We start from the raw sequence: 72,089 nt of genomic DNA, 5'->3' as shown, positions 1-72,089 counted from the left end.
TGCTACTCTTTTGTTATATAATGTATTCTTTACTCTGTGACAAGAACATTTTTTCCAACTCATTTCTGCAAGCCTAGAATCCACCTACCAAATTGTTGAGAGTTATCATTATGGAGTCTGAACAACTGCTTTGATTCACCATATCTTAACAATTTCGTTACACTTGTAGAAGTCAAAAAAGTTCTTAATAAGCACTGATTATGAATATCCATTAAACAACTGTGAGGGAAAAATTTAGCCTATTGCTCTTTTGATCTTCACGTGATTTTCAAATTTTATATAAAACAGAACCTCATGTATTTAACCAGTATTAGTTGCATTAGTTTTACCTATTGGAAGAGTTTGAATAACACAGAGAAACATAGTTTTGTAAAAACAATTCTAGGTTTATTGACTATAGCAAGTTTTCCAAATGTTCTGCTGTTAAAGAGCCAATTCTTGTTTAGATGGAGACTTCTTTTCTTCTGTATACCAGTAGAATTATTTTGACCAAGACAGCGACAAAATTAATAAAGATACACTGGTTTTAACTGCTTCAGAGCACTAGCATTCAGAGGACTCTACAAAGAGAAATATAGACGATATTCTTTTGGCTTGTCCTATAGTCAATATTCTTACCAAGTAATAGGACTCATGTCTAAATGGACCTGTCTTCTTTGATTTGGCTTTGAAGTAAGCCTCCAGTACAGCCTCAGCTGTTCACATTTGGGTATGGAATCATATGGCTGACATTTTGAGTTGTCATCAACCATCTTGTTGTTAAACATGAAAAACAGACCTCTTCTAAGTATTGTTAATTAATGCTCTCTGACGGTGTCTTATCACAGGCTGCTGCTGCTGCTAAGTCACGTCAGTCGTGTCCAGCTCTGTGTGACCCCATAGACGGCAGCCCACCAGGCTCCGCAGTCCCTGGGATTCTCCAGGCAAGAACACTGGAGTGGGTTGCCATTTCCTTCTCCAGTGCATGAAAGTGAAAAGTGAAAGTGAAGTCGCTCAGTTGTGTCCGACTCTTAGCGACCCCATGGACTGGAGCCCACCAGGCTCCTCCGTCCCTGGGATTTTCTAGGCAAGAGTACTGGAGTGGGGTGCCATTGCCTTGCCCTTATCACAGGCTAGTATTGGGTATTTGGAGGGTTTTTCTTTTTAAAATCTTGTGTCACTGCTCTTATAATGTCTGATTCCACTTCTTAACTTCTCTTTATTAAGTACATGTTGGTTCTGATGGCAAGTGGAGTTTTCAATGTTTCTGTAAGTGTCTTCATTACATCTTACATTAATTTGTTAAATGAATTCATTCCTAAACCCAGGAAGAAGCAATATTGCATTCTTTCTAGGATGTAGCAATATTTTGTCTCAGATGGTAAAGAACCTGCCTGCAATGTAGAAGACCCATTTTGATCCCTGGGTCCAGACGATCCCCTGGAGAAGGGAATGGTTGGTTACCCACTCCAGTATTCTTGCTTGGGAAATTCCATGGACAGAGGACGCTGGCAGGCCATAGCCCATGGGGTCACAAAGAGTCAGGCACGACTGAGTGACTGACACTTTTCCTTTTTCCCAAATCTTTAAATGCTTCCAAATATTTAAAGACATGCAATTTCACTTTTAATAACCTAACAAAAAAAGGGCATTAGAGTAGAAATAAAGCCACATATATTCTGTCAGCTATTCAAGTCACCTCAATTGTAAACCACAATGATTAAAAAATATAATAAAAACATGAAGGTGCCACCACTCTGGCACAGATTTTTAAACCATATGGCTCTAGATATGTAGACTGGATCTGCCTTTTACAAAGTCTGTGAGTAGAACAGCCTACATATCTGTCAATTTCATTTAATTTATTTTAAGATCCATGTTTTTACAAGTACTCAATCCTTAGGCATCGTCTCCCCCAGGAAACATCTCTAGTCTCTTGCCAGTCTAAGTCTGGTGATTTTTATAAATGTACTCTCTTGTGGCAGCCTGTTAGTTTGTGTTGCAATTTACTGTTTGCTTAGGTGCTTCTGCAACAAGATCAACGTCTATGTAAACCAGAGGCTGAGCCGCTTCTCTTTATCTCTGTTTCTAACACTTGTTTAAACTATAATAAGGGCTTCATGTATAGTCACAACTCTTTATTTCCTCATATTGCCCAATAAGGTTGAAAAAGAGTATCCATATTTAACATATATATTCAATGAGTCAAGACAAAATCAAGATTACCTGATTATGCTATTATTTTAATTTGAAGTAACTGGTAAAAGTTTAATGAAAAGCCTAGGAGAAAATTTTAATATAGAAAAATCTCCCTGGATGAGCAGATTCAATAACACAATACTGCCATATGTGTGTGCATGCTAGCAGTGTCCAACTCTGAGGCCCCACGGGCTGTGGCCCACGATGCTCCTCTGTCCATGGAAACTTCCAGGCAAGAATGTTAGAGTGGGCTACCGTTTTCCTCCCCACAGAATCTTCCTGGACCAAGGATCGAACCTGCATACCCTGTGTCTCTCGCACTGGCAGGCGGGTTCTTTGCCACTGGGCTGCCTGGCCTCTCTCCAAATCACTGTGAGTCCAGCTGCACCAGGTGGAAGCAGTTTCCTTGGAAGAGGAAAATGGACAAGAAAATGTACAAGGAGGGAGGATAATATTTGGAAAAGAAGAAAATAAGCATAACTAGTTTGCCAAACCATATGACAAAGCCACCGTAATTAAGTCACTGTGAGATTTATGCAAAAATAAACAAAAAGATATAAAAATAGAACCCATAAATAAGTCAATGCATATTGCAATGATTTAGTTTTCATTAAGTATGACATTTCAAATCAGTGGGGAAAAGATAACATATTCAATGAAAAATATTTAAACAACTGGTTATTTGAACAAAAAAGTAAAGAGTCAGATACTTATTTTATACCTTCTCCTATTTTTCTGTCTCTCTTACATACATACATGTGTATAAATACATACACACATATAATCAAGGCATATCAAATGTATTTTTAATAAAACCTTAAATATTTAATGAAAATATAATATTTTCAACATTGGGAAAAATAAGGCCTCTAAAATAAAACATAAAATATTAAAGAAAAATGCATAGATTTATCAAGGTTAAAATGTCAAACTTATGGTTAACAAAAAATAAAATGCTGTAACAGTTTTTAAAAAAGATAAAAGAAAAGAATGATAAAAATAACTTCAGCTATTCTCTATAGAGTATATAAAAATGCCTTAAAATATATAAGAAAATAATAAACAAAAGCATAGCCAAATTGTATAAAGACAATTTACAGAGGAAATTCATGTAGTTAATAACTCATGAATAGATGCTAAGTGTCAATAGTGACCCTATAAAGTGCATTTTAAAACACATTATAACGTGTTTTTACTCATAAGGCTGAGAATTATTTAACAATAGAATCAAATATTGAAGTAACTGCAAGGAACATATTGATGATAGTTTAATCTATATAGCAGTTTTGTAGGGCAATTTGGCACAGTTAGCTAACATTTAATATGTACATGCTGTAGCGTATATGGAAATTGAAATATAAAGTAGTAGGCATGAAACACACAATGTTATAAGCCAATGGTACCATCATAAATTTAAAACTTTTTAATAAAAAATAAAATGTGAATAATACATGGCTCAGTAATTTTAATCATGCATTAATATATACCTAAAGGAACTCTCCCATGTTAAAACTAGAAAGCAACTAAAAAGATATATATTGTAGTGTTGTTTAAAAAGCACAACAATAGAAAACAATCTACTGTGTGTGTGTGCTGTGTGCTAAGTCTCTCCAGTCATGACTGACTCTCCGGCACTATGGACCATAGCCCACCAGCCTTCTCTATCCATGGGATTCTCCAGGTAAGAATACTGCAGTGCGTTGCCATGCCCTCCTCCAGGGGATCGTCAAGACCTAGGGTTCAGACCAGAGTCTCTTAAGGATCTACTATATATCACAGGAAACTCTACTCAATATTCTGTAATAACTTACATGGAAAAAGAATATGAAAAAGAATTGATATATGTATATGTATAACTAAATCACTTTACATAGGAAGCTAACACAATTTTGTAAATCTACTATACTCCAATATAAAATACAAATTAAAGATAAACATAAGATAAACAGTTAAGATTCCAGAAGGCACAATACTATCCAATAGGCTAAAAGAATAAAAATTGCATTTTTGTTAACCAACAGATATCTAAGGTTTATATGTTACAGCAGCTAGCATTATCATAATCAATATATAATTGGCAATGTAAGTGGGATTCTTCTATTTAAACAGCCTCATCTATGTAATTCAATGCTGGAGTGACAAGGAAACCAGTGTTAGAGGTTGAAAAGAGGGAGTCTCACATTACTGAGTTCTGGAAGACTTAGCTTCTGTCAGCAAGTCTGAGAAAGCAAACACATCTACCATGTTTATGAATCCAGCAGAAGAGTTTGGAAAATAGACTTTTAGTTGAATATTTGATATGAACTGGCTTCATTTAGTAAGGTATTAGAAATAAGAGATGAACTTTAAAAAACTGTCTAGTTCAAAAGCAGAGATGAAAGAAAAAAAAATAAAGAGGGTTGATAAATGTGGAGTCAAAACTGGTTGGAAAAGTCAACTACTTCTAGATATAAAACAGAAAAAAAAAAAAGTTTTAAAATGCCTCTGAGAAACAAAGTCTCTTTGAAAGACATATCCATTTGGCAAAGAATAATCTTTATATAATATCACCAAGGCTAGATGGGCCCCAGGCAGACTTTGCTATATCAGGGTACAGACACCCAGGACTGGGAGACATTATATATACATATGTATATAAAGATTAGCTATAGACAGGTAGATAGTTCTGTATCTATCTATCCAGAGAGAGAGAAAGCCAGGAAGGAAGGAAGAAAGAAAGAAAGAAAAGAAAGCCTGGGAAATAATTTGGATATGACTGAAGACACATGATTTGATTAAGAAAGTAAGTCAGTAGCTCATTATTAAGTGGAAGAAAGTATATTCCCAGTCAAACCATGAGCTGGGGTCTAAGAAGAAGAAGAAGAAACCTTTACACAGACATGAAGTGAAGTGAAGTGAAGTCGCTCAGTCGTGTCTGACTCTTTGCAACCCCATGGACTGTAGCCTACTAGGCTCTTCCACCCATGGGATTTTCCAGACAAGAATACTGGAGTGGGTTGCCATCAAAAACTATGTATGCACAATAAAGGCACATTCCTCAACATCCACTTTAGATGTGCCCATCTTTATAAACAGATGAGGAAAACTCTCATAATACAGGGCCAAGAGTAGAAGAAAATAATACACAGAAAACAAATATCCCAGAAAACATAACTGAGGCCTAAGCAAAGACCTTCTCCAGTGTCAGATCAGAGAGCTCTCCCAATCATTGCACTGGAAAATTTCAGCATCTTCAAGGATGAGTAACAGCCTTATGCCTTCTGTTTCTCTGTTTTACAATAAACGCGGTTTGATACTGTGGGTACTCAGTCTAGCTTCACTACTGTACTTAAGAGTTTTTCTATGGGGGAGGGAATAAATAGTCTTTTGTTTCTGGTTACCAGACCTTGAAAAAAATATATAGTTTAGTGTTGCTTGTTTTCACACTTCACTTCTAAAAAGGTATTGTATTGCAGATAATTTTCTGGTATTTTCATTTTTTCACACAAAATGATTTTATAATTCATCTATATTGTTGCATGTCATTGTATTTTATTTAGTTCAATTGTTGTAACATTAACATAGCCTATTCCGTGAATATACCACAAAACTTTATTCAGTATTGCTTATATGTGGAATCTGGTACAGATGAGCATATTTACACAATAATATTTGAATCACTTATTGCAATAGTGTAATATAGACTCTATTGCAAAATTCAAGCTTAAATTGAAGAAAGCAAGGAAAACCACTAGATTATTCAGGTATGACCTAAAGCAAATAACTTATGATTGTACAGTGGAGGTGATGGAGAGGTTAAAGGGACAGGATCTGGTGGTCAGGGTGCCTGGAGAACTAGGGGTGGGTGTGTGTAACATTGCTCAGAAGGTGGTGACCAAAAAAAACCATCCCAAAGAAAAAGAAATGCGAGAAAGCAAAATGGTGGCCTGAGGAGGCCTTACACACAGCTGAGCAAAGAAGAGATGCGAAAGGCAAGAGAGAGAGGGAAAGACACATCCAACTGAATGCAGAGTTCCAGAAAATAGCAAGGAGAAATGAGAAAGCCTTCTTAAGTGAACATTGGAAAGAAATAGAGGAAAACAATACAATGGGAAAGACTAGAGATCTCTTCAGGAAAGCTGGAGATACCAACAGAATATTCCATGCAAAGATGGGCACAATAAAGGACAGAAATAGCAAAGAAGGACCTAATAGAAGCAAAAGAGATTAACAAGAGATGGCAAGACCCTCCTCCAGGGGATCTTCCCAACCCAGGGATCAAACTCAACTCTGTCATGTCACATGCATTGCAGGCAGATTCTTTACCACTGAGCAACCAGGGAAGCAAGAATACACAGAGGAACGGTACAAAAATAAAGGTCTTAATGACCTGGATAGAACAATGGAGTGGTCACTAACCTAGAGTCAGACATCCTGAGGTCAGAAGTAATGGGCCTTAGGAAGCATCATGACGAACAAGGATAGTGGAAGTTGATAGCTTACAGTGAACAGTGTCGGATTCTTGATCTCCAAAGAAGATTTAGTTTGGGGGCCAGGGACAAGGCTTGATCACTCAAGAGCTTTTGAGTAGCAGAGTTTTATTAAAGTATAAAAAGGACAGAGAAAGCTTCTGATATAGACATCAGAAGGGGAATGGAGAGTGTCCCCCTCACTAGTCTTTTCAAGGCCTTATATACTTTTACCAGACCCACTCCCACAACATACATCTTAAATTAACAAGATTAGAACTAACAATAGAAAGGTCTGACCAGACTCACTGCCACAATATACACCTTAGGATAACAAGATTAGTTAGCAGATTCTTGTTAAGGAGAAACATGTCCTTGACCAAGATACATTGTTATATCGACTAAGACAAAGCAATGCAGGGGAAAAAAAAGTTTGTCCTTTTCTCCTCCTTGCAAACTCCAGACTCCTCTGTCCTCCTTGAGAGCGCCTCTCCTCCTCAGGGACCTTGGACTTCATATCAACCTGCATAGAAATTGACTCTCTCAAGGTATGGAATTCCAGCTGAAAACATTTCAAATCCTAAAAGAGGATGCCATTAAAGTGATGCACTCAATATGCCAGCAAATTTGGAAAATTTAGCAGCGGCCACAGGATTGGAAAAAAATCAGTTTTCATTCCAAAGAAAGACAATGGCAAAGAATGTTCAAACTACCATACAATTGCACTCATTTTACATGCTAGCAATGTAATGCCTAAAATCCTTCACCCTAGGTTTCAGCAGTATCTGAAGTGAAAACTTACAAATGTACAAGTTGGGTTTAGAAACGGCAGAGGAACCAAAGATCAAATTGCCAACATCCATTGGATCATAGAAATTGGATCAAAGGGAATTTCAAAAAGCCGTCTACTTCTGCTTCATAGACTACACGAAAGCATTTGACTGTGTGCATCACCAGAGTGCTTCCCAGGTGGCACTCGCGATAAAGAAACTGCCTGTCAGTGCAGGAGACGAAAGAGACCTGGGTCTGATCGCTCGTCAGGAAGATCCCTGAAGAAGGGACTGGCTACAACAAACTGTGGAAATTCTTCAAGATATGAGAATAGCAGGCCACCTTAACTGCCTCCTGAGAAACCTGTATGCAGGACAAGAAGCAACATTTACAACATGGAACAATGAACTGTTTCAAAATTGGGAAAGGAGTAAGCTACCCTGCTTATTTAACTTCTTTGCGGAGCCCATCATGTGAAATGCCATGCTGGATGAAGCACAAGCTGGAATCAAGATTGCTGGACAACAGCAACAACCTAAGATATGCGGATGATACCACTCTAATGGCGGAAGGTGAAAAGGAACTAAAGATGAAGGTAAAAGAGGAGAGTGAAAAAGCTGACTTAAAAATTCAACATTCAACAAACTAAAATCATGGCATATGGTCCCACCATTTCATGGGAAATAGATGGGGAAACAGTGGAGACAGTGACAGACTTTATCTACTTTGGTTCCAAAATCACTGCAGATGATGACTGCAGCCATGAAATTAAAAGACACTTGCTCCTTGGAACAAAAGCTATGACAAATCTAGATAATGTATTAAGAAACAGAGACATTATTTTGCCAAGAAATGTCCATATAATCAAAGCCCTGGTTTGTCCAGTAGTCTCATATGGATGTGAGAGTTGGATCATAAAGAACTGAGGTTTTCAAATTGTGCTGCTAGAGAAGACACTTAAGAGTTCCCTGGACAGTAAGGAGATCAAATCAGTCAATCCTAAAAGAAAGCAACCGTGAATATTCACTGGAAGGATTGATGCTGAAGCTCCAATACTTTGGTCACCTGATACAAAAGACTGACTCATTGGAAAAGACCCTGAGGCTGGGAAAGATTGACAGAAAGAGAAGGGAGCAGCAAAGAATGAGATGGTTGGATGGCATCGCCAACTCAGTGGACATTAGTTTGAGCAAACTCTGGGAGATGGTGAAGATCAGGGAAGTCTGGTGCACTGCACTCCATGGGGTTGTGAAGAGTCGGACACAGCTCAGAAACTGAGCAAAAAGCGCAGTAAAGTCACAGGATAGAAAACCACCTTAGGGCTGACAGGTGGGCGAGCGGCGAGAGGGTGAACTAGGAGGCTGGGACTGACATGAACGCTGCTGTATTTAAAACAGAGTTAGGAAGAGCCCACTGTAGAGAGCAGGGAACTCCACTTGACACCCTGTAATTAACTGAATGGGAAAAGAATGCAAAAAGGAGTGGATAGACAGATAGACAGATAGAGATATTGATAGATAGATATAGATATTGATAGATAGATATAGATATTGATAGATAGATAGATATAGATATAGATAGATAAATATTGATAGATATAGATATTGATAGATAGATAGATATAGATATAGATAGATAAATATTGATAGATATAGATATAGATAGATAGACAGATACAGATATTGATAGACAGATACAGATATTGATAGATAGATAGATAACTAATTCACTTTGCTGTACATCTGAAACCAATACAACATTGTAAATCGACTACACTACAATAAAAAAAAATTAAAAATTAAAAAAAATTAACGAAAAATCTTATTATCATATCAGGTTCATCTTATCATGGGCAATTGGGTCATGTTCACTTTCGGTTTTATAATTATTCTTGCAGATACTTCCCAGTAAAGTTTGGAAAGTCTTGGGTGTATGATTAAGAATGGTACTGCTAGATCTAAGGGTGTGTAGATATTCAACTCCATGAAATAACATCAAAGTCCCCAATGAGAATATACCTGATAGCAATTATTAAAGAGTCTATTAAGATTCACTTTCTTTCCAACAGTTGGGATTTTGAGACTGCTTAATTTTTGCCAGTTTTAAGGTTATCAAAAAAAAAACAGATTACTATGGTTTTAATTTTTCACACCAAATTACTAGTGAGATTGAATATATTGTCATATATTTACTAAATAATTATATTTTCTCTTCCATGAAAGTGTTAGTTGCTCAGTCATATACAACTCTTTGCGATGTCATGGATTATAGCCCACCAGGCTCCTCTCTCCATGGGATTTTCCAGGCAAGAATACTGGAGTGGGTTGCCATTCCCTTCTCCAGGGGATCTTCCCAAACCCAGGATCGAACCCAGGTCTCCTGTGTTAGAGGCAGATTCTTTACCTGCTGTACTACTAGGGAAGCCCAGTACAATGTTCTCATCTATATAATGTTCATTCTGTTCTGAGTTGTTTCATATTATTGATTTTGTTGTTCGTTATACATTCATAGTATTTTCTTATTGGTTATCTGGGTTGTAAATTTATTCTGGAGATCTATAGCTTATCTTTCCACTTAGTGATTGGCAATTTTATTTCAGGATATTCAAATTTATGAACATTTTTATAGCTAACCCTTTTTATATTTTACTTAGGAAACTGTTCTCTAGCCAGAAGTTAGAAAGGGATTAATCTACATTTTTGCTTATGAAATCAACCTTCTTAAACCATTAGGGGTTGATGTTTGTGTAACATGTTTATTATTATTATTTTTGTACATAATGTTACATTTATTGAAATCTGCCTCAGCTCCTTTCTTGAATATATTCTGTAAATCTGCAAACAAATGTATACAGAAACTGGCCACATTATGGATGGTGGGGTAGTGTACAGAATAAAATGAGCAGACAATGTAGGAAGTAGATCACTTCATTCTGCCAAAGACTGGTCACAGACAATAAAAGACTGTTGAACAGCCAGTGTACAGGAACAGCTGTGGAACACAGACTGAGGTCCTAGGAGCTTATCTGCTTGACATCGTGCTAAAGAGATCAATTAACCCAACTTTATGATTGCTTCCCCGCAACCTGAGGTGGGTCAGCAATAAACATTTCATAAAATCATTGAGTTATAAACAGAGAGATCTAAAGTTCTCAGCTATATAAGTATAGGTGATGGTAAGAAACACAGAGGAAAATTTTAAAGTATAGAATTCAGGACTCCTATATTGGGGCTTGCTAATTAAATAAATTTTTCTTTGGACCAAGAAATAATTTCAAAATATTATACAGGCAATTTTAAACAAACTTGGGAAGTGTCAGTAAGTTAGCACTTTTCAGTTTGCAAGCAAGAAAGCTTTGGGTAAGACTGCTGAAGCTGAAACTCCAATACTTTGGTCACCTGATGCAAAGAGCTGACTCATTTGAAAAGACCCTGATGCTGGGGAAAAATGAGGGCAGGAGGAGAAGGGGACAACAGAGGATGAGATGGTTGGATGGCATCACCAACTCAATGGACATGAGTTTGGGTGAACTCCGGGAGTTGGTGATGGACAGAGAGGCCTAGCGCGCTGCGGTTCATGGGGTCGCAGAGTTGGACACAACTGAGCGACTGAACTGAACTGAACTGAACTGCACCACTTTTAGCAGTGGAATATATAGAAGGTTCAAGACCGTAGGCTCAGTGATACAATAGATGTGAGATTTCATATTTAACTACAGGTGATATAAACATAAATATATATGCATTTATAGAGAGAACCTGCATTTGTGAGACATATATGCACACTTATACCTTGATTTCCACTCTAGAGAAGGAAGCAGTAGAAATAAAATTCACTTGAAAACCTAAAATAAGGAGGGTTTCCAGTTTCCAATTCTGCATGTAAGGATCTTGGAAATTGCCAATCCACCCTAACAGCAAGTAAAAAGCCAAAGACATTAGATCAAGTGGACTTATTATAGGTAGATAGACAGCATTCCATCCAAAGCAGCAAAATACACATTTTTCTCAAGTACACATGAAACTATTCAGAACAGAGCACATGCTCAGCCAAAAATCAAATTTCAATGTTTAAAATTTACATCATATTAGGCATCTTTTCCAACAACAATGAAACACAAAATCAATTACAAGAAGAAAACTAGAAAGTCACAAATATGTGGCAATTAAACAACTTACTATTGAGTAGCAATGGGTCAATGAAGAAATTAAAAACTGAAAATACACCAGTGCTATTATTAAAAAGTTTTACACCTCTTCTTAGGGCTTGTTTCTTTCCAAGAATTATACAAAATTATGGATCAGCAAAAGTGAAAGAGGAAAGTGAAAAAGTTGGCTTAAAACTCAGCATTCAGAAAACTAAGATCATGGCATCTGGTTCCATCCCTTCATGGCAAACAGATGGGGAAGCAATGGAAACAGTAAGAGACTTTATTTTGGGGGGCTTGAAAATCACTGCAGATGGTGACTGCAGCCATGAAATTAGAAGATGCTTGCTCCTTGGAAGGAAAGTTATGACCAACCTAGACAGCATATTAAAAATCAGAGACATTACTTTGCCAACAAAGGTTCACCTAGTCAAAGCTATGGTTTTTCCAGTAGTCAGGTGTGGATGTGAGCATTGGACTATACAGAAAGCTGAGTGCCAAAGAACTGATATTTTTGAAATGTGGTGCTGGAGAAGACTTGAGAGCCTCTTGGACTGCAAGGAGATCAAACCATTCCATCTTAAAGGAAATAGTTCTGAATATTCATTGGAAGGACTGATGCTGAAGATGAAGCTCCAATACTTTGGCCACCTGATGGGATGAACTGACTCATATGAAAAGACCCTGATGCTGGGAAAGATTGAAGGCGAGAGGAGAAGGGGACGACAGAGGATGAGCTGGTTGGATGGCATCACTGACTCAATGGACATGAATTTGAGTAAAATCTGGGAGTTGGTGATGGACAGGGAGGCCTGGGGTGCTGCAGTCCATGGAGTCACAAAGAGTCAGACATGACTGAGCATCTAAACTAAAGGGAAAGTCATCATTTTGGATTGAAGGAAGAGAGCACTAAGGATTCATCAGATTGCTTTTAAATCTGTATCTTAAGGTCTCTAATGAAAACTGGTCTAAAATTGGCCATCAAGCTTCTTGAGATCATTCTAGATCTCTCCTTGATCATCAGGGTCGCTATGGAACAAAAATTTAACATCTTTGAAAGCTGTTCAGTTTCCTTTGATCCCCGGTCACACTGCTTAGTGCACATCACTTTTAACCTCTCAGGGGACATTCAATGAATCCTGTGTCAGAAATGAATTTGGAAACACACAGAGATCTATGATCATGCTCTATTTCCCACCCATGGCTAAAGGTTTAAGCAGCCTTTCCTTCTTAACTCTTGAAGTACCAAGCATTTGATGAGATTTACTCAAATATTAGATCATTACTAATTCCATGTTTTAAGGATAACTATTCTCAGCATATGCAGAGTACATCATGAGAAACACTGGGCTGGAAGAAGCACAAGCTGGAATCAAGATTGCCAGGAGAAATATCAATAACCTCAGATATACAGATGACACCACCCTTATGGCAGAAAGTGAAGAGGAACTAAAAAGCCTCTTGATGAAAGTGAAAGAGGAGAGTGAAAAAGTTGGCTTAAAGTTCAACATTCAGAAAACTAAGATCATGGCATCTGGTTCCATCACTTCATGGCAAATAGATGGGGAAACAGTGGAAACAGTGTCAGACTTTATTTTGGGGGGGCTCCAAAATCACTGCATATGGTGATTGCAGCCATGAAATTAGAAGACGCTTACTCCTTGGAAGGAAAGTTATGGCCAACCTAGATGGCATATTAAAAAGCAGAGACATTACTTTGCCAACAAAGGTCCATCTAGTCAAGGCTATGATTTTTCCAGTGGTCATGTATGGATGTGAGAGTTGGACTATAAAGAAAGCTGAGCACTGAAGAATTGATGCTTTTGAACTGTGGTGTTGGCAAAGACTCTTGAGAGTCCCTTGGACTGCAAGGAGATCCAACCAGTCTATCCTAAAGGAGATCAGTCCTGGGTGTTCATTGGAAGGACTGATGCTGAAGCTGAAACTCCAGTACTTTGGCCACCTCATGTGAAGAGTTGAGTCATTGGAAAAGACCCTGATGCTGGGAGGGATTGGGGGCAGGAGGAGAAGGGGACAACAGAAGATGAGATGGCTGGATGGCATCACCGACTGGATGGGCATGAGTTTGAGTCAACTCCGGGAGTTGGTGATGGACAGGGAGGCCTGGCTTGCTGCGATTCATGGGGTCGCAAAGAGTTGGACACGACTGAGCGACTGAACTGAACTGAACTGATTCTCAGTGGCAGCATAAAAACTCTTCACCCGTGGGAGCATAAAAAAACTACCTGTCTTATCTCAAATAAGATAGAAGATATTCCCATAACCTCCTAAAACCATTTCTATTCTGCCTAAATTGTTTCTTTTAGCTTTTTTCATAGTCAGGATCTGCTCATGATGAATTTTTAGCTTTGTGTATCTGAAAAAAAGTCATTTTTTGTTTTAGGATTTTTTATTCTGTTTTATAAAAATATGTATTTATTTGGCTGTGGTAGGTCTTAATAGTGGCATGCAAGATATTCTATATACTCTGTGGCATGCAGGATCTTTAAGTTGCAACATACAGGATCTAGTTCCTTGATCAGGGATCCAGTCAGGAACCCATGCATTGGCAGCATGGAGTCTTAGCCACTGGACCATTTTGAAACTATGTTCACTAAATGTAACATTCTAGATTTACAGTCGTTTTGTTGTTTTTCATTTCTTTTCAGTTACTTAAAGAACTAGTCCACTCTTCTCACTTATCTTGTGCTTGAGCTTCACTGAGCTTCTTAGATATGTGGGTTTATAACTTTAATCAAATTTGTATATCTTTTATTTTTTCAGCTATTTTTTTTTCCAGTTTGCTTCCACCAGTATCTCAGCGCCATTTCTTCTAGTTGGTAAGTTTTTCATTTGCGCTGGCCTGAAGACTCTCTCTTCATCCTGAGTAAAGCTGTTAGATTCCTGCCTCGGACTGTATAAAGCTCCGGGCTCCCTAGTAGCTCAGCTGGTAAAGAATCCTCCGGCAATTCGGAGACTCTGGTTCAATTCTTGGGTTGGGATGATCCCCTGGAGAAGGGATAGGCTATCCATTCCATTATTCTTGGACTTCCCTGGTGGGTAACACAGTAAAGAATATGCCTTCAATGTGGGAGACCTGGGCTCAATCCCTGGGTTGGGAAGATCCCCTGAAGGAGAGCTTGGCAACTTACTCCAGTATTCTTGCCTGGAGAATCCTCATCAACAGAGGAGACTGGTGAGCTACAGTCCATGGGGTCACAAAGAGTAAGACATGACTAACTACAGCACAGTGAGATTTTAGGCAGGCCATTTTACTACTAGGGCATTATTTCCATCAACCAGAAAGTGCTGAATTAGATGATATCGAAGGTCCATCTCTGATAAAACACTGTACACCTTTTTCCCCTAATACTATTTTCTTGTTATAGCACAAATACTGTTTCAAACCACTCACAAAGTACAAAGAATGACATCCCTGCTGCTATGAGTACATGCAAAATAAGCCCATGTGAGTATTATTTATGACCAAAGAGTATCAGTTTGCAATGACTCACATCGTGAGTAAATAAAGAACTCAACCAGGACATGCACAAAGATGGCTGGGTAATGTTGTATGATGACTACTGTTGACCATGGGGTAGGTCTTATGGTATTTTCTTCAAAAATTCTCAGTGATCCAAAATAAAGCTAAACAAGTATGATTTTAGGAGTGATTCAGCAGTTTTTAAAATATTCATATGGTTTTAAACCATATAACCACAAGCGTGTTATTAATTCTGTTAAGAAAATGATTTGGATGTTGGATTAACAATGAGATTGAGGCTGCTTAGCAAGGTAAATGAGTATAGAATGATTAAGGTGGCAATCACCTGGTAGCTCAGTTGGTAAAGAATCTGCCTGCACTGCAGGAGACCCAGGTTCGATCCCTGGGTTGGGAAGATACCCTGGGAAGGAAATGGCAACCCACTACAGTATTCTTGCCTGGAGATTCCAATGGACAGAAGAACCTGGAAGGCTATGGTCCAGAGGATCACAAAGAGACAAAACGGGAGCAACTCAGCAGAAGCACGCACGTACTGACAGAACTATGATCAATGTTTCCAGATATCAGTGCTTCTATGAGAAGCGATCTTGTCATGAAAACCTGAGAGAGATAAATTAATACGTAAAACTCCCAAGATGCAACAATTCTTGAAGCAGATAGATTCACAGTATGGTCTAACATTGAGTGGATAAAATGGCATAAAGATGAAAGTTAGGAGTACATTATGTTAGAATGGATTGACCACAGGATTTGGGCATTTACAATGATATGTATTTCAGTGGAACATAAAACCATGGTTCCCTAGAGCTCTTATTAATGAAAGTGTAATAGTGGCTGAAAAGTAAATCTATGGCAAGAAGAGGATTCGAGAGAAGTAATATCTCATAGTTTATGGTTTAAAAACGAGGTTTGAAAGAGAAAAATAAAATTCTTAGCATGAAAAGTAGAAATTGTGAAAATAGCCTTCATATCCAAGCCTTGTGGGCTTCCCAGGTGGTTCAGGGATATAAAGAATCCACCTGTTAATGCAGGAGACATGGGTTTGATCCCTAGGACAGGAAGATTCCCTGGAGCTGGAAATGGCAACTCACTCCAATATTCTTGCCAGGAAAATCCCAAGGACAGAGGAGCCTGGCAGGCTATAGTCCATGGAGTAGCAGAGAGTCAGACACAATTAGCACCTGAGTATTCAGGAATAACTAGCCTTGTAGCATAAAAGTCTTAGGAAAGTGCTTACCGTTGGAGTAAGCTGCAAGAAATGCAGCTCAGGAGCAGCAAGAAGGGGGAAAGAGTATCTGTGCAAAGATTTCAGAGGGTAAGTGTAAGAGTCCACAGCAGGGCTCATTTCCCACGTGAACCACTTCTTCAGGCCTCACTCTTTCCCTATTATTTTTTTTATAAAGTGAGGAGTTTGGATTTGACAACTACCAGAGCTTTTCTTAATTCTAAGCTTTTCAACTTTTTGGTTCTCCAGGACAGAATTTCCCCCCTTGGATGTCGTCAAGTGATAAAAGGCACAGTCTGTTAAAGTGGCACTTGAACTCTCGTGAACCACGGATGCCCTGGATAGAAGTTTAGGAGGAGAAAGGACACAAATATTGTATTTATAAGCAGAAGAACAGAAAAATAATGTGATCAGTTTGGTTAAAAATATACCAATGTGATCACACAATGGATTAGGGATGAATAGGTAAGTTGTTGTATTTAATTAAATGCAAAAATTCTACTCCCCCAAGAATATCTCCCTCACCTAATCTGATCATCTTTTGATTTTCATTACTTGTGATTGTATTGCTCAATACATTTTCTTCTTGTAATGAATTCTTAGGAACATGAGCCCTCACTAAAGCCATGTTATATTAAATCTTTCATGATAAAAAAAAAAGAGTTTCAAAATTCTGTATGTATGTTCAAATTCAGGGTTCAAGGCAAAAAGTAGTTTGTGAGACTGAAATATTATCAAACCTGAAAGCTGGAAAGTAATTTAATTTCAAAAACTTTCTTGGCTGAATGTGTCAATCAAATCGGTAAATATTTTTGAACATTGACCTGAGCTGTGGCAGGCAGGCATAACACCTGGCTTAAAGTTTAGAACTTCATTGTGAGATGGATTGCATAAATCAACCATGCCATTTATACCATGGGATACAATACACTGATTAAAACAACACCTGTTCTGCAAGCCCATATGATTATGTAATGACTAACTTACAGTGTTCCACCAGACATGTTTTATATAAAAATAAATATAATATGACAACATTTTGGTAAAAAAAAAGAAGTAGAGCTAAACATATATATATATATATAGCATATATATATGTAGCATGTGGAGTCTTAGTTCCCTGACTAAGGATGGAACCATTGCCCCCTGCAGTGGAAGCATGGAGTCTTAACCACTGGACCACCTGGAAAGTCCTAAGGGTGGCTTTATTTTTAATCCATTCTGTTTAAATTGGTTTCTACAGTGGTTGTGAAGCAATGTGGTTGTTATGTAATAATTATACAAAAATTTTAAATGAGATAAATGTAAATGTGCTAATATTGAAGGTTTTCTCTTTATATATATGCATATACATACATATATACACATATATATGCATATACTCACATACACACACATACACAATACAAATATATTCATATGTACACTATTAAAGAACCTAAGGAGCCAACTTGCACAGTGAATTCTCATACATATATATACACGTGTGTGTGTGTGTGTGTGTGTGTGTACACATCGTACGCATGCACAGACATTACTCTACAGTTTTTATTTTCCACCTTTGCTCTCACTGTTTCGCTTGTGAGAGTGACCCCCACAATGCCCTCAGGTAAAGTCCTCTCTTGCCCCAGGACATTTCATCTTTCTCCTCCTCAGGTAAATGTTCTCATTCTCATGTTAAAAAAAAAAAAAAGTGTAAATCAACTCTCCTTGCAGAGTCTGGACTGTCTGGTATTCCATTATAATAAGAATTCTCTCTTTGTAAATGTCAGCAAAATCCAAGGACCATCACCAGTCGAGTTTTAACAATTTTCTGACCATTTTCTCCAGGCTGGCTGTGAGGGGGGAGGACCAGTGAAGAAATACGTCCTCTTTGTACTGGACTACTTGGTACCCTTAGTAGTCCAGCTCCATGCTCTTTTCTATGCGGGACAATTTTAAAAGGGACTTTCCTGTAAGGGGCTGTTTTAAAAAGGTTCACAGTCAGAATCCTCTCTTCTGCCTTGATGCATGTATTTCTCTTTTAGGTGGTTGTATCTATAGTTTCTTCCTTTGTTAATGATGCTTAACCTGGAGCTTTCCATTGCTGGAATTCCTCAAATTCTCTGGATTGTCATATTTTTGACTGGACCTGCAAGGACTCATGCCATTCACTTGTACATTTTCTGTGTTTCTGGATTTGATCTCTTTCTCATGGCATATTTCTGGTTCCCTGGGAAGACTCCTGAACTTTAGCTCAACAAAAATCCCTGGAATACAAACAGATTCTAACTCTAGGTCTCTCTGGGGCCCATCACTAAAGCTGAGGGCACTCAGCTGGTTTCTTGTTTTCTAGATTTCTCTGGGGAAGAGTTAGGCCCAGGACACAATGTCACAGAAATGCAGAGAAGCACATGACATGTTCTATGAAAGGTCTGTTTAAGTTTCAAGTCTCCAAGTCTAAGCTTAGAAGGAGAATCACCACCAAAACTCTCCTCTTGAGAGCAAGTTAGCAGCTGTCTCAGAAGAAATTTCTTCACATATCTCTTCCACACTCTGAGTATGTTTTATATTCCTGATCTAGTTGATGGTGCAAGAGTTGAAGATCTGTTTCTCAGAGAAATTTCTTGGTAGATTATACATTGGCTGGTTGAATATTAAATCTCACATCTATATTATCTTTTCATTTTTCTATCTTAACCTTAATTCTCAAGAAAGTGAGGTGTAACACAGACTTATGTGTAAATACTGTATTAGTTAGTGTTCCAAGGAGTTGGATTTAGGAGATGTCAGGGGAAAGGAAAAAGAAAGGGGGACTTAGATGAGGATTTGTAACAGAGCTTGCCACCACCAGGCATTACTAGTTTCCATTCCTCCAGTGCCCAGCTGGTCAAATTGTCAACATGGGGCTTTAACTCAGGAAAACAATTGGGTTTTCCAAACAAGAAAGCCCCAGGAAAAAAAAGACATAGGGCAGGAAACAAGAGGGTGCTGTGGTGGCTTAGGAAAGAAGCTAAAAATTTTAATCTATGTCAAGTTGGTTATGCCCACACTGAATAGCTGGGAGAAAAGACAAATGAGAACAGGAGAAATCAAGGAGAGCGTAGGAAGAGTTCCTCCACTCCCTCACTCGCTGCATTGGTGCACATGTGTGATGATTACATCTGAATTAAGGGATTGTGCTCTTGGAATGGGAGGCTATTTACTAAAATATTTTTACCATTTAAAATTTGAGTCAAGTGTTTAGAAAAGAACCAACTAGATGAGAGCTGATGGAAGCATCTCATATACTCCTTCTGAAACCCATTCCCCTTTTTCTTTCTTCAAAATAGCCCATGTATCAAATTGGGTAATTGTAATTCCTTCCCATCTAAATAAAGATTTGCTAAGTCTATGTCTGCCAAACAATATCTTATTGTGAAGAATTTTTTAACAAGTATTTATTTATTTGGCAACACTGGGTCTCCATTGTGGCACGCAGAAACTTTAGCTTCCCCGTGAGGGATCTAGTTACCTGCTGTTGTCCAGACACGCAGTCGTGTCTGACTCTTTGGGACCCCATGGACTGTAGCAAGTCAGGCTTCCTTGTCCTTCATCATCTCCAGGAGTTTGTTCAAACCCATGTCCATTGAGTCAGTGATGTCATCCAACCATCTCATCCTCTGTTTTCTCTTTCTCCTCCTGCCCACAATCTTTCTCAGCATCAAGTTCTTTCCAAATGAGTCAGCTCTTCGCATCAGGTGACCAAAGTACTGGAGCTTCAGCATCAGTCCTTCCGATAAATATTCAAGTTTGATTCCTTTTAGGATTGACTGGTTTGAGCTCCTTCCTGTTCAAGAGCTGTCAAGAATCTTCTCCAGCACCACAATTTGAAAGTATCAGTTCTTTGGTGCTCAACATTCTTTATGGTCCAACTCACACATGACCGCTGGAAAAACCACAGCTTTGACTATATAGACCTTTATCAGCAAAGTGATGTCTCTGCTTTTTTAACACACTGCTTAGGTTTGTCATTTTTGTCCCCGCAAGGAGAAAGCATCTTTTAATTTCATGGCTGTAGTCACCATCCACAGTGTATTTGGAGCCCAAGAAAATAAAATCTGTCACTGTTTCCATTTGTATTTGAGGTTGTTGGTATTTCTCCTAGAAATCTTGACGCCAACTTGTGCTTCATCCAGCCTGACCATCATCCAGGTATTTCACATGATGCATTCTGCATAGAAGTTAAATAAGCAGGGTGACAATATACAGCCTTACCATATTCTTTTCCTGGTTTTGAACTCATCCATTGTTACCTGACTGGGATCAAACCTGAGCCCTCTGCCTTGGGAACATAGAATCTTAGCCATTGGACCACCAGAGAAGCCCCTGTTTTAGTGTCAAATAAATGATACCATCTTCTATCACCAATTAACTGCTTTCATTTTCTTAGAATTATATTTTCAATGATTACATATGTTGAGGGTCTTCCCTGATGGCTTAGCAGTGAAGAATCTGCCTTCAATGCAGAAGACACAGGCTTAATCCCTGGGTTGGGAAGATCCCCAGGAGAAGGAAATGGCAACACACTCCTGTATTCTAGCTGGGAAATCCCATGGGCAGAAGAGCTTGTCGGGCTCCATAGAATCGCAATGAGTCAGACACAACTGAGCAACTAAACAACAGTGATTAGTGTTGAGACTCAATGTTCTATTTCATTAGTGATGGTTACACTATGGTTTCCCCATTTGAATACATATCATTCTGTATTTAGTCTTTCCTACAAGGACACTAAAGTTTTCTCAGCCTTTGCCCATGACACTCAAGTTGTTAGAAATATTTTTTTTATATATTTTCCTGGACATGTGGACAGGAAAATCTCTATGGCTTATTGGAAAGTGAAAACTGAAAGTGTTAGTCGTTCATTCATGTCTGACTCCTTGTAATCCCATGGATGTAGCCTGCCAGCTTCCTCCATCCATGGGATTCTCCAGCCAAGAATACTGGAGTGGGTTGATATTTCCCCCTCCAGGGCATCTTCCTGACCCAGAAATTGAACCTGTGTCTCCTGAATTGGCAAGTGGATTCTTTACTGCTGAGCTATGAGGGAAGCATGTGGTTTATATCTGAAGAAAAAAAAAAATTGTTGACTCAAAATGAATGTATATTGAATTTTACTTTATCTTGTCAAATTGCTCTACAAAGTGGTTGCATAAATTTATATCCCAACAACAGTGCCTACTCTACTCCCTCCTCACTGATGGTGATGTCAAATTTCTTAAAACTTACCAGTGCAATGGACATGAAATGGCATCTCATTATAGTTTTATTAGATATTTATCTGGTTACTGCTGAGGTTGAGCATCCTTTCAAACACTTATTGACTGCCTTTGTTTCCTCCTTTCTGAATTGCCTGTTTAAAGTCATTGCAAATTTTTCTATTAGATTACTTGTTTTCCCTGAATTTTTGGAGTCATTTATATTTTTGGATACTTAACCACTAAGACAAATATACATTGCATATATCCTTTCTCAGGCTGGGGATTGTCATTTAACTTTTTTCTCATAGTGACTTTTATTGATCCAAAGTTTTAAATTTTAATGTAGTTAAACTGATCAGGGTTGTGTGTGTGTGTGCTTTTTAGAGAGATATTCCCTATAACATATCAAAAACCTGTGATAATACATATTCTTTAACTACACAAAATATTTATTTTGCTCATTTATTTCTTTATTCACTTGGAACTGGTGTGTGTGTGTGTGTGTGTGTGTGTATGTTGTGTGTAGATGCAAAGATTGGGCCATCAAGCAGGATTAGGTTTGAAATATTTGGGACTGAATTTCTTTTCCATGTGTATTAACTCATACTTCACCATAATTTGTTAAATTATGCTTCCTCTCATTAATTTTTCCATCTCACTCATGTATGCCAATTCTATATTAAAAACGTTGTTTCTGGTTTCTTTTGTTCTAATGTTGTTGTTGTTTAGTCACTGTCATGTCTGACTCCTTGTGACCCCATGGCCTGTATCATGTCAGGCTCCTCTGCCCTCCATTATTTCCTTAGGTTTGCTCAAATTCATGTCCATTATGTCAAAGATGCCATCCTAACATCTCCCCCTGTCTCCCCTTTCTCCTTTTGCCTTCAATCTTTCCAGCATCAGGGGCTTCTTCAGTGAGTCAGCTCTTCAAATCAGGTGGCCAAAGTATTAAAGCTCAGGTAGCCAAAGTACTGGAGCTTCAGAATCAGTCCTTCCAATGAATATTCAGGGTTGATTTCCTTTAGGATTAGCTGGTTCAATCCCCTTACAGTTCAAGGGACTCTCAAGAGTCTTCTCCAGCACCACAGTTCAAAAGCATCAGTTCTTCAGCACTCAGCCTTCTTTATGCTCCAGCTTTCACATCCCCACCTAACTATGGGAAAATAATAGCTTTGACTGTATGGAAATTTGTCACCAAAGTGATGGCTCTGCTTTTTGATATGCTGTCTAGTTTTGTCATAGCTTTCCTTCCAAGGAGTGTGTTTCAATTTCATAGCTGCATTCACCATCCACAGTGATTTTGAAGCCCAAGAAAATAAAATCTGTCATTGATGAAATCCTTCTATTTGTCATGAAGTGATGAGACTGGATGCCATGATCCAAGAATTTTGAATGGTGAGTTTTAAGTCAAGTTGTTCACGCTCCTCTTTCAACCTCATCAAGAAGATTTTTAATTCCTTTTCACTCTCTGCCATTAGGATGGTATCATCTGCATATCTGAGGTTGTTGGTATTTCTTCCAGCAATCTTGATTCCAGCTTGTGATTCATCCAGTCCCGTGTGTAGCATGATGTATCTGGTAGCTCAGCTGGTAAAGAATATGCCTGCAATGCCAGAAACCCTGGTTTGATCCCTGGGCCAGGAAGACTCCCTGGAGAAGGGATAGGCTCCCCACTCCAGTATTTTTGGACTTCCCTGGTGGCTCAGACAGTAAAGAATCTGCCTGAAATGCAGAAGACCTGGGTTTGACCCCTGGGTTGGAAAGATCCCCTGGAGAGGGAAATAGCTACCCATTCCAGTGTTCTTGCTTGGAAAATTCCATGGACAGAGGAGCCTGGCGGGCTACAGTCAATGGAGTTGCAAAGAGTGAGTCACGAGTTAGCGACTTTCACTTTGCCTCTGCTTATAAGTTTAAGAAGCAAAGTAAGTATATACAGCCTTGTTGTACTCCTTTGTCAAATTTGAACCAATCCATTGTTTCCATGTCCAGTTCTAACTTTTGCTTATTGGCCTACAGACAGGTTTCTCAGGCAATAAGTTAGGTGGTCTCACACTCCCATATCCTTAAGAATTTTCCACTGTTTGCTGTGATCCATAATATCAAAGGCTTTAGGTGTAGTCAATGAAGGAGAGGTAGACATTTTTCTAGAATTCCCTTGCTTTCTCTATGATTCAAAGAATGCTGGCAATTTGATCCCTTATTCTTTTTCTAAATCCATCATGAATATCTGAAAGTTCTCCAACTGTAATACCATGCAGTTTTAATTCATGCAGCTTTATAATATGTTGTGAGATCTGTTAGGGCAAATTTCAAGTTCTTTATATTCACTTTAGTTACTTAAAATTGAGTTCATCCAAATTTTAAGATCAGCTTGTCAATTTCAAAACCAAAATATTCTTTTAGATTTTCATTAAGAATTCATTAAATGTATTTTCTTGGGCTCCAGAATCACTGTAGATGGTGACTGCAACCATGAAATTAAAAGACACTTGCTCCTTGGAAGAAAAGCTATGACCAACCTAGACAGCTTATTAAAAAGCAGAGACATTACTTTGCCAACAAAGGTCCATCTAGTCAAAGCTACAGTTTTCCCAGTAGTCACAAATGGATGTGAGAGTTGGACTATAAAGAAATCTGAGAACTGTAGAATTGATGCTTTCGAACCGTGATGTTGGAGAAGACTCTTAAGAGTCCCTTGGACAGCAAGAAGATCAAATCAGTCAATCCTAAAGAAAATCAGTCCTGAATATTCATTGGAAGAACTCCTGCTGAGGCTGAAACTCCAATACTTTGGCCACCTGATGTGAAGAACTGACTCATTGGAAAAGATCCTGTTGCTGGGAAAGATTGAAGGCAGGAGGAGAAGGGGTGACAGAGAATGAGATGGTTGGATGGCATCACTGCCTCGATGGACATGAGTTTGAGCAAATTCTGAGAGTTGGTAATGGACAGGGAAGCCTGGCGTGCTTCAGTCCATGGGGTCACAGAGTCAAACATGACTGAGTAACTGAGCTGAACTGAACTGAACTGAAGTGGGCTTCTTCTGTTTAAATAGCCTCATCTTTATAATTCAATGCTGGAGTGGCAAGGAAATCAGTGCTAGAGATTGGAAAAGGCAGTCTTGTGTTATTGAGTTCTAGAAGATTTAGCTTCTGTCAGCAAGTCTGAGGCAGCAAATACATGTCTACCAAGTTTATGGACCCAGCAGACAAGTTTGGAAAACAGACTTTGAGGTGAATATTTCCTATGAACTGGCTTCATTCAGTAACATATTAGAAATGAGATGAACATTAAAAAACTGGCTGGTTCAAAAGCAGAAAATGAAAAATAAAAAAATATATGGATAAATGTGAGGAAGGGAGACTATACAAAGATAAAACTAAAAGCTGGTTCTTTGAGAAGATAAAATAGACAAACCAGTAGCTAAATGCATTAAAAAAAAAAATGGTGAGGACTCAAAGTGATAAAATTAGAAATGAAAAGGGAGAAGTTACAACAGACAGCACAGAAGTAAAAAAAGATCTTAAGAGACTACTATAAGCAACTATACGCCAATAAAATGGACAACTTGGAAGAAATGGATAAATTCTAAGAAAATTATAACCTTCTAAAACTGTACCAGGAAGAAATAGGAAATATAAACAGATCAGTCACAAGCTCAAAAACTGAAACTGTAATTAAAAATCTTCCAACAAACAAAAGCCCAGGGCCTGATTGCCTCACAGGTGAATTCTACCAAAAGTTTAGAGAAGAGGTAATAGCCATCATACTCAAACTCTTCCAGAAAGTTGCAGAGGAAAGAAAACTCTCAAATACATTCTACAAGACCACCATTACCTTGATTCCAAAACTAGGCAAAAATGACAGAAATAAAGAAAATTATAGGCCAATATCACTGAGGAACATAGATGGAAAAAACATCCAAAAAATTCTAGCAAACAGAATCCAACAAGGCATTAGAAAGATCATACATCATGATCAAGTTGACTTTATCCCAGGAATGCAAGAATTCTTCAATATATAGAAACTAATTAATGTGACACACCATACTAACAAGTTGAAAGCTAAAACTGTATGATCACCTCAAAAGATGCAAAGAATGCCTTTGACAAAATTCAACATTCATTTATAATAAAAAGAATTAAGAAAGCTCTCCAGAAAGAAGGTATAGAGGGAACATATCTCAACATTTTAAAGGCCACATATGCTGAATCCCTAGGAAATATCATCCTTAATGGTGAGTAACTGAAAGCATTCCTCTAAAATCAGTAACAAGACAAGGGTTTGCACTCTCACCACAGTTATTCAACATAGTTTTGGAAGCCCTAGCTACAGTAATCAGAGGAGATAAATAAAAGGAATTCAGTTTGTAAAGGAAGACATAAAACTTTCATTTTTTGTGAGTGACATGATTCTCTACACAGAAAGCCTTAAAAATGCCACCAGAAAATTATTAGAGCTAATCAATAAATATAGTAAAGTTGCAGGATATAAAATTAATAAATAGAAATCCCTTACATTCCTATACATTAGCAATGAAAAATCAGAGAAATTAAGAAAATAATCCTATTCACCACAGCAACAGAAAGAATAAAATAGGTATGAATAAATTTACCTAAAGATACAAAGGACCTATATGCAGAAAACTATAAGACACTGATGAAATAAATCAAAGGTGACATACAGATAGAGATGTACCATGTTTTTGGATTGGAAGACTCAATATAGTGAAAATGACTATACTACCCAAAGCAATCTATAGATTCAATGCAATCCTTATCAAACTACCAGTGGTATTTTTCACAGAACTAGAACAAATAATTTCACAATCTGTGTGGATACATGAAAGACCCCAAATATCCAAAGCAATCTTGAGAAAGAAGAATGGAACTATAACAATCTATCTTCCTGATATCTGACTACATTACAATGCTATAGTCATCAAGAGAGTATGATACAGATGCAAAAACAGAACTATTGACCAATGGAACAAGATAGAAAGTCTGGAGGTAAATGCACACACCTATGAACACCTTATCTTTGACAAAGGAGGCAAAAATATACAAAGCAGAAAAGACAGTCTCTTCAACAAGTGGTGCTAGGAAAACTGGTCAACAATGTGCAAAAGAATCAAATTGGAACACTTTCTAACATCATACACAAAAAATAAACTCAAAATAGTTTAAAGATATAAAAGTAGCAACAGAAACTATAAAACTCTTAGTGGGAAACATAAGCAGAACACTCTCTGATGTAAATCATAGCAAGATCCTCCATGACCCACCTCCTAGACTAATGGAAATAAAAGCAAAAATAAGCAAATGGGTACTAATTTTTGCACAATGAAGGAAACTATAAGCAAAGTGAAAAGACAACACTTAAAATGGGAGAAAATGATACCAAACAAAACAATTAACAAATAATTAAGCTCCAAAATATACAAGCAGCTTCATACCAGAAAATCAGACAACCCAATCAAAAAGTGGGCAGAAGATCTAAACAGATATTTTTCCAAAGAAGACATACAGGTGACCAATAAGCACATGAAAAGATGCTCAACATTGCTCATTATTAGAGTAATGCAAATCAAAACTACAATGAGGTATCATCTCAGACTGGTAAGAATGGCCATCACCAAAATGTCTACAAAAAAATAAACATTGAAGAGGGTGTGGAAAAGAAGGGAACCCTTTTACACTCTTTCTGAGAATGCAAACTGATACAGTCGCTATGGAAAACAGAATCCAGATTCCTTAAAAACTTAGGACTACACCTACCATATGACCCAGCAATCCCACTCCTGGGCATGCACCCTGAGGAAACCATAGTTGAAAAAGACACATGGCCCCCAATGTTTATTGCAGCACTATTTAAAATAGCTAGAACATGGAAGCAACATAGATGTCCCTCAATAGATAAAGGGATGTGGAACTTGTGGTATACACAATGGAATATTACTCAGTCATAAGAAGGAATGCATTTGAGTCAGTTCTGATGAGGTGGATGAACTTAGAGCCTATTATAGAGAGTGAAGTAAGACAGAAAGAGAAATATAAATATCATATATTAAGGCATATATATGGAATCTAGAAAGATAGTACAGACGACCCTACACAGAGGGCAGCAGAAGAGACACAGAGATAAAGAACAGACTTTTGGACCCAGTAGGATTAGAGAGTGTGGGTTTATTTAGGAGAGTAGCATTGAAACATGTGCATTGCCATGTATAAAGTGGATAGGCAGTAGGAGTTTGATGTATGATGCAGGGAACCTAGAACCGGTGCTCTGTGACAACTTGGAGGGAAGGGGAGATGGGAGGGGGGTGTTGGGGGGGAGGGGTAACAGCCTATGGCCAATTTGTGTTCATGTGTGTCAGAGGCCATCATAATATTGTAAGGTAACTATCCTCCAATTAAAATAAACACATTAAAAATATACATTGAATAAGAAGCTATTAAGCACAAAAGGAATCCGAACGTGGTCATTTGAAAAATTCTCAGCCATTGCAAATTGCTAACTTGCTAAAGCATGCTTTGAAGAAAAGGCCAAGGATGTGTATGGACAATTGTATGCTACAGAAATGAATTTTGTGATAATGAATCCATCTAAGCAAAAGCCAGGATTAGAATCAGGGTTATCTAGGAATGTTCTGTGGATCTAGGGTTATCTAGGAATGTTCTTCCTTTCTGTTGAAAGGTTAGCTGTTAGCCTTATGGAGATCCCCTTATATGTTATTTGTTGCTTTCCCCTTACAGATTTTAATATATATTCTTTATGTTTAATTTTTGTTACTTTGATTAATATGTGTCTTGGTGTGTTTTTCCTTGGGTTTATCCTGCATGAGACACTCTGGGCTTCCTGGACTTGGGGGCTCTTTCCTTCCCCATTTCAGGAAAGTTTTCAAATATATTTTCCTAAAATATTTTCTCATGCTTTCCTGTTTTCCTCTCCTGGGATGCCTATGATTCGAATATTGCAGTGCTTAACATTCTCCCAGATGTCTCTGATTCTGTCTTCAGAATTTTTATCCTTTTTTTTTTTCCTTCTGCTTCAGTTGTTTCTACCATTCTACCCTCCAGCTCACTTATCTGTTCTCCCCAAATTACTCCACTGTTGGTTCCCTCCAGAGTATTTTTTTTATCTGAATTATTGTGTTGTTCATTGTTGATCATCTATTTTTTAATTCTTCTAGGTACTTGTTAAACATTTGTTACACCTTCTTGATCCGTGCTTCCTGTCTATTTATCCATGCATCCGTTTTGTTTTCAAGATTTTGTATTGACTTTACTATTATTGTTCTAAATTCTTTTTCAGGTAGACTCTTTATCTCTTCCTCGTTTGTTTGATCTGGTGGATTTTCACCATGTTCCTTCACTTTCTGCACATTTCTCTGTCTTTGCATTTTGCTTAGTTTACTATGTTTGGAGTCTCCTTGCTGCAAGCTGGAGAGTTGTAGTCTGTCTTAATTTGTGGAGTCTCCTCCCTATAGGTGGGGTTGGATCAGTGCCCTATGAAGGTTTCCTGGTTGGGGGATTTATGCCGGCGTTCTGGTGGATGGACCTGGATCTTGTCCTGCTGGAGGTTAGTCCAGTGCTCTGTAGTGAGTTTTGGGGTGTCTATGGGTTTGGTATGGCTTTGGGGAGCCTGTCTGCTGATGTGAAGTGTTGTGTTCCTGTTTTGCTGCAGGATTGGTGTGAGGCGTCCTGTAGTAGTGATTGCTGGCTCTTGGGTGGAACTTGGTCTCAGTGTACATATGGAGGCCTTTGGATGAGTTCTTATCTATTAATGTTCCATGGGGCTGGGGGATCTCTGATGGTCCAAATCCTGAAGTTGAGTCTCTTGTCTCTGGGGTTCAGGCTCAATCTTTTACAGTAGCATGAAGACTTCTCAGGCCACACATTACAGATAAAACCCCTAGGTTAATGGTGAAACAACTCTCTACAGCCAGAAGCATACAAAGTAATTCATCGACTTATACAGAGAATAGAAAAGAGAAAAAAGTGAAAAGAAGGAGAAAAAGTTTAGTTCAGCTACTCGGTCATGTCTGACTCTTTGGGACCCCATTGACTGCAGCATGCCAGGCTTCACTGTCCATCACCAACTCCTGGAGTTTACTCAATTCATGTCCATTGAGTCGGTGATGCCATCCAACCATCTCATACTTTGTCATCCCCTTCTCCCCCACCTTCAATCTTTCCAATCTTTTCCAATGAATCAGTTCTTCCCATCAGGTGGCCAAAGTATTGAAGTTTCAGCTTTACCATCAGTCCTTCCAATGAGTACTCAGGACTGATTTACTTTAGGACTGACTGGTTTGATCTCCCTGCAGTCCAAGGGACTATCAAGAGTCTTCTCCAACACCACAGTTCAAAAGCATCAATTCTTTGGTATTCAGCTTTTTTATAGTCCAACTCTCACATTCATACATGACTACTGGAAAAACCATAGTTCTGACTAGACAGAACTTTTTTGGCAAATTAATGTTCTGCTTTTTAATTTTCTGTCTAGGTTGGTCATAGCTTTTCTTCCAAAGAGCAAGCATCTTTTAATTTTATGGCTGCATTCACCATCTGCAGTGATTTTGGAGCCCCCCAAAATAAGGTCTCTCACTGATTCCATTGTTTCCCCATCTATTTGCCATGAAGTGATGGGACCAGATGCCATGATCTTAGTTTTCTGAATATTGAGTGTTAAGTCAGCTTTTTCAGTCTCCTCTTTCACTTTCATCAAAAGGCTCTTTAGTTGCTCTTTGCTTTCTGCCATAAAGGTGGTGTCATCTGCATATCTGAGGTTATTGATATTTCTTCTGGCAATTTTGTTTCCAGATTGTGCTTCATCCAACCCAGCATTTCACATGATGTACTCTGCATATAAGTTAAATAAGCAGGGTGACAGTATACAGCCTTGATGTAACCCTTTCCCTATTTGGAACCAGTCTGTTGTTCCATGTCTGGTTCTAACTGTTGCTTCCTGACCTGCATACAGATTTCTCAGGAGGCAGCTTAGTTGGTCTGGTATCCCCGTCCCTTTAAGAATTTTCCACAGTTTCTTGTGATCCACTCAGTCAAAGACTTTGGTGTAGTCAATAAAGCAAAAGTAGATGTTTTTCTGGAACACTCTTGCTTTTTTGATGATCCAACGGATGTTGGCAGTTTGATCTCTGGTTCCTCTGCCTTTTCTAAATCCAACTTGAACATCTGAAGTTCACAGTTCACCTACTGTTGAAGCCTGTCTTGGAGAATTTTGAGCATTACTTTACTAGCATGTGAGATGAGTGCAATTGTGTGGTAGTTTGAGCATTCTTTGGCATTGCCTTTCTTTGGGACTGGAATGAAAACTGACCTTTTCCACTCCTGTGGCCACTGCTGAGTTTTCCAGATTTGCTGACATATTGAGTGCAACACTTTCATAGCATCATCTTTTAGGATTTGAAATAGCTCAGCTGGAATTCCATCACCTCCACTAGCTTTGTTCATAGTGATACTTCCTAAAGTCCTCTTGACTTTGTATTCCAGGATGTCTCTCTCTAGTTGAGTGATCACATAATCATGATTATCTGGGTCTTGAAGATCTTTTTTGTATAGTTCTTCTGTGTATTCTTGCCATCTCTTCTTAATATATTCTGCCTCTGTTAGGTCCATATCATTTCTATCCTTTATTGTGCCTATCTTTTCATGAAATATTCCCTTGCTATCTCTAATTTTCTCGAAGAGATCTCTAGTCTTTCCCATTCTACTGTTTTCTTCTGTTTCTTTGAATTGATTGCTGAGGAAGGCTTTCTTATCTCTCCTTGTTATTCTTTGGAACTCTGCATTCAAATGGGAATATCTTTCCTTTTCTCCTTTGCCTTTCACTTCTCTTCTTTTCACAGTTATTTTTAAGGTCCCCTCAGAAAACCATTTTGCCTTTCTGCATTTCTTTTTCTTGGAGATAGTCTTGATCCCTGTCTCTTCCTATACAATGTCACCAACTTCTATCCATAGTTCTTCAGATACTCTGTCAGGTATAATCTCTTGAATCTATTTGTCACTTCCACTGTATAATTGTAAGTGATTTGATTTAGGTCATACCTGGATGGTCCAGTGGCTTTCCTTACTTTCTTCAAATTAAGTCTCAATTTGGCAATAACGAGTTCATGATCTGAACCACAGTCAGCTCCCAGTCTTGTTTTTGCTGACTGTATAGAGCAAAAAGGGGAGTCAGAAAAGAAAAGAGCAATCAGGTCAATAATCAAATCCCTAGGTGAAAATGGGTACTAAAAATTAGACTCTCAAAGATACAAAATTAATAAGAAAAGATAAAAAAGCAAAAATTAAAAATCTACAATAAAAATTAGACTCTCACAAGTTCAATATAGAAAATATCAAAACCAAATTTTTTTAAAATTTTGTAGTTTGTTTACAAAATAAAGTTTTCTTTACATTTTAAAAGGTAAAAGTAGACTACAAAAAATAAAAATTTAAAAAAATAATCAAGAATCTTATTAGGGCAGTATGAAGGATAAGGGGGGGGGAGAAAGAAAATAGAAAGAGAAAAGGGAAAGAAAAAATAATAAATAAAAACAAAAGATAAAAAAAATTATAGGGGGCAAGGTATATATATAATATGGGAGTGAGAGGAATGTTCACATGATTCCTCATTTTCCCTGATCCAGTTAATTTGCCTACTCAGAATCTCCTCCGATACATCTAGGAAGGTCTCTGAACCTATTGTGGGCAGTGTGGATTCAGTTCAAACTCAGATCTTCCTTTGTTTCAGCTCGTACTTGCTCTTAAAGTCTGGAGTTGGCCCTAAAGCACACAGTCTCAAATTACCTGCAGGATTTCTAGTCTGGGGCACCCATCCCTTTGGGGGCAGTTAGCCCCTCTTCGCTTTCTCATGGTCCTGCTTTGATTTTTTGGCCTTTCTCTGTTAGCAAGTCTCTCACTGTCTGATCTCTGCTCTGTCATAAGAGGGCCAAAGTGCCCACTCATTCAGCTCACCGGCTCAGTTGTTCTTGAGGGAGGGAGGGATACTGCAAATGCCGCTGGTGTGTGAGGGGAGAGCTTGTTGTGACTGGCCCCAACGGGGAGTTGTCACAGCCTGCTCCTGTCACAGCGTGCTCCTCCCAGGCAAATAGATCCTGGGCGACCAACTGCGGGACCCTCGGCAGAGTCGGGCCACTCAGGATCCCAGCCGGACCACACGGACGCGGTCTAAGGCAGATCGTGTGCTTTCCCGAGGGAGCTGGTCTCTGAGAGGGACACCTAACAGACCTGAGTCACTCAGGGCCCTGGGCAGACGCGGGCAGTGAGCCAGCTGCTCACAGCTGGGCGGTAGATGCCATCTTTGGGGTCGAGACTGAGTGACCCCTTGCTTTCTGCCCCTGGCAGCTGTGTGCCGGCTTCCCTGCCTCTAGGGCGTAGACTGCAGCCAGTTTGCCCTCCTTCGGTGTTCCTCAGGGCATGGTCCTTCATCCTGTGCGCAAGTCAGGAGCAAGAGCGCCGTGGCAGAGCTTTCCCGCGGGAGCCATCTTTGTTTCTCCGGCAGCCCCAGGGTTTTCCTCGTCCTGCCTGCGGTGTGCCACGCTGGCCCCTCTGAGCGCCTTCGTGGCGTCCACGCCTCGTCCTTTCTCTGAGGACTGCGCCCCTCAGCCTGGGCCTCTGCGCGGAGCCCCCACTCACCGCGGGTGGACGTGAGCATGTGTGAGCCAGTCTCGGGGGATACTGCCTTTCAGCGCAGTCTCTGTGGTGAACGTTCTCCTTTTTGCCTCACTGCGCTCCCCGCTGAGGTTCCTAAGCTCCACCCTGGTCTCCTCTGTGAGAAGGTTTCCTATTGTGTGGAAACTTCACCTTCAGGCCTCCCTTCTCAGGATGGGTTCTCCATCTCCGCATCCTTTGTCTCTATTTTCAGCTTTACCTTTTGCCTTTCCTTATTCTGAGGAGATTGGTTTGTCCTTTTACAAGTCTGGGGCCCTCTGTCAGCGTTTAGAAGTTGTTCTGTGGAAATCGTTACAGGTGGAGGTGATCTTTTGATCTATTTGTGGGGGAAAAGGCGGTCTCCCTGTCCTATTCCTCCTCCATCTTGAAGCTACCCTTCAATTTATTTTTTTAATCACATTTTCAATTGAGCAGCAAGGAGAAACTAGACTGCCTTCAACACTTTTCAGAGAAATATTTTTAGCTTAAGATCCAAGTTTATCTCTGAATAATGATGATCAGTGAACAATCATGCTGTGTGCTTAGGACCTGAGTTATGTCCAATTCTTTGTGACCCCAGTGACTGCAGCCCACCAGGCGTCTCTGTCCATAACAATGATGAAGCTAATAATATAATAACAATAATATTCACTGAATAATAATAATGTTCATCACAATAGAAAAAAATTCAGTCATATCTTTTTGCCGTTTTTAATAAGGTCTTGCTTCCAGTGGCCAGTAACATGTTCCTCATTTCCTTCTGACACCACAATAGAAGCACTTTTAATGTTCATATTTCTACCAACATTCTGTTCACATTAATATATGAATTCTCTACAATGAAAGAAGCTTTCTTTACCATCCTCCCCACTGCCTTCCGAGAACACTTTAGAATCACTTTTAACATACATTTTTCCACCAGCAATCTTTTCAAGATAAGTTTTTCTCTGTTTTTTTTAATGCTTCTCAAAGTCCTTCCAGCCTTTTCCTGTTACTCAATTCCAAAGCCAAACCTACTTTTTTTTTTTTTTTTTTTTAAGAAATTTACTACAGCAGCACCTACTCCCCAGTACCAAAATCTATTAGTCAGGTTTCTCTACAGAATTAGATCGATTGATTGATCTATCTATCTATCTAGGTGTGGATATATATACACTCTGCACCACTTTAATCTCATCTCAGAGAGTCAGTCTTGAGGTGCTTCTTGTTGTTTTTATCCAGTTGCCCAATCATGTCCCCATGCAGACCCCATGGACTGAAGCACTCCAGGCATCCCTATCCCTCACCATCTCCTGAGTTTGCCCAAGTTCATGTTCATTGCATTGGTGATACCATCCAACTATCTCATTCTCTGATGCCCTTCTCTCCTTCTGCACTTGATCTGTCCCAGCATCAGGGACTTTTCTAATGAGCCATCTGTTCACATCAGATAACCAAAATACTGGAGCTTCAGCTTCAGTATCAGTCCTTCCAGTGAACATTCAGGGTTGATCTCCCTTAAGATTGACTGGTTTGATTTCCCTGCTCTCTAAGGAACTTTCAGGAGTCTTCTCCAGCACCACAGTTCAAAGGCATGCATACTTTGACATTCTGCCTGCGTTATGGTCCAGCTCTCACAACTGGACATGACCAGTGGGAAGACCACCACCTTGACTCTACAGACCTGTGTCAGCAGAGCAATGTGTGCTTTTCAACACGCTGTCTAGGTTTTTCATTGCTTTTCTGTCAAGAAGCAATCATCTCTGATTTCATGGCTATCACCATCCACAGTGATTTTGGAGCCCAAGAAGAGGAAATCTGTCACTGCTTCTATATTCTGACATTCCTTTAATCTTGCCCCAGATGGTTTCTTGGCTGCTTCTCCCTTTTCTCTGCATCCTGTCCCTTCACCAATTAGCAACTATTTTAACCTGCCCTTTGGAACACAGGGAAGGTCATGGAGGCTGGAGTCTATTCCCTACAAACAAGAAATGGAAGACACAGAAAGATTTCCATGCCCAGGAGCCTCACAAGTTTCTGCTTAGTTTCAGTAACACTCATTAAATTTAGGACTCACCCTAACATTGCATAATCTTGTCTAGATCCTTAGTTATATCCGTAAGGACCTACTTTCCAATTTCTGAATTTCTAGGTGGATATGAAGTCACATTCTGAATTCCCAGGTGAATATGAATTTGAGAAGGGAGAGGTCACTATTCAACCTATTATACTTATATGAAATCTATCATAACTTTCTATGTGTGAAACTAGGAGCTTTAATAACAACACATTATTAAAGTGGAATTTACTCTTGAAATAATAATATAAATGATAAAATGCCAACAAATAAAATAGCAAGGGCAATTTTATTTTGAATTATATTCATGCTTACTTATATTTGCAAGTGACTATTTAGCTATTAAAAATGCATATAAATGGCAGACCTTGAGGGTATTTCTGATACCTTTAACATTGATACGTTGGCAACCTAAATAATTGAATTGACATCACCAGTGAGAATTTGGCAATTTAGTGACTTTCAAAGGAGTTAAGAAAAAATAGTAAATATTGTTAATAGCCAATGAAACTTCAGAGTGCTGCTAATGGAGGTGTTAATTAGACTTTGAAAGTCCCAGACCTTAGGTGAGAGGGAAGTTTACGGGAGAATGGGTACTTATTTACATATGGTTGAATCCCTTCACTGTTCACTTGACACTACCACAACATTAATTGACTATCCCAATACAAAATAAAGGGGTGAAGTTTGGGCGGGGGGTGGGGGGGGAGAGAAAGTACCAGGCCTGTTACAGTTTCTGCATGTCATTTAAGGTGATGAAATATATTTCCCTTAACAACTCACTGTTCAGATTCTCATTTAAGAAGTTAAATTTTCAAATGTTTTGTATGAGTTATCCATAAAGAGTCAATACTTTAATTTTTTTGCCTATTTCTTTATTTAAAAGTTACAAATCATCAATGAAACAAAACTATGATTAGCAACTTGATACAATCAAGTATAACTCTCAATTTGATACCATCCTTTATACATATGAGTATATCCACTGGTACATGTGCAATGCATTTCCTGTCTTTTGCATTAAAAACTAAATAATTATAAGAATATCAGAGGACATAGCTAAGGTTATTCCAGTAGTCATGTATGGATGTGAGAGTTGGATCATAAAGAAGGCTGAATGCTGAAGAACTGATGCTATCAAATTGTGCAGTTGGAGAAGGCTCTTGAGAGTCCCTTGGACACCAAAGAGATCAAACAAAGCAGTCAGTCCTAAAGGAAATCAATCCTGAATATTCATTGGAAGGGCTGATGCTAAAGCTGAGGCTCCAATACTTTGGAGACCTGATGTGAAGAGCCGATTCATTGGAAAAGACCCTGATGCTGGGAAAGATTGAGGACAGGAGGGAAAGGGAATGGAAGAGGATGAAATTGTTGGATGGCATCACTGAATCAATGGACATGAGTGTGAGCAAATTCCAGAAGATAGTAAAGGACAGGGAAGCCTGGTGTGCTGCAATTCATGGGGCTGCAGAGTCAGACACATCTTAGCAACTGAACAACAATCCAATTCTATAGAAAGAAGACTGATTTGAGGTCATAGAGAGAATTAGTGATTTTTCTAGAAATGCATTGAGCAATATGGTAGACACTAGTCCCAAGGACCTATTTAAATTTAAATTAAGTAAATTAGATAAACTTAAAAATACAGTTCCTTAGTCACAGTAGCGATATTTCAATGTTCTGTAGCCACAAATGGTTAGTGGCTGCCATATTCAACAGTGCAGATACAAAACATTTCCATTATAGCCACAAGTTGTTTTTGACACTACCTTCTATCAGACTTTCAATATTGTTCAAATATGCATATGTATGTATATATGCATATTTATGTATATATGTGTGCATTCACATGCATTTATGAATCAACATATTTACATGCTAATTAATATGTGTTAGCTTCTAACAATGAAATGTTCACATATTTAGTCCAACACGTTGCTGTACCCACTTGCTTTTGACTACAAAAAAATTGTATTACTGAATTGGTAACCTTACCTTTTCTAGAATACATGAATATAAATGTGGCTCCCTGAAACTTGATTACAAAAAACAGGAACTTTAGTTCAGCTGAAGCATTGGTTATAAGGCTGAGAAGAAAGAGAGAGACAGCGTACTCTATCACTGGAAATGTACGCATAGATAAAGTGAAACACCCGTCAGAGTGATGAATGGGGTTTCTTGTTATCTTACTGTCTATATTATTTCCAGTTCTGATTCCCCAGTGATGCCTGGATTGCATGGGGAAAGCAAAAGGAGAATTGTCCTGCATATTTTATTTCTGCTCAAGGAATATAAGAAGATTTTCAGCTGTATTTATAAACAGGATTGATCTCATTTTTACTTCATTAATCTTAGAATTTAGAGTAATTTTTGCCCCACATAATCCAAAGCCTATTTCAGAAAGTCAGGAGATAACATTTTCTTCCCTGCACTTATGTTTGTGTTTTGTTTTGGAGTTTTTGTTTGTTTGTTTGTTTGTTTAGATTTATGCAGTATCTTCTCTCTGTAAGACAGAGGAAAAGGTATTTTGAAATGTACATTTGTAGAATCAGGCTAAATGAAGCATGTTCCCTGTTCAAACACATATACTATATTAGGAGTCATACTATTGGACATGGATGACCCCACCTCTCCCACTCCCTGGGTTTATCTGAGAGCAGGAGCAGCTTTAGATGTAGAATCAGAACAGTGATTTCTCATCTGAGCTCATTCATGAAACTTTGAATAAACTATTTGGTCATTCTGAACTTCAGGTTTCTCTTCTAAAATATGTATTAAAAAATATTCCCTGCTTGATATTTAACAGTTAAATATGAAACTAATTATGAAAATCATCTATATTTATTGATCACCATGTATACACTGCTGTGCATGCATTCTTAGTATTATCAGTTGTATCTGACTCTCCGCAACCCCATGGACTACAGCCCACAAGACCCTTCTGTCTGTGGGATTTTCTAGGCAAGAATATTGGTGTGAGTTGCCATCTCCTCCTCCAGGGGATCTTCCCAAGCTAGGGATAAAGCCTGCATCTCTTCACTTCCATCGGCAGGCAGATTCTTTACCACTGAGCCACTGGGAAGCCTGCAGATGTACCCTTGATCCTGGACCAAGTTTGTAATAGTGTTATCTCATATAATCCCCCTAACTCTACAAAGGTTTGCTGTAGTCAATAAAGCAGAAGTCGATGTTTTTCTGGAACTCGTGTGCTTTTTCAATGACCCAATGGATGTTGTCAGTTTGATCTCTGTTTCCTCGGTCTTTTCTAAATCCAGATTGACTTCCTACTTTTGCATTCCAGTCCCCTGTAATGTAAAGGACAACTTTTTTGGGTGTTAGTCCTAGAAGATCTTGTAGGTCTTCATAGAACCATTCAGCTTCAGTTTCTTTAGCATTACTGGTCAGGGCATAAACTTGGATTACTGTACTACTGAATGGTATGCCTTGGAAATGAAAAGAGATCATTTGTCATTTTTGAGATTGCACCCAAGAACTGCATTTTGGACTCTTCCATAGACTATGAGGGCTACTCCATTTGTTCTAAGGGATTCTTGCCCTCAGTAGTAGATATAATGGTCATCTGAGTTAAATTCACCCATCTCAGTCCATTTTAGTTCACTGATTCCTAAAGTGTCGATGTGCACTCTTGCCATCTCCTGTTTGACCATTTCCAATTTACCTTGACTTCTACTTGTACTTTAAACATCTACTGTAAATATCTACTTCTGCTTTATCGACTACACCAAAGCCTTTGACTGTGTGGATCACAAAAAAACTGTGGAAAATTCTTAAAGAGATGGGAATACCAGACCACCTTACCTGCCTCCTGAGAACTCTGTGTGAAGGTCAGGAAGCAGCAGTTAGAACCGGTGTTTTAACTGTTTAGTTGCTAAGTCATGTTAAACTCTTTGGGGCCCATGGACTACAGCACACCAATCTTCCCTGTCCTTCACTATGTCCTGGAGTTTGCTCAAACTCATATTCATTGAGTTGGTGATGCCATTCAAACATCTCATCCTCTGTTGTGTCCTTCTTTCCCGGACTTCAATCTTTCCCAGCATCAGGGTCCTTCCCAATGTGTCAGCTCTTCGAATCAGGTGTCAAAAGTATTGGAGCTTCAGCATCAGTCCTTCTAATGAATATGCAGGGTTGACTTCCTTTAGGGTTGACTGGTTTGATCTCCTTGCAGTCCAAGGGACTCTTAGAGTCTTCTTCAACACCACAGTTCAAAAGCATCAATTCTTCAGTGCTTAGTCTTCTTTATGGCCCAAATCTCCCTTCAGTACATGATTACTGGGAAAACCATAGCTTTGCCCTCATGGCAAAGAGATGTCTCTTCTTTTTAACATTCTGTCTAGGTTTATATTAACTGTCTTTCTTTTCAAGGAGCACGTGTCTTTTAATTTCAGGGCTGGAGTCACCACCTGCAGTGATTTTTGGAGCTCAAGAAAATCGAATCTGTCTCTACTTCCACTTTTTTCCCATCTATTTGCCATGAAGTGATGGGGCCAGATGCCATGATCTTAGTTTTCTGAATATTGAGTTTTAAGCCAGCTTTTTCACTCTCCTCTCTTGTCCTCATCAAGAGGCTCTTTAGTTCTTCTTCACTTTCTGCCATATCTGCATATCTGAGGTTATTGATATTTCTCCTGGCAATCTTGATTCCAGCTTGTGCTTCATCCAGCCTGGCACTTTGCATGATGTACACTGCATATAAGTTAAATAAACAGGGTGACAATATACAGCTCTGATGTACTCCTTTCCCAATTTTGAGCCAGCCTGTTGTTCCATGTCCAGTTCTAACTGTTGCTTCTTGACTTACATACAGGATTCTCATGAGACAGGTAGGGTAGTCTGGTATTCACATCTCTTTAAGAACTTTCCACAGTTTATTGTGACAGACATGATCAAAGATTTTCGTGTCATTCAATGAAGAATTAGTTTCTAATAAGCAAATGTTAACAATTTGATCTCTGGTTCTTCTGCCTTTCCAAAATTCAGTTTGTGCATCTGGAATAATATTGAGCTTGTACAATATGCTTATACTTACTCATCCATCATTTGGCCACCAATTAAATATATCTCAACAGAGACGCAGGCCAACAAGATGCAAAAGACTTCCCCATATGTGAGTGGGGGAGGATATAGCTTAAATTCAGAGTTTACTCTCAAGGCCAAATATCCTAAAACATGAACAATCAAACACACAGACACAGAACAACCTAGGAAGATCAGATAGAACATTTACATCTCAACAGTAGATCTGGACATGAAACAACAGACTGATTCAAAATTGGGAAAGGAGTATGTCAAGGTTGTAAATGTCTATATATAGTATATACATATATATACAGACATGTACAGCCTCATGTATATAAATATATAGACATGTACAGATGAAATACTGGGCTGGATGAAGCACAAGCTGAAATCAAGATTGCTGGGAGAAATATCAATAACCTCATATATAAAGACATGTATAGTCTTGTGTATATATGTGTGCATATATATATATATATACACATATATACACATACATATAGATAGATAGATAGATGATAGATAGATAGATAGACATGTACAGATGAAACACTGCCCTGGATGAAGTACAAGCTGGAATCAAGATTCCTGGGATAAATATGAATCTCAGATATGCAGATGACACCACCCTTATGGCAGAGAGTGAAGAACTAAAGAGCCACTTGATGAAAGTGAAAGAGAAGAGTGAAAAAGTTGGCTTAAATCTCAACATTCAGAAAACTAAGATCATGGCATCCAGTCCTATCACTTCATGGCAAGTAGATGGAGAAACAGTGGAAACAATGGCAGACTTTATTTTTTGAGGCTCCCAAATCACTGCAGATGGTGACTTCAGCCATGAAATAAACAGACGCTTACTCCTTGGAAGCGACTCCTTGGCAGCTACATGAAATAAAGAGATGCTACTCCTACAACCAACCTAGACAGCATATTCAAAAGCAGAGACATTACTTTGCCAACAAAAGTCTCTCTAGTCAAGGCTTTGGTTTTTCCAGTAGTCACGTATGGATGTCAGAGTTAGACTATAAAGAAAGCTGAGCACTGAAGAACTGATGCTTTTGAATTGTGGTGTTGGAGAAGACTCTTGAGAGTCCCTTGGACTGCAAGGAGATCCAACCAGTCCATCCTAAAGGAGATCAGTCCTGGGTGCTCATTGGAAGGACTGATGCTGAAGCTGAAACTCCAATACTTTGGCCACTGGATGTGAAGAGTTGACTCATTTGAAAAGACCCTGATGCTGGGAAAGATTGAAGGAAAGAGGAGAAGGGGATGACAGAGTATGAGATGGTTGGATAGCATCACTGACTCAATTGACATGAGTTTGAGTAAATCCTGGGAGTTGGTGATGGACATAGAGGCTTGGCATGCTGCAGTCCATGGGATCACAAAGAGTCAGACACGACTTAGTGACTGAACTGAATTGAACTGATAGACATGTACAGCCTTGTATGTATGTGTGTGTGCGTGTGTATACATGAGCATGTATATGTATATATACAACATATACACACATATATGTATATATATATATATATATGTGTGTGTGTGTATATGCACATGTATATATTAATTAGATCAACAAACTTAAACATTAATATTAGGGCTTGCCAGAAGTCACTAGTGGTAATGAGCCCACATGCCAATGCAGAAGACGTAAGAGACCACAGGTTTGATCCCTGGGCTGGGAAGATCCCCTGGAGGAGAGAATGGCAACCCATGCCAGTGTTCATGCCTAGAGAATCCCTTTATGAGAGGAGCCTGGCCCCTACAGTCCATAGGGTTGCAAAGAGTCGAATAAGACTCAAGTGAGTTAGCCCACACACACATCAACTTAATATTGACTGTTTCCTCAGTCACATGAACTTAAAATTCATTTTGGCCAGTCTCTTTAAATGTAAACATTTGTTTGTTTGTTTGTTTGTTTTAAACTAAAATTGAATAGAGCTCATTATAAATTCAATTTTGATAGTACCTTTTAGAAGTAAAGATATCTTATATGTATAATTTGTACATAGGCATAAGCAGGCAAACGAGATCTCATGGCTTTACTTAAAAGCTTAGTAATGAACTAGGTATTACAATATATATTTATTAGTTTACAGAGTACATTAAGGTTGCTTGATCAGATAAATAAGGCTTATTCTCTATAAGGTTTGACTGAGGGAGCATTCCCAGTGGTTTGAATTTTAAAACTGCCACATTTTCCCCTGGTTTCAAGTCTTGCTTGCTTGTATTTATTTACATTTTGGTTTGAGATTTGCAAGAGAAAGACAGCTGCTTTTTGCTCCCCAAAGAACAGTTTTGTCACCTAACAACAGGAAAATCGGTGACAAGATTTTTAGCTAACCTGAAATTTGTTTTAGGAATTGTGTGTCCTAGAATTTCAGAGTTTAATTTATGTATCAAAGGTTTCTATGTGGCATTCAACAAAGGCCTTTCTACGTATATAAGTTAAATCCAAAGCAATTTGTTAACCCTTGTATGTTACTTTCCAGTTTTTATGTATCTAGTGTGACTCAGGTAGGCATTCCATGGTTGCTCAGATGGTAAAAGTCCGTCTGCAAAGCAAGAGACCTGGATTCAATCCCTGGGTAAAGGAGTTCCCCAGGAGAAGGGAATGGCCGACCATTCCAATATTCTTACCCGAAGAATTCCATGGCTGAGTCATGACTGAGTCACACACACACACACACACACACACACACGGCTCAGGTAGCTCTATTGGTTAGTGAAAGCGAAAGTGTTAGTCACTCAGTCATGTTTGACTCTTTGGGACTCCAAGGACTGTAGCCCACCAGGCTCCTCTGTGCATGGAATTCCACAGGCAAGAATATTGGAGTAGGTTGTCATTTCCTTCTCCAGGGGATCTTGCCAACCCAGAGACTGAACCCAGGTCTCCTGCATTGCAGGCAAACTATTTATCGAGTGAACCATAGGAAAAGTCATTGGTTCCTACATTCAGTTAATATTTTCTTAATGGAAATTATATGTCTTGTCTTATAATATCAGACGGGAAATATTCCCCAGAGAAACAAAAGAAATAACCAAGAGATGAAACTTACATTAAGTCCATTTAGATATACTAATTTTATATACTCGTATCTTAGTTTCATCCACTTTTATACCCGTAACTTTAGTTTTCATTAAGGATTCAACCAACGGACTGTGTCTTAGAGGAATTTTAGAAGGAGCTTTTCAGTTCAGTTCAGTTCAGTCACTCTGTTGTGTCTGTTTGCGACCCCAACGGCTGCAGCACACCAGGCTCCCGTGTCCACACCAACTCCAGGAGTTTATTCAAACTCATGTCCATTGAACCGGTGGTGCCATTAAGTCGGTGGTACCATCTCATCCTCTGCCGTTCCCTCTCCTCCTGCCTTCAATCTTTCCCAGCATCAGAGTCTTTTCCAATGAATCAGTTCTTCACATCAGGTGGCCAAAGTATTGGAGTTTCAGCTTCAGCATCAGTCCTTCCAATGAACACCCAGGACTGATCTCCTTTAGGATGGACTGGTTGGATCTCCTTGCAGTCCAAGGGACTCTCAAGAGTCTTCCCCAACACCACAGTTCAAAAGCATCAATTCTTCAGTGCTCAGCTTTCTTTATAGTCCAACTCTGACATCCATACATGACCACTGGGAAAACCAGAGTCTTGACTAGACAGACCTTTGTTGGCAGAGTAATATCTCTGCTTTTTAATATGCCGTCTAGGTTGGTCATAACTTTTCTTCCAAGGAGCAAGTGTTTTTTTAATTTCATGGCTGCAGTCACCATCTGTAGTGATTTGGAAGCACAAAAGAATAAAATTTGCCACTGTTTCCATTGTTTCCCTATCTATTTGCTCTGAAGTGATGGGACCCAATGCCATGATCTTAGTTTTTTGAATGTTGAGTTTTAAGCCAACATTTTCACTCTCCTCTTTTGCTTTCATCAAGAGGCTCTTTAGTTGTTCTTTGCTTTCTGTCATAAGGGTGCTCTCATCTGCATATCTGAGGTTATTGATATTTCCTGCAGCAATCTTGTTTCCAGATTGTGCTTCACCCACTGCAGTATTTATCATGATGTGTTCTGCATATAAATTAAATAGGCAGGGTGACAATATACAGCCTTGATGTACTCCTTTCTCAATTTTGAACCAGTCTCTTATTCCATGTCTTGTTGTAACTGTTGCTTCTTGATCTGCATACAGGTTTGGCAAGAGGCAGGTAAGGTGGTCTGGCATTCCCATCTCTTGAAGAATTTCCTACAGTTTGTTGTGACCCACAGAGTCAAAGGCTTTAGCATAGTCAATAGAGAAGAAGTAGATGTTTTTCTGGAGCTCTCTTGCTTTTTCAATGATCCAAAAGATGCTGGCATTTTGATCTCTGGTTTCTCTGCCTTTTCTAGATCCAGCTTGAACATGTGGAGGTTCATGGTTCACGTACTATTGAAGTCTGGCCTGGAGAATTTTGAGCATTACTTTGTTAGTGTGTGAGATGAGTGCAGTTGTGTGGTAGTTTGAGCATTCTTTGCCATTGCCTTTCTTCGGGACTGAAATGAAAACTTACCTTTTTCAGACTGTGGCCACTGCTGAGTTTTCCAAATTTGCTCGCATATTGAGTGTAGCACTTTTCACAGCATCATCTTTTAGGACTTGAAATAACTCAATTGGAATTTCATCACCTCCACCAGCTTTGTTCGTAGCCATGCTTCTTAAAGCCCACTTGACTTCACATTCCAGGATGTCTGGCTTTAGGTGAATGATCACACCATCATGATTATCTGGGTCCAGAAGATCTTTTTTGTGTAGTTCTTATGTGTATTCTTGCCACCTCTTCTTAATATCTTCTGCTTCTGTTACCATTTCTCTCCTTTATTGTGTGCATCTTTGCTTGAAATGTTCCCTTGGTATCTCTAATTTCCTTGAAGAGATCTCTAGTCTTTCCCATTCTATTGTTTTCTTCTGTTTCTTTGCATTGATCACTGAGGAAATCTTTCTTATCTCTCCTTCTATTCTTTGGAACTCTGCAATCAAATGGATATATCTTTCCTTTTCTCGTTTTCCCTTCACGTCTCTTCTTTTCACAGCTGTTTGTAAGCCCCCCCCCTCAGGCAACCTTTTTGCCTTTCTGCATTTCTTCTTCTTGGTGATGGTCTTGAACACAGCTTCCTATAAAATGTCACAAACTATCATCCATCATTCTTCAGGCACTCTTTTCAGACCTAATCTCTTAAACCCATTTGTGTCTTTCACTGTATAATCCTAAAGGATTTGATTTCATTCATACCCAAATGGTCTATTGGTTTTCCCTACTTTCTTCAACTTAAGTCTAAAAATGGAAGTAAGGAGTTCATGATCTGAGCCACAATCAGCTCCCAGTCTTGTTTTTGCTGACTGTAGAGACCTTCTCCAGTTTTGGCTGCAAAGAATATAATCAATCTGATTTCGGTGTTGACCGTCTGGTGATGTTCATACGTAGAGTCCTCGCTTGTGCTTCTGGAAGAGGGTGTTTGCTATGACCAGTGCGTTCTCTTGGCAGCACTCTGTTAGCCTTTGCCCTTCTTCATTCTGTACTCCAAGGTTCAATTTTCCTGTTACTCCAGGTATTTCTTGACTTCCTACTTTTGCATTCCATTCCCCTATAATGTAAAGGACATCTTTTCTGGGTCTTAGTTCTAGAAAGTCTTGTAAGTCTTCACAGAACCATTCAACCTCAGTTTCTTCAGCTTTATTGATCAGGGCACAGACTTGGATTACTGTGAGATTGAATGGTTTTGTCAGGAAAGTGTGCAATTTCCTCGGATCTGTCTCGTCACAACAATTTGAAGCAACAGACATTAAAACCCTTGGCATGTCTCAGCTCTCAGACAGATCAGTGTTACAGCTCTTGGACAGATCAGTGTTACAGATCCTTGCTACACCTCAGCTTTATTTAGAAAATAAGGGAAGTATATCCTCAAGGCATGAGGGCATGCTGACCCAAAAGACGTGAAGAGAGAGAGAAAAAGCCAGAGAGAGAAACCCCCGGCCCTTTGCCCTTCTTTTTGTATGTTTTTTTCCTCCCCTTGGGCCTGTTCTTAAAGTTTAACATTCAGAAAACTAAGATCATGGCATCTGGTCCCATCACCTCATGGGAAATAGATGGGGAGACAGTGGAAACAGTGTCAGACTTTATTTTTGGGGGCTCCAAAATCACTGCAGATGGTGATTGCAGCCATGAAATTAAAAGATGCTTACTCCTTGGAAGGAAAGTTATGACCAACCTAGACAGCATATTAAAAAGCAGAGACATTACTTTGCCAACAGAGGTCCGTCTGGTCAAGGCAATGGTTTTTCCAGTGGTCATGTATGGATGTGAGAGTTGGACTGTGAAGAAAGCTGAGCACCGAAAAATTGATGCTTTTGAACTGTGGTGTTGAAGAAGACTCTTGAGAGTCCCTTGGACTGCAAGGAGATCCAACCAGTCCATCCTGAAGGAGATCAGTCCTGGGTGTTCATTGGAAGGACTGATGCTGAAGCTGAAACTCCAGTACTTTGGCCACCTCATGTGAAGAGTTGAATCATTGGAAAAGACCCTGATACTGGGAGGGATTGGGGACAGGAGGAGAAGGGGACGACAGAGGATGAGATGGCTGGATGGCATCACTGACTCAACGGACATGGGTTTAAGTAAACTCCGGGAGTTGGTGATGGACAGGGAGGCCTGGCGTGCTGCGATTCATGGGGTCGCAAAGAGTCGGACACTGCTGAGTGACTGAACTGAACTGAACTGGGCCTGCTCTATGTAAATTGGGCTACGCAAGAGCGCTGTTTGTTCTACCTGAAGTAGAACACTCTGAGGTCCTCACTCTAGTCCTCAGACCTACCTTTGTTCTATTTTCGCCAGCTTTTCCCTTCCTTGTCTTTTAGCCACCACCATTCTAGACTTCTTTTTCCTATTCTAACTACCTAACATTCCCCTCTCAAAAGATGGGAGGCCCAGTTCTTTGGGAACAGAGTCATCAAGGTCTTTCTGGCTGCTTTCTGCTGAACTAGGATGACAAGGGGCATTGGCCCTCCCCCTCTTGCTAGTCTCAGGCTTCAGAGTCCTTATAGCGGGTCTCATCTAAAGGTCAGTGATATTTTCTGTGGTCAGCTGTAGTTTTATATATCCCTGTTGAGCTGGCACTGCATGTTGTAGCTTCTTACCTGGACAGAGACAAAACGGGTTAGACAATTGATAATACATACAGCAATCATAAGCAGCATCAGTGTGGCATAACAAGGACTTGTACGGGCATTAGGCAACTCCAAATACCCATTACCAGAAGGATCCCTCAAAGAGAGATTGTAGCCATGCTGAGAACTCTCCAGCTCATTCTTTGAGATCTTATAGGGTCTGAATGTTTTTCTTGAGGACTGTGAGACTTTCTTTAACTTAGCTGGAGGTATTTACCTAGGAAAAAAAAAAAATGTGTCTCATTCAAGATAGCTCAAGCCCCTCCTTGTTCAGGGGTCAGAAGATCTAGCTCCTGTCTATTTTGGAGTATAATCTCTGCCAAGGTGTGTTGGCTCTTTAGAACTATCCTGAGAAATCTTATCCCCAGAAACTAGATTTTGGGGGTGTTCATTAGAATGGCACTCATTTGTAGCTCTGAATAGGTGTCTGAGATCTCCCAGGGGCTCACAGGTGTATTGAGTGTCCTCTTCTGGTTTTTTTCCCATGGCTTGACTCGTGAGTAGTGAATCCAGGAGTCATGTCTTAGTTCCTTGACTGCTGTGGGTAGAAAGTATTACAGGGTAGGGGCCCTTCTATGTGGGCTGGAGTTGTGCTTTTGGGAACCCATCTTTTCAGACTTTAATTAGGACTTGAGTCCCTGAGGCATATAGTGGTGACTCCTTAGAATCTTTTGGGTCCTGGTTCACACCCCACAAGCATCTATCTTGTTGGAATTGACCAATGGCCATGATATAAGCCTGAAGGGTCTGATCCTCTGGATCTAGGAAGAGGTCATTGACATAAACAAAAGGTCTCCCACATAGCATCTCATAAGGACTAAGACCAACCTGTTCCTTAGGGGCAATACAGGTGCGGAGGAGAGCTATTCGTAAAGCTTCCTTCCTTCCCAGGGAGGTCTCCTGGGTTATCTTTTTTATCACTGATTTTAAGACTTGATTGGCTTTTTCTACTTTTCTTGAAGACTGAGGCCTCTAGGTACAATGGCGATAATAAGTAATGCCCAATGCTTTAGAGACCCCGAAATGGCAACCCACACCAATATTCTTGCCTGGAAAATTCCATGGGTGGAGGAGCCTCGTAGGCTACAGTTCATGGGGTCGTAAAGAGTTGGACACGACTGAGCGACTTCCCTTTCCCTTTCGATGACCTTAGAAGTAAATGATGTCCATTTTCACTTTGTAATGACCTGGGCAGACCATATCTTGGAATGATTTCATGGAGCAGTGTTTTTTACCACCTCCTCAGCCTTCTCAGTCTGGGTAGGAAAGCCTTCAATCAATCCTGTGAATGTTATCTATCATGACTAATAGGTATTTATACCCTTGAGAAAATGTCATCTGGGTGAAGCCCATCTGTCAGTCCTCTCCTGGGTAGATCCCACATCATTGGACGTGCTGTTCCAGCTGGGGTCTTCGAGCTTCTTGGAGGTTGTTTAATTGACAAGTGGGACAAGAAAAGCCACTTGCCTTATAGATTTTTGGAGACCTGTTTCTTTGAAGCACCTTTCTAGCAATCTTTGGAGGGCCTTTTCTCCTAAATGAGTGGTGGCATGTAAGGAGTTAACCAACTTCCATTGGAGGTTCCCAGGGAGAACAAGGAGTCCCTCCGTTTGGAACCACCCCATATGATCTTGAAAGCCCTCACTCTTAGCTTTAAGAGTCTCACCTTCAGTATGTGAAGGAGTTTCTAGTAGATTAGTCTGTGGACCTAAGGCGGCCACCCCTATCAGGTCACGGTCCTGTAACGCTGCTCTCTTTGCTGCCTGATCAGCTGCGTGGTTCCCTTGTGCCACTTCCATGCTCCCTTTCTGGTGTCCTTTACAGCGGGAGACTGAAACCTCAGCGGGCAGATCCACTGCCTCTAAAAGCCAAAGAATCTGATCACCTTATTGGATTGGGGACCCTCAGGTGGTCAAGTGGCCCGTTTCTTTCCAAATAGCAGCATGTGCATGTAGCACCAGAAAGGCATACTTGGAGTCAGTGTAAATGGCCACTCTTTGTCCTTTTCCCAGCTCTAAAGCTCGAGTCAGGGCCATGAGCTCAGCTAATTGGGCTGAAGTACCTGGTGGCAAAGGTTTAGCCTCTATGGTCTCGAAATTGGAGACTACTGCATATCCAGCTCTTCTTTTTTCCATCCAAGACAAAGCTGCTTCCATCAGTGTACCAGATTTCCTCAGGGTTGGTCAGAGGATCTTCTGACAATCCCTCCCGGGGTTTTGTCCTGTGGTTCAAGGTTTCTAGGCAAGAGTGAAAGGGGAGAGAGCCCTCAGGAGTGGGCAGGAGGGTGGCTGGGTTAGGAACCACACAAGGGGATTCAGTCAGGCCTGGATTTTCCATCAGCACTATTTGATATCTGAGGATTCTTTGATCAGGCATCCATAAATGGCCTCTCCCATTTAAGAGTCGTTTCACTTGGTGGCTGGTAAAAATAGTTAGTTTGCCCTCAAAAAAGAGTTTTAAAGCATCTGCTATCAGGACAGCAATAACTGCAAGATTTCAAAGGCAAGAAGATATTTCTTCCCAATAATGGAGGAGGACAGTCACGGACCACTAAAAACTGCTGGGAAAATATTTGTCCATCTCGGCAAAAAAGAAGTGCTCGGGTGAATATTTTAGTAGTTGTTTTTCCTGTAGCACCCAAAATGGTACAGGCTTGTGAGGAAAAGGACTTGGAGTAGGAGGTCAGGACAGAGTAGGTAGCCCCCATGCAAACCAAGAAATTCTCAGACCTACCTGCCACATTCAATTGGCCCCAGCCCCATGATGGTTAACTGTTACAGGTGGGCTGGCTGGAGTAATTCACATCAGTCCTGTTGAACCATGTTGGAAGGCTTGGCACTTGACCTGGAGGTTCTTGGGTCCCCAGGGCAGAGTGTCACCCAATGTCCCAGTTGAAGGCATTCCTAGCAAGCCGTTTTAGGACACTTGTCACTGTTTGGACACTCTTTGGCCCAATGTCCCCCTTGTCTACAGTTTAGGCATTTGCCTGGTGCCTTGCCCTTCAAGGACACGGGGTTTGCCGTAGAGGTTCCCTGGAGGGCGGCCAGCATCTGAGCATGCCTTGTCTCTTTCCTTTTCTCCCTCTCCTGGGCCTTGGCCTCCTTCTCCTGTTCTCTGTTATACAAGGTATTGGTGGTTGTCTGGACCGTTTCATCTAAAGAGGCAGAAGGATCCTGCTGCTGTAGCTATTGTAACTTTATTCTGATATCTGATGCATATTGGGACAGGAATTTGTTCTTTAAAATCACCTGTCCCTTGTAAGAGTTTAAGTCCAGATTGGTAAACTTTTGGAGGACCTCTTTTAGGCTTTCCAGAAAGGCAATGTGGTTCTCGTTGGGCTTCTGAGTTATTGCTGAGACTGGTCACAGTCCCACAAGTAATAGGCTTCCTTCTATTTCCATGGGTGGGCTTCCTTAGGGGTGAGTCTTTCTGAATTTTACCCTACCCAGTACTTTTGCAACCTGAGAGCCAGGCATCCTCAGGTTGGGGTGCAGATCCCCAGGCAGTCTGAGGCATGACAGCCTCCTGGAGATTGAATCCCTAGGCAGGCCAAGGCAGATCGACCTCCCAAGAATTGGGTTCCTGGGCAGGTAAAGATGTGATGATCTCCTGGGACCCCTGGACTGGTGGATCCCCAAGCAGGTTGAGGCATGACAGTATTTTGAGGACCAGATCCCTAGGCAGGTAGAGGCAGGTCTACCTCCTGGGACTCCTAGACTGGAATTGGGCATCCTGAAGGTCTCCAAGGTGACCAGTGCTGGGTAGGATTAAGGAGTTGTAATCTTAATTCATTGCCAGTTTGTTCACCTCAGATGGGAACAAATATCATGATGTAAAGCAATCCAAGCCTGTGCCCTGAGACTGGGAACCTGGTGAAACAGCCATAAGCCTTAACCTCTTATTGCTCTGAGAGAATGTAAGTCACTGAGTTCCTCCCCTAGTCTTCCATAAGAGCAGCTTAGGGTATTTCCAATGGTAAACATTTCATTGTCATAGACCCACTTTAGGTAATAACAGAAGTAATGACAAAGGAGTGGGTTATTTGGTACTGTTAGAGGCATTAAAGTGAAAGTGAAAATGAAGTCATGTCCAACTCTTCATGACTACGTGGACTGTAGCCTACCAGGCTCCTCCATTCATGGGATTCTCCAGGCAAGAATAGTGGAGTGGGTCGCCATTTCCTTCTCCAGGGGATCGTCCCAAACCAACGATCAAACTGGGTCTTCTGCATTGCAGGCAGACGCTTTATCTTCTGAGCCATCAGGGAAGCCCTTAGAGGCATCAGCGTATTTTAATAATAAGCAGGGTAGAGCAATGCTGCGTACAAGGGGGCAGAGTCCTGGATGTAGGAGTTGTAAGTGGCTTAAGAACAAATTGGTAAGAGGCAACAGACCAGATGTTCCATAAAAGTGGAGATTTGATCTGGGGGTATGTTTGTAACTTTGAGAGAAGGGTGGTAAGGGTTTGGGCCCAAATGTCCTGCAGGGCTAACTCCCAATGTGGCAAACATTATCCCTGGAAGCCCAATTGCCCTTGAAGGGATGCCAACAGATGGGTTTCCAGCAGGCATTGTGTGCCTGTCGCCTGCCCTAGCGGGGTCACTGAGAGAGCTGATATTGCACATATTGTAGGAAACATGGAAGATGAAGGCCTGAATATCTAGAGGGATTGGATATTATACAGTATTTCCCTCCCAAGGACCAGCAGTTTTCTGGTTGTCCCTCCAGAAGATTGTAGAGGCAACATTGTGGTTCTGGATGGGGCTCAGGAAAAGAGCATGAAACAGGAGGGAAAGGGGGCAAGGCACAACTTTTGAAAGAATGACATAGTGCAAGGGCATAACATAAACTGATTAAAATCAGATGGGTCCAAGATGGCAAGTCAAATTCATGTAAACCTTAATCTCCAATCTGTAAGCTAAATGACACACCCAGAGGTGGCAGGACAGCTCCAAGTCACTCCTCTATCAAAAGATGGAGGAGTGGGTGGTTCCCCAATGGTTGGGATATCCTCCAACTCATTAGTATAAGAATCACCCACTCACAAAACCTAGCCAGACCACATTCCATGGCCAAAGCCCTTACCCTCTGCAATGGCCCACACCCTGAGCAGTGTGCTTCTCTCTGAATCTGAACAAATCCACCTCCTACCTATTGCTGTGTCTTTCACTGAATTTTTGCAATGAGACATCAGAGCCTGAGCTTCCTTAAGGCCTGAAACCAGGCATCCTGGGTTTTGGCCAAGCTCAAGTCCCAGGAGAGAGGAGCTGAAGGACGGGAGGAAAAAGCAGTGGGAAAAATGTGCCAAGGAACCCCCTTCATAGCCTGCTGGAAAATCTGCTAAATACCTGACCTGTACTCACAGTTTTCATTGGCCTGATCCTTGGCACCAAGAAGATTAAGGACAGAAGAACTCCCACTGGCTTGGGTAACAGCTACTTGGGCTCAGCAGATAGTGCCTTTGGGACATGCCAAGGAGTAGCCTCTCCAGAGTCCCTCAGTTGCACCCACTGCCACTCACCTGTTTGGGGGGGGGGGGTTCAAGGAAACAAGAAATGAGAGATTGTAAAGGAATTAAGGTTTCATTAGGCATATGTCCCTCTAGCCATAGGAGTGAGGACCTCCTACCTTAACCGGAAGTCTTCTCGAATCTGAGACTGAGCCTCGTGAACTTTCTGCTGAGTTCGTTTTTTGCTGTCGCAGTTTCCAGCACAATGGGCTTCCTGTCATTTCCCCTGCACTGGGTTCTCTTCGCTCTCAGATTCTTCCTGAGTTGGTCCCCTGCTGTGCTTGGCCTCCTCCTTGCAGGGGCCTTGCCTAGGTTGTTTCAGCCAGGTAAAATCCGAGTCACAGCACCATAGATGTGCAATTTCCTCGAATCTGTCTTGTCACAACAAAAAATTGAAGCAATGGACGTTAAAGCCCTTCATGTATCTCAGCTCTCAGACAGACCATGTCTCAGTTCTCAGAGAAATTGGTGTTACAGCTCTCGGACAGATCAGTGTTACAGCTCCGTGTTACAGCTCAGTTTTATTTAGGAAATAAAAGAAAATATATTCTCGACGTGTGAGGGCATGCCGACCCAAAAGACGTGAAGAGAAGAGAGAGGGAGCACCCAAGTGAGAGACCACCGGCCCTTTGGCTCCTCTTTTTATACGTTTTCTTTTTTCCTCCCCCTGGGCCTGCCCTATGGAAATTGGGCTAGGCAGGAGTACTGTTTGTTCTACCTGAGGTCCTCACTCTGGTCCTCAGAACTTCCTTTGTTCTACTTTCACAGGCTTTTCCCTTCCTTGTCTTTTAGCCACCACCATTCTGGACTCCTTTTTCCTAGTCTAACTACCTAACAGTTTGCCTTGGAGATGAATAGAGATAATTCTGTCATTTTTGCGATGGCATCCAAGTACTGCAATTTGGACTCTTTTGTTGACTATTGTGGCTATTCCATTTCTTCTAAGGGATTCTTGCCCAAAGTAGATACAATGGCCATCTGAGTTAAGTTCACGCATTCAGTAGTTCATTACCAGTCAGTAGTTTGCTGATTCCTAAAATGTCAATGTTCACTCTTGCCATCTCCTGTTTGACCACTTCCAATTTGCCTTGATTCATGGACCTAACATTCCAGGTGCCTATGCAATATTAATTTTGCTTTTATATAAAAAGTTCTGGAATCTCCACAGTGGGGTTGAGCTGAAAAAGTCAGGCCCATTAGCCTAACTGTCCCAAATAATTGCTGGCCAGATCTCTCAGTATAAATTCATTTAGCCTCTTAAATATATATATTCTAAAACTGGGGCAAATAGAACAGATTTGTTTGACTTTAATGCTCGGGATCAGTGAAAGTGAAAGTTGCTCAGTTGTGTCCAACTCTTTGCGACCCCATGGACTATATAGTCCATGGAATTCTCCAGGCCAGAATACTGAAGTTGGTAGCCCTTCCCTTCTCCAGTGGATCTTCCTTACCCAGGGATCGAACCCAGGACTCCTCCATCGCAGGTGGATTCTTTACCAGCTGAGCCACAAGCGAAGCCCTGTTCAGGATCAGTAGGGGGTTACTTTTGGCTCATTTAACCTTCGATAGTGTAGGTGCTTTAATCACAAAAATGCCCATTTTATTTATTCCATTTTGAATAACCACCCAAAGATTGTTTTGTTCATTTAACTCCTTTAAAAAAAAAAAAAAATTCTACCTTGTTGAAGTTATAGCCAGACTTTCCTTACAAGTTTTTCCTGTTGACTTTACAATTAATTGAATGCACTTATTAGCATTTGTAAGACACATTGAGGGAACGCAAAGACCACAAATAAGTTTTCCTAAGCCAGTTTTTCTTACTTTTCAAAATAAACTATGAAAGTTTTTAGGTTAATTATTAGATATATAATTTCACATTTAATTTGATTTTTGTTTTATAGGTACCAACAAAATAATTGTTTACAATGAGAGCACTCTAGATTTACCAGTTTGTTAGTTTCTCCAGTTTTAAAAGGATCCATCATTTGTCCATCAATAAAAAATAACTCAACAGAGATACAAACCATTAAGACACAAAAGACCTTCCCATAAGAGGGTAGGGGAGGGTGTAACCTAAATTTGGAGAGTTTTCTTTCAAAGCCAAGATTTCAAAATCATGAGCAAACAAAACACACACAGAACAACCTAGGAAGATTAGGTAGATAATTTACATCTCAAAGACACAGAGAGACTTAAGTTTCCTCCAGAAGGCCTTTGTGTAAGGTTTTACCAAGTCGGCTTTTACCTTTTTTTTTTTTTTTTTTAACTTTAGAGTATTGTATTGGTTTTGCCATACATTGACTTGAATCCGCCATGGATGTACACATGTACACCCATGGCTTTTACCCTTAACATAACTTGCATACACGATGAAAAAGCCCCCTCAATTTCCAGGATGAAATTTCCTCCAATTTCTGATCAAATAAAACTCTTATAAATTTTGTATGTTCATCACAGCACTGTTTATAATAGCCAGGACATGGAAGCAACCTATATGCCCATCAGCAGACGAATGGATAAGGAAGCTGAGGTACATATACACCATGGAATATTACTCAGCCATTAAAAAGAATTCATTTGAATCAGTTCTAATGAGATGGATGAAACTGGAGCCTATTATACAGAGTGAAGTAAGCCAGAAAGATAAAGAACATTACAGCATACTAACACATATATACAGAATTTAGAAAGATGGTAATAATAACCCTATATGCAAAACAGAAAAAGAGACACAGATGTACAGAACAGACTTTTGGACTCTGTGGGAGAAGGCGAGGGTGGGATGTTTCAAGAGAACAACATTGAAACATGTATATTATCTATAGTGAAATAGATCACCAGCCCAGGCTGGATGCATGAGACAAGTGCTCGGGCCTGGTGCACTGGGAAGACCCAGAGGAATTGGGTAGAGAGGGAGGTGGGAGGGGGGATCGGGATGGGGAACACATGTAAATCCATGGCTGATTCATGTCAATGTGTGACAAAACCCACTACAATATTGTAAAGTAATTAGCCTCCAACTAATAAAAATAAATGAAGAAAAAAAAAATTTTGTATGTACATCTACCTCGCTGGGGTACTGGCAGTCTGTCTTTCCTCTTTCTTTTATACTAAATCTTTGTTTCCCATTTTGAAGTCAGTTTATCAGATAAAATTACCAGTGATGATCATGTGGTGGGCCAGTGTATGCTGCTTAGGAGCTTAACTTCTCTGTTTTTGCCCCAGAGTTGTTTTAGCCACATCTTACATGTTTCAAGTCTCTCAGTGGTATATAAGTCCTTCATAGGTGCTCAGATTGTTGCAATGAAAAGGAAAAAAAAAGGAATGAATTTTTCTCTTTCCCTTTCCTGAGAACAAAGGAGACAAAGAGAAGAGTGAACAGCCCTGAACATTCCTAGCTTTTTTTTAATTTTAACTGCTCCTAACTCTGCATGTCTGTAACTAAGTTTGTTTTTCTGCCTCCTAACTTTGCAGAATACACTCTTTTTTTTCCTTTGACTCTGTGCTAAATACACCCCCTGTCTGGTGTTTACTCTTACAACACTCTCCCCCTTTCAGTAACATGTCAGAAAGCAGGTCACAGGGCCACTGAACTGCCAGACTCAATTATTGGATTACTGAAGCCAGTTTATGGCTGACTCTGAAACAATGCAAGAGGAAGTAATCAAGATCCTATCACTTTTGTTCCTCATCACCAGTTCTGACTGGGAGCCCTTGCCTCATATAAGTCCCTGGACTCCTCATGGGTGGGAGTGGGTAACATGCTTCTCCAGGCACGAGCCTACTGTGTCCCCTCTCAGCCAGCTGAAAATAAAATCCACCTTTCTATTTCCTCCAAACTCTGTCTCCGTATTTTTCATTCGGCTTCAGTGGGCAGAGGAGGCCAAGATTTTGGCCAGTAGCAAGATCATGGACTGGCCAATTCTTAAGCATTCCCAGTTGAGCAGTTCTTTAATTACTTAAGTGAGTTTCCCTTTAGCGACAAGCTGTGTGGCCTAAGGCCTTGCCTCTACCACTCTTGCAAGATTCTCAGTTTACTGAGAAAGTGGTTACTGGCCAGGAGGGAGTCCCTTCTTTGGAGTTCAGAAGTTCTCATAAGATTTCAGTTTTATTTTGACAAATTCTACTACGGTAGCCAATTCAAGGGAAAATGACAGGCCAGTCTACCCCCCTAATAACTAAGTCCCACCTTACTCAGTGTTTACCTGGGCAAAGTCTTTCCAGTCTCTAAAAAGCCTCTTGATGAAAGTGAAAGAGGAGAGTGAAAAAGTTGGCTTAAAGCTTAACATTTAGAAAACTAAGGTCATGGCATCTGGTCCCATCACTTCATGGCAAATAAATTGGGAGACAGTGGAAACAGTGTCAGGCTTTATTTTTTTGGGCTCCAAAATCACTGCAGATGGTGACTGCAGCCATGAAATTAAAAGATGCTTACTCCATAGAAGGAAAGTTATGACCAACCTAGATAGCATATTAAAAAGCAGAGACATTACTTTGTCAACAAAGGTCCGTCTAGTCAAGGCTATGGTTTTTCTAGTGGTCATGTATGGATGTGAGAGTTGGACTGTGAAGAAAGCTGAGCACTGAAAAATTGATGCTTTTGAACTATGGTGTTGGAGAAGACTCTTGAGAGTCCCTTGGACTGCAAGGAGATCCAACCAGTCCACCCTGAAGGAGATAAGTCCTGGGTGTTCATTGGAAGGATTGATGCTGAAGCTTAAACTCCAATACTTTGGCCACCTGATGCGAAGAGTTGAGTCATTTGAAAAGACCCTGATGCTGGGAGGGACTGGGGGCAGGAGGAGAAGGGGACGACAGAAGATGAGATGGCTGGATGGCATCACCGACTCGATGGACATGAGTTTGAGTAAACTCCGGGAGTTGGTGATGGACAAGGAGGCCTGGCGTGCTGCACTTCATGGGGTCGCAAAGAGTCGGACACGACTGAGCGACTGAGCTGAACTGACCACTCAGTATCCAAACTGAGTCTCCCCAGTGCCTAAACTCAGGATATTCCATCCAGCGTCTAAACTGAGCAACCCAGGTACCTCCATGACATCAAGTTTCAAAGATAACCTTTACTCCCCCCAAAGAAAGCTCAGGATCATCAACCAATACAGAATACCTAAGAATGAGGAGAGATTCAGTCAAATCATTCTGGACTCCTTAAGGAGGTGGATGGGCCCAAGGGGCCTCTGCCGGCACCAAGGCTACGGGTCAACTCAGAGTCCAGGCAGAGGAGAGGAGTCTACTCTGGACCCCTTGGTCAGGGGCCAAAACTGTCGATTTAAAAAATAGTCACAACATAGAAGTTGAGAGTTACATTTTACTTGGTGGGAATATTTAGAACTTCAAGTCCAGGAGACAGAACTTCAAGTAACTCTGAGAGAACTGTTCCAAGGAGGCAGGGGGAGGAGTCAGCTTATATAGAAAATTGCAACATGGGACAGGTAGTTTGAACATCAAGAAATTATTGTTAATTATGAAAAACCAGATATCTCAAGTTATGGAAGTTAGTGCTTTTCTATGTATGGGAAGATGCAAGAGTCTGGGCTTACTGAAATTATTCCTTTCACATGCATCTCAGCTATCCGGGTTCAGCATATTGTGATTTGATTTTTCACATCTTTAATTCCTCACTCACCATAGGGAGTGGCAGGAGCCTGATAGCTGCCAGACTGTAGGTATAGTTTTTCCTGGGTGCCCTCTGGGCTCAGAAATTCACGTTTGGAGTGCCAGAATCAATGATAGCTGTGAAATCCTTGTTTGTTGAATATCTTTGCCCCCCATCCCCTTATTTTACAATACATATATATTTTTTCTATATACCTAATTATTGGAATGCCCTGTTTTTTTTTTTAATTTTTATTTATTATTATTATTTTTTTTTAATTTTTCTTGATTATTATTTGCAGATACAGCTCCAAGCACATTCAAGCACATTGATATCATGTTCCAAGAAGATGAAACTTTTAGATGATTCATAAATGTTTTGATGACAGTAATTGCTCCTTGTATTTGTGCACTGTCATTTTAAATAGTGGAATTTCTTTTATCTCTTTTAAATGAGGACAATATGTGCTCTTTTGTTCAAGTAGGTGAAATATGATTAATTTGACAGCTATGGAGGCTTTCCCAATATTTTTAATAAGGAACTGAGGACTGAACTTCATATTTCCTAATTCTTATTTCCTGTTTCTTTCCACTGAACATAAACAATATATAATAGGACTTATAGGAAGAAAAATGCTCCAATGGTTACAGTGGGAAAAAAAAAAAAAAAGTCATAAAGTAACACATTGTATGGATTTTAGAGCTTGCTCTGTTAGTGTGCTCAGTACATTATGGTTCCCAGAGTGTACTCATTATTTCTCTGTTCCAGATGTTCTGCCCATCCGTGGTATAACTCATCTCTCTGAGGTTCTCCCCCAAAAGCTAGGAGGATCTTTTTTGTTTGCTTTTTGTACATTGCTACTTTAACCATATCACCACATTGTTAGCATTTTTCAGGTGCTCTTTTATATGTTTATTATAATTATAAAACTCCTTCATTCAGTATCAGAGACTCTTCAGGACCTCATTTATTTACAATGTATTCCACTTGTCAAACAGGCTATTCCTTTTTGGGTAGCCAACAGGAGGTTTCAGGCCTCCCTATAATTTCATAATAGTATTGTCTCCTAATTTTTCCTCCCTGGGTATCTTCTAGTTCAATTAAACTCATTGAAAGCTATGTTTGCATTACTTCCTCTCACAGGATTTTTCCAGTGCTCTTTTGACCAAAAAAAAAAAAAAAAAAAAAAAAATCCTGTGCTTACTCTTGCTATTGCATGACAATACATATTGTAATCATGTATTGTTATTTCTGATAAGGCATTTAAGGCAGAGGTGTTTTCTTATTAACCTTTGTAGTCAGCGAGATTGATAGCAGGATACCTGAGGCTTAGTGAATTGAATTTGCTCACTTTATAGCTGAACACAAGGTACGTATAATTTTAACAAAATGGTTAGTTACAAGTTATTTTCAACTTCTAGAACTAGTCTATGAGTGTAAGTTCTTTAAAGAGAATTCTATATCTTTTCACTATGATGAGCTGGGAATGTTCTTTCAGGTCATATTTCCTCTATTTGATTTCATTTTTACTTAGTGTCTTCATGTTATTTAGCTTCCTAAGTAGTTTTCCTACTTGCTTTTCTTAAAGAAGAAATATTTCTCATAAAATTGTTTCAAAACTGTTGACAGCTACATCACTCAGAGTACATTAATTGATTTATGTGTACATACGTATAGCTCATTCTCTTGGGAGAAATCTTAGTTTGAGTTTGTAAATGTAAGTTAACACCCAAACTTAAAGACAGTTCTACCAGATCCAGCATCATAGTAAAATGATAACATAATCTTAAAAATCAGTTTACTCAATCTGTTTGTTTTACCCAGATAAGAGACTGTGAGGCTTGGTGGCCATGAAGGCAAAGAGTGTGACTTTTTGTTTAAATTTATAAATTCTCAAACTATTAGGCTCTCAATAAATGTTTGCTTACTGCATTTCTTTGAACTTAATTAAATTATGCTAAATTTAATTTAATTAATCCACATAAGCCTGTGATGTACAGATGGTACAGATAATTAACCTTTATTTAAAGAAATTTTGTTTAAGAAAAGTTCTAAATAAATTGATTCAGGTTGGAGAGTTAGAAGTGGGAGAGACAGAACTCAAATGCAAGTTTTCAACTGCAAAATCACTGCCAAGTCCTAATTTAAATGTCCTTCTGATTTCAGTAAGACATTTAAAAATATAGTTCACCTAAAAGAGGAGGAGAAGACGTTTGATATTTCAGAGTCTGTGTATAGGACTGTCACAAAAAGAAAAAAATTTTCTCCAAATTAAGCAATTTTTCTTTTCTTCTTTCATGTCAACCTGCTTTTCACCCCAACATATGAGGATGGCAAAAATTCAGGGAATAGTTTTCTTTCAGGTGCTGTTGCTGTTCAGTCGCTCGGTCATGTCTGACTCTTTGCAACCCCATGGACTGCAGCACACCCGGCTTCCCTGTCATCCACCATCCCCCAGAGATTGCTTAAACTCATGTCCATTGAGACAGTGATGCCATCCAACCATCTCGTCCTCTGCAATCCCCTTCTCCTCCTGCCTTTAATCTTTCCCAGCATCAGGGTCTTTTCCAAAGAGTTGACTCTTCACATCAGGTGGTCAAAGTAATGGAGTTTCAGCTTCAACATCAGTCCTTCCAAAGAATATTCAGAATTGATTTCCCTTAGGATTGACTGGTATGATCTCCTTGCAGTCCAAGGGACTCTCAAGAGTCTTTTCCAACACCACCGTTCAGAAGTATCAATTCTTCAGTGCTCAGCCTTCTTTTTGGTCCAACTCTCACATCATACTTGATTACTGGAAAAACCATAACTTTGGCTTAGATGAACCTTTGTTGGCAAAGTAATGTCTCCAATTTTTAATATGCTGTCTAGGTTGATCATAGCTTTTCTTCCAAGGAGCAAATGTCTTTTGATTTCATGGCTGGAGTCACCATCTGCAGTGATTCTGGAGCCCACAAAAATAAAGTTTGTCACTGTTTCTATTGTTTCCCCATCTATTTGCCATGAAGTGGTGGGACCCAATGCCAATGATCTTGGTTTTTCTAATGTTGAGTTTTAAGCCACCCTTTTCACTCTCCTCTTTCACTTTCATCAAGAGGCTCTTCAGTTCCCTTTCACTTTCTGCCATAAGGGTGGTGTCATCTGCATATCTGAGGTTATTGGTATTTCTCCCAGCAATCAATTCCAGCTTGTGCTTCATCCAGCCTTGCATTTTGCATGATGTACTCTGTGTATAAGTTAAATAAGCAGGGTGACAATATTCGATCTTGACATAAACCTTTTCCAATTTGGAATCAGTCCATCGTTCCATGTCCGATTCTAACTATTGTTTCTTGATCTGCATACAGGTTTAGCAAGAGGTAGTTAGGGTGGTCTGGTATTCCCATCTCTTGAAGAATTTCCCAGTTTGTTGTGATCCACACAGGCAAAGGTTTTAGCATAGTTAAGGAAGCAGAAATATATATATATATATATTCTCTTGCAAGTAATTCTGTTGCTTTTTCTATGATTCAACAGATGTTGGCAATTTGATCTCTGGTTCCTCTGCCTTTTTCTAATTCCAGCTTTGTACATATGGAAGGTCTTGGTTCACATACTGTTGAAGCCTGGCATGGAGAATTTTGAGTATTTCTTTGGTATCATGTGAAATGAGTGCAAATGTACTGTAGCTTGAACATTCTTTGGTATTGCCCTTCTTTGGGATTGGAATGAAAACCGACCTTATTTTACACAGCATAATATCCTGAAGGTTCATCTGCGCTGTGTCATAATCCAGAATTATCTTCTATTTGAAGGCTTGTGTGTGTTAGTCATTCAGTCGTGTTCAACACTTTGTTACCCCATGGACTGTATTATGTCAGGTTCGCCTCTCCATGGGATATCACAGGCAAGAATACTGGAGTGGGTTGCCAATTTTCAAACAAATCCAAAAAACAGGCTTTTGTATTAATTTCGCTCTTCCTAAATACTATTTATTTCTCTCTATATTTGCATATTTTTTATTATTTCTCTCTCTTCCTGTTGCTAGAACTTCATTGTTCCTCCTCACTACTGCCTGCTTTTTCTTTCCACAGTCTGGCTTGTGTCAAGTACCCCAATCAAAACCTAACATAAATATAAAACATTTTGGTCAGAATTCAAAGGATAATAGAGTATTTTTATTATCTTTTTCTTGCAAGCTTCTGCCAACTTAAAAAGTATACAATATGAGAGATGTGAGTCAAGTTTTATTTGGGGCAAAATGAGGACTATACCAGGGAGACAGCATCTCACATAGCTCTGAAATACTGCTCCAAAGAGGCAGGGGGAAGGTCATTGATATATATTTGATTTTAATGAAGGAGAAGTACATACAATCAAGTACATAATTTTTTGCAGCAGATTTCTACAACTCATGAGGAGTAGATATTATGAAGGACTTTAATGCTTTCAAGATATAAGGAGATAAAGGAATTGAGCTTATAAAAATCATCCCCTGAAAATATCTATCTGAAGACCTGTTATGTAAGTTTTTCCCAGAATACAGAGTGTCTTATTTGTGCTCTGCATCTTGATCTCCTTTCAGAAGGTTTTAAAAACCAGCAACTGAAGTGGCATATGATTTAATCCTTGTAGAGGTAGATGGCAAATACCAATGACAATTGCCAATTTGTATCTGGCAATTCCAAAATCCCAATTTCACTCATTCAAATGAGTGAACCACTGTTCCCAGTTGGTTATTTATGTGTTTATATCTTAAGAAGGTCATTCTTGATTCAGTAAGGAAATTGATTTAAGTGGTGGCAGGGAAGGTGCAAGAAGATACATAAAATCTTTAAATGAATTACTCTAGAAAGGAAGATAATAAGGATGAAAAATATAGTTAAATATGTACTAAGGATGTTTTCTTTAAATAAAAAGAAATATATAGCAATAGGAGAAGGCAATGGCAACCCACTCATGTACTCTTGACTGGGAAATCCCATGGACAGAGAAGGCTGGTAGGCTGTAGTCCATGGGGTTGCAAAGAGTCAGATACGACTGAGGGACTTCACTTTTAACTTTCATGCACTGGAGAAGGAAATGGCAACCCACTCCAGTGTTCTTGCGTGGAGAATCCCAGGGACGGTGGAGCCTGGTGGGCTGCCATCTATGGGATCGCACAGAGTTGGACACGACTGAAGTGACTTAGTAGCAGCAGCATGTAGCAGTAAGTAGAGTGAGAATATTGGGTCCCAGAGAGAAAAATACTGAAGTTAAACAAAGTTTGGATGTACTATGGTGAAGTTACCAGAATCACTGAAGGAAAAATTATGAGATAATATTTATTGTAAAAATACCAATAGAAAGAAAGGAGCAAGACTATTCAACAAGTCTGATTCTTATATTTAAGAAGTAAAATGAAAGCGAAAAAATGCTTATATTTTTATTTTTTTCTTTAAAAAGCAATCTCCTTTTATTATTAAACTAGAAATCTTGAACAATTTTAACAGTAATCTAAAATCTTACCATCATCAATAAAATCTTATCTATGACATAGATATTATTTTATGTATGGCCTTAGCCTCTTTTTTTCTTCATTTATTTTTATTAGTTGGAGGCTAATTACTTTAAAATATTGTAGTGGTTTTTGTCATACACTGACATGAATCAGCCATGGATTTACATATATTCCTCATCTCGACCCCCCTTCCCACCTCCCTCTCCACCCGGTTCCACTGGGTCTTCCCAATGCACCAGGCCCGAGCACTTGTCTCATGCATCCAGCCTGGGCTGGTGATCTGTTTCACCCTAGATAATATACATGTTTTGATGCTGTTCTCTCGAAACATCCCACTCTCGCCTTCTCCCACAGAGTCCAAAATTCTGTTCTGTACATCTGTGTCTCTTTTTTTGTTTTGCATATAGGGTTACAGTTACCATCTTTCTAAATTCCATATATATGTGTTAGTATACTGTATTGGTCTTTATCTTTCTGGCTTACTTCACTCCATATAATGGGCTCCAGTTTCATCCATCTCATTAGAACTGATTCAAATGAATTCTTTTTAATGGCTGAGTAATATTCCATGGTTTATATGTACCACAGCTTCATTATCCATTTGTCTGCTGATGGGAAAAGATGCTTATATTTTTAAAAGTGATGACAATACAAGAATATTCCAAGAAATTGCAAGTCTATCAATTGAAGTGGTGATTGGACAATGATGATCAAAGAAGTATATATTGTGTTGAAATAACTGCTGGTATCTTAAGTAAAAGACATAAATTGAGAGGTGTTAATAAATTGGAAAAGAGAGTCGAGAGTGAAAATACATAAACACACAAAAAAATAGAAAGAAAGAGATGTGAGAACTGTAGAATATTCACATTCATTTAATGTCAGGATTGAGAGGATCCATCTTGAAAAAAATAAATGTCAAAATTAAATGAAGGTTTAATTAGACAAGTGTTCCTCCCCATCATAGTGACAATAGGCTTTCATCTTTTGATCATCAATTTTTCCATAACAAAATATTCTTGAAAATTTGCTAGATACTGATTCTAGCAGAATTTGATGTCTAGTTAATGCTTGGAGAAGGCAATGGCACCCCACTCCAGTACTCTTGCCTGGAAAATCCCATGGATGGAAGACCATGGTGGGCTGCAGTCCATGGGGTCACTAAGAGTCGGACAGGACTGAGCGACTTCACTTTCACTTTTCACTTTCATGCATTGGAGAAGGAAATGGAAGCCCACTCCACTGTTCTTGCCTGGAGAATCCCAGGGACGGCGGAGCCTGGTGGGCTGCCATCTATGGGGTCACACAGAGTCAGACACGACTGAAGCCACTTAGCAGCAGCAGCAGCAGCAGTTAATGCTTTGCAGGAGGGAAACCCTGAGAGGGACTTCAGATGAATTTGTGACACGGAGGTTTAGACTCTTAAGTTTAACTGTGCCAAACAGCTGAGAGAGTTCACGGCTCAGTATATATGTGTTATTTGTCATGGGTTTAGCTGCAACTACATGTGTTTTTGGAGATTTATATTACATATTTCTTCTACTAATATGTGTAACTGAAAAGTGACACTCTCCCTCACCTGTGATACGGTTATAGTGATGGTGTCAGTCTGCTGTTTAGATTTATAGCCTATGCTTTACCACATGCTGTTAAAATTTAACTGTAAGATAATTTTTAACATAACTACATGCACAACATATTATGATACCATCCTTGTATACTACACAAGAAGAGCAACCTGAAATTACAGCAAAAGGTTCAATTTTCAGATTCATATAACATAAAAATTATTCAGTAGTTTAAATATGCTTGGCTATGAAAATGATTTACTTTTTGACTAGAGACTCAGGCTTGTAAAGATAAAAATTAATCCAAAATTATTGGGGGAATTCTGTAGGTTTTGAATAAACACATTAATAAGATTCACAGGAAAAGGGGGAGGCTGGACAAAAATCAAAAGTCTGTGTAAAAAATACAAATACAAAAATGGCCTGTTACTTTTGAAAAAAAAGAATAGTTGAAGGACAATTTAACTTACTGATCATATTTTGAAAGAAAAGCTGATTATATATGCTATTCTCAGAACAAAATAAATTGTAAATGGTTCAATGGTTTAAATTTTGAAAGATTATTAAAAAGAAATTAAAAATGAATACTTTTTTTTTAGTATACAAAATATAGAGCCTAAAAACGTGTCAACTGAAAAAAAGGGCACAATATGAGAGTTGTTAGTTAAGTTTTATTTGGGGCAAAATGAGGACTATAACCTGGGAGACAGCATAGCTCTGAGGAACTGCTCTTAAGAGGTAGGGAAAATATTGGTATATATGCTATTTTGGTGAAGAGGAATACATACAATCTAGAACATAATTTTTGCAGAAGGTTTCTGCTAGTCAAGAGGAGCAGTTGTCACCATGATGGATTTTAATGCTTTTCCAGATATGAGGAGATGCAAGAACTGGGCTCATAAAATCTCCTGAAAATATCTAACCATCAAAACGAACTGTTCTACCAGTTTTTCCCAGAGCACAGAATGCGTCATTTCTGATCTTTACATAAAAATTCTGTCAGAGTGTGTTGAAAGTCAGTGCCTATAGCAGTTTGAGGGGCACTTAATCCTTGTAGAGGAGACGACAAGTGTCAATTTTTAGTTGACAAAAGGAAAGATAGATATTTGAAAATTTAAAAGTATAAAAGCTCCATGTGGAAAGTTACACCAAGCTAAAAAAAAAAAAAATGTATAAATTAGTGAAATATTGAAGTACACATGACAAGAAAGTAAATATTCATTTAACAAATAAACATAATTATATTAATAAGTTGGTAACATTATAAGTCATTAATCTAGGACTGCATGCACAAATATATGCATAATAGCAAAAATGTATTATACAAAATGCAAACTAATTTTTAACGGCAAAAATAATTAATATTTTTTACCTAATCATGGAAAAAATAAATATTTCTAAACACAAAATTCTAATGTTGGGGGATATAAGGAGTTCATTAAGTGGGACAGAATAAATACTGCAATTTATACAGTTTCACAGTGTTGATAAAAATTTCAACAGTGTATATGTATTTTGATAATAAAGCTCTACTTACAATTATGCGTCCTTTCACCAGTACATAAATATTTTATGAAAGAGCATTCAATGAAGCATTTCCTGTGCAAGAGAAGAGTGTTCAGTTCAGTTCAGTCGCTCATCGTGTCTGACTCTGCGAAACCATGAACCACAGCACACCAGGCCTCCCTGTTCATCATCAACTCCCCGAGTTTACACAAATACATGTCCATTGAGTCCGTGATGCCATCCAGCCATCTCATTCTCTGTCATCCCCTCCTCCTCCTGCCCTCAATCTTTCCCATCATTAGGGTTTTTCCAGAGGAGTCAGCTCTTCATATCAGGTGGTCAAAGTATTGGAGTTTCAGTTTCAACATCAGTCCTTCCAAGGACTGATCTCCTTTAGGATGGACTAGTTGGATCTCCTTGCAGTCCAAGGGACTCTCAACAGTCTTCTCCAACACCACAGTTCAAAAGCATCAGTTCTTCGGCGCTCAGCTTTCTTTATAGTCCAACTCTCACATCTATATGTGACTACTGGAAAAACCATAGCCTTGACTAGACAGACCTTTGTTGACAAAGTAATGTCTCTGCTTTTTAATATGCTGTCTAGGTTGGGCATAATTTTCTTTCCAAGGAGTAAGTGTCTTTTAATTTCATGGCTGCAATCACTATCTGCAGTGATTTTGGAGCCCCCCAAAATAAAGTCAGCCACTGTTTCCACTGTTTCCCCATCTATTTGTCATGAAGTGATTGGACTGGATGCCATGATCTTAGTTTTCTGAATGTTCACCTTTAAGCCAACTTTTTCACTCTCCTCTTTCACTTTCATCAAGAGGCTCTCTATTTCTTCCTCACTTTCCGCCATAAAGTGGTATCAATTGCATATCTGAGGTTATTGACATTTCTCCCGGCAATCTTGATTTCAGCTTGTGCTTCCTCCAGCCCAGCATTTCTCATGATGTATTCTGCATATAAGTTAAATAAGCAGGGTGACAATATACAGCCCTGACGTACTCCTTTTCCTATTTGGAACCAGTCTGCTGTTTCATGTCCAGTTCTAACTGTTGCTTTCTGACTTGCATACAGGTTTCTCAAGAGGCAAGTCAGGTGGTCTGGTATTCCCCTCACTTTCAGAATTTTTCACAGTTTATTGTGAACCAAACAGTCAAAGGTTTTAGCATAGTCAATAAAGAAAAAAATAGATGTTTGTCTGGAATTCTCTCGCTTTTTCAATGATCCAGTGGATATTGGCAATTTGATCTCTGGTTCCTCTGCCTTTTCTAAAACCAGCTTGAACATCTGGAAGTTCACGGTTCCCGTATTGCTGAAGTCTGGCTTGGAGAATTTTGAGCATTACTTTGCTAGCGGGTGAGATGAGTGTAATTGTGCAGTAGTTTGAGCATTCTTTGGCATTGCCTTCCTTTGGGATTGGAATGAAAACTGACCTTTTCTAGTCCTGTGCCCACTGCTGACTTTTCCAAATTTGCTAGCATATTGAGGGCAGAATTCACAGCATCGTCTTTTAGAATTTGAAATAGCTCAACTGGAATTCCATCACCTCCACTAGCTTTGTTCATAGTGATGCTTCCTAAGGCCCACTTGACTTCACATTCCAGGATGTCTGGCTCTAGGTGAGTGTTCACACCATCATGATTATCTGAGTCATGAAGATCTTTTTTGCACAGTTCTTCTGCATATTCTTGCCACCTCTTCTTAATATATTCTGCTCCTATTATGTCCATACAATTATTGTCCTTTATTGAGCCCATCTTTGCATGATATGTTCCCTTGGTATCTCTAATTTTCTTGACGAGATCTCTAGTCTTTCCCATTCTGTTGTTTTCCTCTATTTCTTTGCATTGATCACTGAAGAAGACTTTCTTATCTCTCCTGGCTATTCTTTGCAACTCTGCATTCAAATGGGTATGTCTTTCCTTTTCTCCTTCGCTTTTCACTTCTCTTCTTTTCACAGCTATTTGTAAGGCCTCCTCAGACAACCATTTTGATTTTTTGCATTTCTTTTCTTGGGGATGGTCTTGATCAATGCCTCCTCTACAATGTCATGAACTTCCTTCCATAGTTCATCGGGCACTCTGTCTATCAGATCTAGTCCCTTAAATCTATTTCTGACTTCCACTGAGTAATTGTTAGGGATATGATTGAGGTTATACCTGAATGGTCTAGTGTTTTTCCCAACTTTCTTCTATTTAGGTCTGAATTTGGCAATAAGGAGTTCCTGATCTGAGCCAAAGTCAGCTCCCAGTCCTGTTTTTCCTGACTGTATAGAGCTTCTCCATCTTTGGCTGCAAAGGATATAATCAGTCTGATTTCGGTGTTGACCATCTGGTGATGTCCATGTGTAGAGTTTTCTCTTGTGTTGTTGGAAGAGGGTGTTTGCTATGACCTGTGTGTTCTCTGGGCAAAACTCTGTTAGCCTTTGCCTTGTTACATTCTGTACTCCAAAGCCAAATTTTCCTGTTACTCCAGGTGTTTCTTGACTTCCTACTTTTTCATCCCAGTCCCCTATAATAAAAAGGATATCTTTTTTGTGTGTTAGTTCTAAAAGGTCTTGTATGTCTTCATAGAACCATTCAACTTCAGCTTCTTCAGCGTTACGGGTTGGGGCATAGACTTGGATTACCGTGATATTGACTGGTTTGCCTTGGAAAGGAACAGAGATCATTCTGTCGTTTTTGAGATTGCATCCAAGTACGGCATTTTGGAATCTTTTGTTGACTATGATGGCTAGTCCATTTCTTCGAAGGGATTCCTGCCCACACTATTGGATACAGTGGTCATATGAGTTAAATTCACCCATTCCATTCCATCTTAGTTCACTGATTCCTAGAATGTTGACATCCACTCTTGCCATCTCTTGTTGACCACTTCCAATTTGGCTTGATTTATGGACCTAACATTCCAGGTTCCTATGCCCTTTGCTCTTTACAGCATCGGACCTTGCTTCTATCACCAGTCACATCCACAACTGGGTGTTCTTTTTGCTTTGGTTTCGTCCTTTCATTCTTTCTGGAGTATTTCTCCACTGATCTTCAGTAGCATAGCAGGCACCTACTGACCTGGGAGCTCATCTTTCACTGTCCTATCTTTTTTCCTTTTCATACTGTTCATTGGCTTCTCAAGGCAAGAATACTGAAGTGGCTTGCCATTCCATTCTCCAGTGGACCACATTCTGTCAAACCTTTCCCCCATTACCTGGCCGTCTTGGGTGGCCCCGCATCGCATGGCTTAGTTTCATTGAGTTAGACAAGCTGTGGTCCATGTGATCAGGTTGGCTGGTTGTCTGTGATTGTGGTTTCAGTCTGTCTGCCCTCTGATGTCCTCTCTCAGCGCCTACCATCTTACTTGGGTTTCTCCCAAGGAGAGAGTGTAAAATAATCTAATTGTCCAGAAGTAGAGGTGAGGTAAGGAAATGGGGGATTCTATACAAGGGAGTGTCCACAGACAGATAGAGAAAGGCTGAGAAGCTTGCATGTACTAAAAGGAGAAATGCTAATATTTTAATTGTAAAAAGAAATACTCCCTGTCTTGAGTAAAAATGAAAGAGATATTTACATTCATTGTGTGTGTGTATGTATGGAATAAAAAGGAAATTCATGTTCATTGTGTGTGTGAGACAACCCTTAGAATAATATTCTAGCAACTGCCAAGTGTCATTCTGGAAAGTGGCTATCTAGGGTGGGAGAAGCAAGTTTTCTCACTTTTCTATTTTTGATTTTTTTTAACATATGTGCACGCTAAATTTTTGACTTAAAAATATGTTTGAAGAATACAATGTCTATGTGACCTGAACCGATATTTAGGTGTCTTGATAGAGGAAATATTCATTGTGATTGCTGTGTTAAAATCTGATCCAAGGAATACAAGACAAATAGGCAGTTTGGGAATGTGTAGCATTAGCTCAGTTTAGGATATCACAACAAAACCAGAATGATTCACTCCTCATGATGTGCTAGTCAAAGTTGTTTTTTTTTTTTTTCTAGTCAAAGTTTTAATTACCATACGGTATTAACTCAATATAACCCCTACAACAATTGAATATAAAAGTCTAAAGTTCATATCTTTTCAAAATTCTTATCACAATCGCATATATAATTCCTGTGTCATTCATTACAACACATGCCCATCAGAGTTGTGAACAACAGTCCATGAATAAGTATGTTAACATTTTTGCAGAGCAGATATACATACTTACACTGAGTGTGATAAAGAGACTCTTAGCCTCTAAGTTATCCTAGCCTGAAAGGTTTAAAGTTCTTTTGCAATATCTGAGGAAAGGCATCTGTTATGAAATTCAGAAATGGATCTGAGCATCATGGCCAGAAGGATGGTCATTGTAGGATAAAGTTATCCAAGGCCAGTGTGCATGTTGAGAGAGGAAGCTGGCCTGTGGTTTGAACTTGAAGTATGTCAACATTTAAGAGACAGGTTAAAGACATGGATCATAAATAGTATGTATAAAGCATTGTCAGGATGTGTATATTATTCTATTCCATCTTTCCATTAATTCTATCAGATAGATGTTGTCATCTCCATTTGTTACATTAGGAGGCAGACACTATTAGTTACAGAAGATAAGTCACAAACTAGTGAATGTTAATGCCTCTGTACTGTTCTAAAGACATTGCCTTTTCTATCACTCTGCACTACACAAAATCAGGGAGACACTTATGTGGACAAAGAATTGTGCTTAGTCGTTCAGTCATGTCTGACTCTACAGACCCCATGGACTATAGCCTGCTAGGCTCCTCTGTCCATAGGGATTCTCCAGGCAAGAATACTGGAGTGGGCTGCCAGGGTATCATCTTGAGTGCCAACCTCCAGGGTATCATCCCAACTCAGGGATTGAACCCAGGCTTTCCACATTGCAGGTGAATTCCTTACTGTCTGAGCACTAGGGAAGTGCCACCTGCCGCATCAGTAAACAAAGGATGTTGCAG

The sequence above is a fragment of the Cervus elaphus genome, chromosome 33 (genome assembly GCF_910594005.1).
Source record: "Cervus elaphus chromosome 33, mCerEla1.1, whole genome shotgun sequence".
In the NCBI taxonomy this organism is placed as follows: Eukaryota; Metazoa; Chordata; class Mammalia; order Artiodactyla; family Cervidae; genus Cervus; species Cervus elaphus.
Note: the sequence above shows the minus strand (reverse complement) of the source record.